At 37.3% G+C, this 54,010-nt stretch overlaps 6 protein-coding genes across 17 annotated transcripts; 5 read left to right on the forward strand and 1 right to left on the reverse strand.

Moving 5' to 3' along the window:
* The first annotated feature begins 6,050 nt into the window (after positions 1 to 6,050).
* LOC137717889 (putative WRKY transcription factor 40) lies at positions 6,051 to 8,421 on the forward strand. 2 transcript variants are annotated; one of them, XM_068457390.2, is made up of 5 exons: positions 6,051 to 6,374; positions 6,529 to 6,591; positions 6,898 to 7,254; positions 7,374 to 7,490; positions 7,743 to 8,421. In XM_068457390.2, the coding sequence occupies exons 1-5, from the start codon at positions 6,291 to 6,293 to the stop codon at positions 8,121 to 8,123; spliced, it is 1,002 nt and encodes a 333-aa protein (XP_068313491.2). In that variant the 5' UTR covers positions 6,051 to 6,290; the 3' UTR covers positions 8,124 to 8,421. The 2 variants fall into 2 exon arrangements, with proteins under 2 accessions (XP_068313491.2, XP_068313493.2); XM_068457392.2 differs by having other exon boundaries at positions 6,167 to 6,374; positions 6,901 to 7,254.
* Positions 8,422 to 24,141: 15,720 nt separating this feature from the next.
* On the forward strand, positions 24,142 to 25,379 carry LOC148695296 (WRKY transcription factor WRKY76-like). The gene is made up of 3 exons (XM_088699199.1): positions 24,142 to 24,515; positions 24,631 to 24,750; positions 24,884 to 25,379. The coding sequence occupies exons 1-3, from the start codon at positions 24,204 to 24,206 to the stop codon at positions 25,289 to 25,291; spliced, it is 840 nt and encodes a 279-aa protein (XP_088555325.1). The 5' UTR covers positions 24,142 to 24,203; the 3' UTR covers positions 25,292 to 25,379.
* A 3,365-nt stretch (positions 25,380 to 28,744) lies between these two features.
* On the forward strand, positions 28,745 to 30,509 carry LOC137718724 (putative WRKY transcription factor 40). The gene is made up of 4 exons (XM_068458264.2): positions 28,745 to 28,950; positions 29,212 to 29,502; positions 29,618 to 29,737; positions 29,913 to 30,509. The coding sequence occupies exons 1-4, from the start codon at positions 28,921 to 28,923 to the stop codon at positions 30,306 to 30,308; spliced, it is 837 nt and encodes a 278-aa protein (XP_068314365.2). The 5' UTR covers positions 28,745 to 28,920; the 3' UTR covers positions 30,309 to 30,509.
* A 3,247-nt stretch (positions 30,510 to 33,756) lies between these two features.
* On the forward strand, positions 33,757 to 35,620 carry LOC137718689 (WRKY transcription factor WRKY76). Of its 2 annotated transcripts, XM_088698264.1 has the most exons (5): positions 33,761 to 33,873; positions 33,953 to 34,032; positions 34,295 to 34,585; positions 34,701 to 34,820; positions 34,952 to 35,620. In XM_088698264.1, the coding sequence occupies exons 2-5, from the start codon at positions 34,003 to 34,005 to the stop codon at positions 35,357 to 35,359; spliced, it is 849 nt and encodes a 282-aa protein (XP_088554390.1). In that variant the 5' UTR covers positions 33,761 to 33,873; positions 33,953 to 34,002; the 3' UTR covers positions 35,360 to 35,620. The 2 variants fall into 2 exon arrangements, with proteins under 2 accessions (XP_068314337.2, XP_088554390.1); XM_068458236.2 differs by having other exon boundaries at positions 33,757 to 34,032.
* A 562-nt stretch (positions 35,621 to 36,182) lies between these two features.
* On the reverse strand, positions 36,183 to 45,435 carry LOC137717787 (formin-like protein 18). 6 transcript variants are annotated; one of them, XR_011065824.2, is made up of 18 exons: positions 44,854 to 45,435; positions 43,389 to 44,089; positions 42,872 to 43,093; positions 40,468 to 42,761; positions 40,249 to 40,378; positions 39,737 to 39,808; positions 39,356 to 39,454; positions 39,170 to 39,211; positions 38,760 to 38,840; positions 38,623 to 38,673; positions 38,451 to 38,532; positions 38,124 to 38,218; positions 37,842 to 37,913; positions 37,625 to 37,741; positions 37,317 to 37,385; positions 37,160 to 37,226; positions 36,488 to 36,894; positions 36,183 to 36,383 (listed from the first exon to the last, which is right to left on the reverse strand). XR_011065824.2 is itself a non-coding variant. In XM_068457275.2 (17 exons), exons 1-17 carry the CDS (start codon positions 44,924 to 44,926, stop codon positions 36,710 to 36,712), a joined length of 4,452 nt encoding a protein of 1,483 aa, XP_068313376.2. In that variant the 5' UTR covers positions 44,927 to 45,435; the 3' UTR covers positions 36,183 to 36,709. The 6 variants fall into 6 exon arrangements, 2 of the variants coding, with proteins under 2 accessions (XP_068313376.2, XP_088554986.1); XR_015965501.1 differs by having other exon boundaries at positions 38,129 to 38,218; positions 39,317 to 39,454; XR_015965500.1 differs by having other exon boundaries at positions 39,317 to 39,454.
* A 3,434-nt stretch (positions 45,436 to 48,869) lies between these two features.
* On the forward strand, positions 48,870 to 51,398 carry LOC137718219 (protein POLAR-like 1). Of its 5 annotated transcripts, none has more exons than XR_015965756.1 (5): positions 48,870 to 49,627; positions 49,717 to 50,186; positions 50,278 to 50,676; positions 50,763 to 50,917; positions 51,059 to 51,398. XR_015965756.1 is itself a non-coding variant. In XM_088699255.1 (4 exons), the coding sequence occupies exons 1-3, from the start codon at positions 49,210 to 49,212 to the stop codon at positions 50,632 to 50,634; spliced, it is 1,245 nt and encodes a 414-aa protein (XP_088555381.1). In that variant the 5' UTR covers positions 48,870 to 49,209; the 3' UTR covers positions 50,635 to 50,676; positions 50,763 to 51,398. The 5 variants fall into 5 exon arrangements, 2 of the variants coding, with proteins under 2 accessions (XP_088555381.1, XP_068313825.2); XR_011065859.2 differs by having other exon boundaries at positions 50,278 to 50,630; positions 51,047 to 51,398; XR_011065860.2 differs by having other exon boundaries at positions 50,278 to 50,630.
* Positions 51,399 to 54,010: the final 2,612 nt, after the last annotated feature.

Raw genomic sequence — 54,010 nt, forward strand, 5'->3', positions numbered from 1 at the left:
AATGAGTACGGAACTCCCCATACAAAGACTTCTCTCTACTATAAGTCATACGAACTTGAGTCTGCATCAATTATGTCAAATCCTCAATGACACCTAAACATTCCAAGTCTCTGATAACTACACTGCTACCCCACCCACAGATTTCTCAGAATCTACTCAGCTCTATCACCTGTATGATCATTGCCTACACCATCGGAATAGTGCACCGGGCAAATAAGAACCCGAATAAGCTGCGAAACTCATGTGAGTGACCATAATACAACTTATGTGATAATCAATAAAAACAAACCATCGATCATAATTTATAAACATCAAGTATAGAATCATACTTTATGAAATCCTAATCAAGTCACTGAAAACTCAAATGAGTCACCCAGACATCCAACGGCTTTTCTAAATCAAAACACAAAGTTCTCAAACTATCATTCATAAATACGCTAAAAACTAGGGCTAGAGTGATGTCGTTTGGCCGAAGCCTACATAAGTAACTAAACAGGAAGTGGCCCCCATAGGGGATTAACCAAGCAGAGCCATCCCTAGGAAACCATGTAGGTAGTGACCCCCCATCGCGGATTAGCCAAGCAAAGTCACTTCTATGAATCTGTTAGACAGTGATCATTCATCGCGGATTAACCAAGCATGATTACCCCTAAGTACATATGGTTATACCTAAGATTTAAGGATCGCCTATCGTGGATTAACCAAGCACGATCCATAAAAAAATATGGTCCCCTATCTTGGATTAACCAAGCAGAACCATGGTCCCCTACTAGCCCTTACGTTTAATGAACAATTCAAATATATTTAACACAATTCATAACCAATTCAAACAACAAATCACATAACATTTCATAAAGTAGATCGATGGCAAACTTTATCAAAAAATTATTTAGCAGAAAACATAATTTAGAAATCCATGCGGTATCCACAAAGTATACTAGCATGGGAAGATTTCCAGGTAATAACAATATCACATATATTAAAGTCACTCACCTGAAATCCGCGCTAACGCTCCCTAGCACGATAATCAAGATGTCACGTACTAACATCGCCTAAAATAAGGTACAAGTCTACATTTAGAATTCTTTTGATAATTCAAATAACCACAACTTCAATAGGTTCCTCACAATAACATTTTAAGAGAAGTTAAACCGTCGCTCAAAGGTAGGGTCTATAATCCTACGTCACTTGCTCCGTAAGATCCAACCACTAGATTTTTGATTCGTAAGTTTCTAAGGTCCTTAAATATTACGTACAGTAATACTTCAAAGTTTGGGGGAGATCCAACGGTCGGATCGTCGTTAGTCAGAATATTGAAGTGGCGGACCTTAACGAAAAATTCGACTTTTTAAAAAAATTACCAAATTTTACCTGAATGAAGATTTCAATGAGTAGAGCAAGTTTTATACCTGTGGCCAAGTCCAATTTGGATGGGAAATGCCCCAATTTGGCTTGCACCCGTCGGAAACCCTAGAATGGGTGGGCTTCGATTCTCCTTCCTCGGTGTTCTGACGCCCCTACAACTGGTTGGGTCTTGTTCCTGGGTCCAAGGGGAGTTGATTAAGGGTGGTGGTGGGTGGTGAACTCGCCGAAACGGCGGAATCGTCGTCGAGTACATCCGGTGCTCCAGTGAAGTTCCTCGCGATTTTGGACCTAAAATCCCTCAAATTTGGGTGGAGATGGTAGATGGGAAGTCACTAAGTGTTTTGCAGGTGTTGGATGGTGGTGCTTCAAAGGAAAAAATGGCATAATCGCCGGAGTTAAGCCGGGTAGAAACCGTGTTACACGGGTCGACATGAACGGAGGGGAGGGAATTCTTTTTTCCTGATTGGCTGGCTCACTCCCCCTAATTTTTGATTGGTCCCTTAAACTTGTACATTATTGGGCCTCTTTCCCATAAGATGGGAGTTTTAATTCATTTCTAATCTAAAATTAAATAAAAGAAAGAAAACGATTTTGAACGTCTGTAACTATACCGTTAAAACCCGACTTTACAAACGGCTTTCGCTTATCCATTCGTGGTTTCGCGATCTATTCGAAAACATTAATTGTGACCTCCAAAGGTCAACGAATTTTAAAGATTAATTACGAAAATTGAAACCCGATAACTATTCGATTTAATTCCTAAAATTAACGGAATTAAAATTAACTAATAAAGATAACGTAAACGTGAAATACGAATTTAAATAACAAGATATGTAATGAATAAGGGATGGGATTTCACAAGTACAACCGTCGATCGCCATATCATGTAGTTTACAAAATATAGTCTGAAAATTTGGTCTTTCTAGCATCACCCTTAACCTAAAGACAAAATTAGAAGAGGACTAAAAAGAAGGATGTACATTAAGGGTATGTTTATTGCACTGAACTATCTCAGACTAGACTAGCTTTAATGATTAAGTTGGACTGGCTTAGAATAGATTAAGTTAGTCTGACTTAGTGAAGTGTTTGGTAAAGTATTGTACTAAAAAATAGGATAATAAAAATGATTTTTTTTTTTTTATAACAATCGATATTATCTACACTAAGGGGGTAGAGGATTGGGATAAGGCTCACAATGGGCTAGCGCTAATGTGGTTCAATTTTGCCTTTGGCAATAATTAATGCCTCTCACTTACAAGTGAAAATGAATACCACTAGATCGTAGTTCTAAGATAATAAAAATGATTTCAATGAAAATGCCTTTAACAATTTTGTCACAATTTCTCAACTAATTAAATGACTTCACTTTAGAAAAAATTATAAATTCAATGAAAACACCTTCAATAATTTCCTCCCACAATGACAAAGTCTCATCTGTGCAAACACAAGCCACTGAATCATTGTATTTTGGTGGAACCCAATCAATTTTCACAATTCCAGCAGCCTTGTGCACCTAAAGCAAAAACAATCACACATTTGAAGATGGCTGATCTGTGGCCCACAACCAAACAGAAATAATAAAAAAAGAGTAAACGGAGATTACAAGGACAAAAAGTAGAAAATCGGGTCACCAACCGAGAATCTGATGGGAATGTTAGCCTCATGATCATTGCAGAAAATAGTACAGTTACCTAGCGCTTATATCTTAACACTTATAAGTTGAATTGTCCGAGTCGTTGATGTGCGCTCGGAAGGTGAACTCGAAATGCTACCACTGCCTAGCCTCGCTTCTCTCGAGGACCAATTTCATCCACTCATCTTTGGCGCCTGATTGGAACTCAAATGACAAGTCGTTTCCAAGGGAATACTCCTTGATCGGCCACTCGATCGTCTTGTCCCCTATTTCTCGTCAGTGAGCAGTAGTTCAAACGCTTCATTGTACGGAGCCAAATGAAGTTTGTCATACAACGCCTTTAACTGGAGTAGTTCCAAGAAAATGGTCGATATGTGCCCACAATGGTCAGATGCAGTAAAGGTATATGGGTCTTGTCGAAAGTGGAAGAGGCGGAAGAGGGTAGAGAAGGAAGACAGAAGAGGCAAAAGGGGGTCTGAGACTTAGATGAGGCGGAATAGGGCAACAAAGTAAGACGGAAGAGGCTGAAAGGGGTCTGGGACTTAAACGAGGTGGAAGTAGAGCTGGGCACGGGCCGGTCCCAAATTTAGAGGAATCGAACCCTACCTGTTTTAAAATGTAATGGGGCAGGCTGGGCCAAGTAAAGGGATTTTGAGTTTGGAAACCAGACCTAACCCAACCTGTTTCAAATAGGTCGATTTGGGACGGGTCAATAGGTCCAATTACTTTTTCTCTTTTTTGTTCTTTTTTTTTTCTTTTCAGTTTTGATACAGAGTTCCAATATGTTCCAGATTGCTTCCATAGCAGCAACAATTCTTCCCGATCAACCAAAACGGATTTCCAAAATCGACTCCACAACTCCCACTAAGCAGCACCGTAGAGATGAAATGAAGTGATACCCAATCTCCCAGCCACGAACGCCACACCAGTCTCGACCAGAAATCGAAAGAAGTACGTGGAGTTCGATGAAAGTCTGGGGTAACGAAGGTGAATCGATGATAGTCTGAGTTCGGTGACATCGTCCGGGAGAGTAGAGAAAAGATAAGTCAGCGACGGTGACGGTAATGGGGTGATGATGGTCGCGACGACAGTGATGGGTGACGATGGTGGTGAATCGGTGGTGGTCTATGTTCAATGATGTGGGCGAAGAGAGATAGAAGTGGGAAAAGATGAGTTAAGTGGGAAATGTAGTGGTCCCTGTCTCTCTTGCTCATCTATCCCAATCCCAAATCAAGTTCTCTGTCTCTCGACTCCGATAACGCCTAAACCAGATATCTCAATGACGGTAATAAGGTGGTGGTCATCGCTGCGGTGGCGATAGGTTGAAGATGGATCAATCTTTTGGGTTTTCGGTGATATCATCGAGGGAGATAGAGAGAAATGGGAAAGATGAGATGAGTGTCGGTATTGTAGGACTCAGGAGGAAGGGAGATTATGAGGAGGACAATCGAGAATATAGGCCATCATGGTGGTCACCAGACTCGCTACGGCTATGATGTTCTGGATGGTGTAGAAAGTGACTGACGGAGACTGTGGGTGGATGCGAGGGGACGCAAAGAAGAGTGGAGTCTAAAACTAAAGAGCCTCAGGTTTGATTGAGACCTAGAGTAAAAACTGATGGTTAAGATTGGATGATATTGTCCTCTTCAATCTCGTCCGTCCATTGCAATTACAAATGGGCCGGTCTGGGGCCTCGTTTTTCTATACATTTGGAACCGGCTTGTCTCTAAAATTTCATTGCCCTACCCCGCCCCGCCCAGCCCCGTTTCTCTTATTAAAAATTGGAACCAACCCATACCCGCCCCGAACCTTGATTATTTGCCCCGACCCGCAGTTCCTATACCCGTTTGCCCACCCCTAGGTGGAAGTGGAGAAATTTTTTTAGTGTGACCGGTACACGAGGTGGTACACCACGTGTCACTATACAAATGGTGGGATATGTGTGTTAAAAAGTTAATAACTTAAAAAATAAACTTTATCACCACTTATATAAAAACACGTGGTGTACCCCCGTGTTCCGGTTAAAAAATTTCCCGTGGAAGTGGGCAAAGAAAGAAGTCGTTCTCAGCAATCCCCTCATTTTTTAGGGCTCTCGCTAAGAATTTCTAGCGAGTGCCATTTAATTTCATTAAATTTAGTTCCAATATGAAACAAACAATGAGGCCTAACAGACACACCCTAAGTATACAATGGTATGGGTCGACCAAGTGCTCGATAAAACGCTTCATCGAAAACATTGAAATTTTTTTTGGCACTACATGCGCTATTGTTTAATGGAACGAGGTAATCCTGTATCTGCCACTACTTAGTTGTGCTCTCGGTGAATTAGCTATTTAGCTTTGCCATGATTGTCATCCGTAATGCAAAATAATCATCTAGCAATAAACCATTGTTCCATAACTGCAATAAACTTTGTATGCCAACATCAATACAAATGGTTAATCTTCTTAAAGGGGGCACGTAGAAATTAATTCAAAAGCTGTGGTCCGTGAAGATATGAACAGATAAAAAGTCCAAGGCTGGTTGAAAGTTGGAAGGAGCTAAGCAAGCACACAAGTTGACAACGTAATTTCAAAACCGTGTTGCGCCGTCCTGCGTGTGTAAGCTGTGCCTTTCTCGAATCTTGATCTTCGGTCAATGTTGACAAACAAGACCAAACCAAAGCTAATTAATGACCTTTATAAAAACCTAACTACTCTAAGAGTAACTCATTTTACTCATAATTCGGTTACATGACATTATTTTTAACTGAAATTGTGTTATATAATTTTCGTTTGTATTTAATTATATTACTTATTTTTTTAATATAACATATAAAATAATACATTTCATAATTTGTGTTGTAAATAGATATAAAATTTCTCCTCATCTGCAACTACCTACAAGGAGTGCCAAACATGCCGACTTATATATAATTAATATGTTATCCAGCAAAGTCGGAGCCTTGACCTTGACCATCAGGAATTTCAAGACCGACATGGCTTTGGCTTTTTCCTCCTCCATCCCCATATATCTCTCGCTATATGTATAAAATAACAATTTCTAGATAGATGGAGATAAATCATGAGACGTGACAATCTTAAGAAAATACATTGAATGTGTTCTCGCTCCCTCCCTGCTATTTCCTCGCACTTTCCTTCCCAGCATATTCCTTATTATTTGTCTTCGCTCTCCTTATAGCTATATATGCATTGGACAGCTCCCGAGTCCTGAGAAGTTTTACTTTCAATACTGAAACTTCACAAAGTTTATGAACTTGTGCAAATTGCAAGCCTTTTGTTCTTGATCAACAATGGACTCAACGCGGGTGAACACTTCTCTCGGCCTTAATCTTGTTCCGTTTTGCCGTGCCAATGATCATCGAGCTCCTGCCACTGTGAGTAGTTTTATAATTCAAGCTTTTTGTTGTTGTTGTTAATATCATTCTTTGATGCCTTGTTTCTTCTGGGTTTGACCTTATTTTCTTGGTAATTAAGTTATACACATTGGAACATCTACTTAATCTCCTAAATAATCTACTTTGAAATCAGATGCAACAAGAGTTTGAAGGGGGTTGTGCTCAACTCCAAGGCAATGCATTGGTGAAAGAAGAGGTGAGTTAATTTTGTTCAACATGGTAATGAAACTATGGGTACATATTTTTGCACGTTGTTTTTTCACCTTCTGCACATCCTTCTTAGTTTTGGCCATTAATTTCGCTTTGATTTGTCACATTCTGTACGTCCTTCTTAATTTTGGCCATTAATTTTGTTTTAATTTGTTTAATCCAATGATTGAAAAAGAGAGAGTGCAAGAGGTGAAAAACTGTGCATAAATTATTTTTCTGAAACTGTTTGTCACCTATAATTTTTTAATGAAACTTATTAAATTGGTCTTCTTAATTTGATTTTAACGTATAGCAGGCAGCTAGTCATCATGATGTGTTGGCCGAAGAGTTGAATAGGGTAAGTGTGGAGAACAAGAAGCTGACTGAGGTGCTAACTGCCCTCTGCGAGAATTACAACACTTTGCAATCCCATGTGAGGGAATTGATGACCACCCAGCAGCAGCAAAACAACACATCTGATATTTATAGGAAGCGAAAGGCAGACAGTGAAGATTACAACAACGTGATTGGATTAATTAATCCCGGGACTAATACTGACACCAGTTCCATCAGTGATGATAAAGAGTATTCATGCAAGAGGCTAAAGGAGAACACCAACTTAAAGATTTCCAGGGTTTATGTTCACACCGATGCATCCGATACAGGCCTCGTAAGTCCTATTCATCAAATTAACCCTAGCCCACTGCATCTGTTGAGATTTCTAGGGATTTTTTTCTTCATAAACTATGAACTTCCATTAGTAATTTCTTTGATTCTAATTTAATGCAGATTGTGAATGATGGATACCAATGGAGGAAATATGGTCAGAAGGTCACAAGAGATAACCCATCTCCTAGAGCTTACTACAAGTGCTCCTTTGCCCCAAGTTGCCCTGTTAAAAAGAAGGTATTAATTACGTGAACCCAATCTCCTTCTTACCAACATGAAATTCCAGAAAAATAGAAAAGAGAAGTGAGAGTTTTTATAATACAACTATATTGTTTTGGGGGTGTGGGGTTTGGTGACCCGATCTATGATTAGGTATCAAACTCATGGAAGTTGGACTTCAGATTTTTCACTTACAAAATAAAAAGAAATACTACTACATAGTGTTGGGGGTGTGAGATTATGTACTGATATTCTTACTAAAATTCTCAGGTGCAAAAAAGTGCTGAAAATCCATGCCTACTGGTGGCTACATACGAAGGAGAACACAACCACATGCATCCTGGTAAGCGAGCTGAAGTTACACTAATAGCCCCGGTATCTCCAAAACAGAACCATCAGCTTATTACTAGTCCAATTTCCGTTTTACCATCCGTGGCAAAGAGATCTGCAGCTCCAACATTTTTATGTGACGATAATCGAAGAAGTCCCAATAGTGCCATGTACTCCCAAGAAACTCAAGCTCCGGCGTTCCAACAGTTTTTGGTACAACAAATGGCTTCTTCCCTGACCAAAGATCCCGATTTCACATCTGCTGTTGCTGCTGCCATTTCAGGAAGAATTTCAGACCACACTATGGCCCGAAAATGGTGAAAAGTTAGAACCCTAATAAGAGTTACCTTGTTATCACTTAGAGAGAGAAAGAGAGACTGAATTTGCAAACTAAATGATGTGCCACCATTAAGTATGAACACGTTTATCAACGCTTAAGTAATAAACCAATCGTGAACTTCCATGTCCTTTAGTTTTCAAAATTTAGTCTACAAATTCAGTAGGCATTATCCTTTCTTTTCTTATTTACATTACATATGATTTGAGAGTTGTAATTAAAGTGTAGGGATGTAAATAAAATTTTGAAATCGATGAACCAAAATCTTCTTGTTCTTTGTTACCATTTATTCACTCATATATATTTATGTGACTTGTGTAAGAATCTGAACTTACCACAAATTGAGAAGTTAACGAATCTTGTTTATAACCTATTTCCAATTGGTTTTGAGATTGAACCTTAACTTTTTTATGGTATTGGATGTGCTTCATATTAGAGCAACTCCACCGTATCAATGGCCCCCTAGGGCAACTTCCTATTCAATCTCCTCCAGTGAACAGTAACTACCTTTAATGAACAGTAATTGCCTTTTGCATCTCCACCCCTAATTGAATAGTCATGGCAATAGGCAATAAAATATTATATTTTTAATTTATAAAATAATACAAAATAGTTTTATTTGTAATTTCGGATAAGATTTTTAATCGTTCTCGCTGCGTCACATGTCATTATCCGAAAAGACAATTTTTGGTGATAGATTTCGATAAGATTTTTATCCAATGACATCGTGCCACGTGTAGTTACCTTTTCAGAATCGTTGAGGATAGATTTTCAATAAGATTTTTAACCAATTACGTCGTGCCACATGTCACAATATGTTTACAATTTTTGAGGATAGATTTCGATCAAATTTTTAATGAATAAAGGCATGCCACGTGGCATTATCTACAACCTAATCCTTTCTTTTTCCTCCTTATAACCCACCATCCATCCTAAGAAATCATACACCAAAATCAAAATCTTTATCATTATTCATAGTTTCTGGTTCTTTCTTACAATGTCTTCTTCAAGGATGTTGTGGGAAATCGATGAGCAAGTGAAAGAATTGTTTAAGCAAGGGGAAGAAATGTTCAATCTCCAAGTGGGCGAAAATGAGATGGAAGAAGATGAGGATGAAAAGCGTAGAAAGAGAGATGATGAAGCAAGAAGCCAAAGAGCCTCACATTCCTGTCAAGTCATCCAAGTTGTGGCTCAGATCTCCAGGCCTAGCCGTTCTGCAAAAATTGATAGAAGCAGGCAACGACAAGGTACAGATCTCTTGGACGATTATTTTGTTCGTAACAATGCATTCCCTGATACGTACTTTAGATGTTGTTTTAGAATGGAACGACATTTGTTCAACAAAATTACGATTGCTGGTTGCAACCATGATTCTTACTTTGTGCAAAAGAACGATGCTTTTGGTGTTATGGGTCTCATTCCTAAGCAAAAAATTATTGTTGCCTTGCGGATGCTTGCATATGGAGTATCTGCAGACTAAGTGGATGAGATAGCGAGGATGGGGAAATCAACCATTCTTGAGTCCCCGATAAGGTTTTGCTCCACAATTGAATCTATCTACACCACAGAGTACCTCCGGAGACCTACTAAGATGGACTTGCAAAGGCTTCTGAAGAAGGGCGAGATGCGAGGTTTTCCTAAGATGATTGGAAGCATCCACTGTATGCACTGGACCTGGACCTGGAAAAACTGTCCAAGTGCATGGCAAGGAGCTTATGGGGACAGAAAAAGAGCAAAAAGTATCATTTTAAAGGCGGTGGCATCATTTGATACATGGATTTAGCACGCTTTTTTCGGTGTTCCAGGAGCTCAAAATGACCTCAATGTCTTTGCCCAATCCCCAGTGTTCAACGATATCCTGCAAGGAAAAGCATCAAAAGTCACATATTGGATCAACGGACATAAGTACCACGGGCCATACTACCTAGCAAACGACATTTACCCAAAGTGGTCATCGTTTGTCAAAACAGTGCCACATCCGCGAAGTGCAAAGGAAAAACACTTTATAAGCTGTCCATAGGGGTGTAGGAAGGAAGTGGAGCGTTGTTTTGGTATCCTCCAAGCTTGTTAGGCGATTGTAAGGGGTGCTACTAGAATGTTTGATTTAGAGTCGCTTCAATCCATCATGATGACGTGCATCATTCTTCACAACATAATTGTGGAAGATGAGTATGATTATGATGCCGTTGATGAATATGAGCCACCGAAGAACCCGTGCAACACGAGCCATTACAAAGGGATGGACGTTACAATGAAAGGCTCATTCAACGACATACTTCACTTCAGGACACATATATTCACAATGCCGGGTAAATTGACTTGATAAAGCATCAGTGGGAATTGAAATTCATTTAGTGCGTTTGTTTTTATTTGGTGTTTTCATTTAATTTTATTTGGTGTATTTTTTAAGTTCATTTAGTGAGTTTTTTTTTATTTGGTGTGTTTGTAATTTTATTTGGTATGTTTATGTAATTTTATTTGGTGTGTTTATGTCCTTTGAATAAAGATTCTCTTAGTTTAAATAATAACCAAATTAAATAAATATACTCTTAGTTTAAATAAAGTACTAAATTCAATAAATTGGAAACAACATAAAGTACTATATTCAATAAATAAGAAATTACAACCCAAAGTAATTGGAAAATTATGGGGTAATTGGAAAACTATGGGCTCCGATTAAAACAAATTCCCTTGTCCCTCATGAATGGAAAATCATCACCTAACAATTTGTGGTGCTATGACCTTCTCCTCTTGCTCTTGCTTCTCTTGCACGCCTCATTCGCACAATGTCCGCTTTCTTCGAATTCCAAAAATATTTAGAATTCGAAGACATCGCCTCTACAGGCTCCTTCATAATGTCACGATCTTGTTAAGCCCTTCTTTCTTCATTAAGCTCTTCCCTTTCTTGCCTAAGTAGCTCTCTTTCTCTCATTAGCTTGAAATAATCTCTCAGCAGTTGCAGCTTTTGCCTCCTCTCTAGCCTTATCAGCCTCAAATTTAGCCATTTCCCGTGCCAAGGTCAATTCACCTTGGCGAGCAAGTTCTTCCATATATTTTGCATAATCATTCTTGGAAGCACTCCTTTTTCTCTTTGAAACCTTCATACCTTGAAGCCTAATTGGATAATTGATCGACCCCGACCCTTGTTCAGGGGTCGCTTCTGGCACTTGTTCTATGTCGTTTTCATGAACATGCGAGTCATGATCGGGCATAGAGTGTAAAGGGGTGTTGTTCATAACAACTTGTTGACCGACAGGCACAACTCTGAATTTAGGACAATATTTGACAATATTCCAACATTACCACCAGGTGAATGCTTTGTTTTTGTTTTTGGTTTTGGTTTTGGCATTATACCAAGCTTGTGCTTGAAGTGTCTACACAATGCGGGAGAAGAAATAATTATAATCAAAGTACCTAATGTAAATTTGGGTATAGTACAAACAAATAAATAATATATTGTTACCTGATCCACGAAATTTTCCCCACTTCGAATATTACTACTAGCTTATGCCAAGGTGTCTCTCCAATAACTAAACGATTGGCTGAGTATTCTCCAACGACTGAACATCGATTCTTTGGTTCTTTTCCCACCAATTTTCTCAAGAAAAAGGGTATAAATAAGACTCCACATTTCTCGCAACTGCATCTCATTACCCGTAATTGGATCATGAGTAACTTCAACCCAGCTAAAACACAACGTAACATCTTCAATAAGCGTCCAATTTGTACCTGCATCATTAGTCATTTTCTTGGAAACCAATTGGATTGAAAATTTGAGAGAAATATTGGAATGTGGGTGAAAGTATTTGAGAAAATATGAAATTGTGGTGTAAGGTAAAAGATAATGATAAGGTATTTATAGAAAAGTAAAATCATTTTTTTAAAATTTTTTTTTCTAATTTTTTATTAAAATTTTACATTTTTTATTAACTTAATTAATTTCTGCCGTTGGATTAAAAAAAATTTGAAATCCAACCCTCCAGATTGTGACACGTGGCACAACAGTAATATATCTAATTCTTTTTCCTTTTTGTCTTATTTTTTTCTTATTTTTAAAGGCGAATAACGTGGACCATTGATCTGAAATCCAACGAATGATATTGTGTCACGTCATCTAGTCGTTGGGGGGAGGTTTGAATTTTTTTTTTACCGTTGGAAATCCAACAGTCCAAAAAATTTATCCGTTGAAATCCAACGAATGAGAATGTGCCACATGCCCCTATAAACAGTAACATTTCAGACCTCTGGACCGCGGGCCCCACCAACTGAAAAGTTGTCTGTGACTCGCCCCCACGCGCACGTGTGAGACACGCGCCTGACACAAATTTTTTTTAGAACGTGGCTAACGTCAACCTTGCATCATCCAGCCTTAGGCACTCAAGTCTGTGATTTGAGCCCACCCTTTCACTCGAGCCCCCCTTAGCCCAATCGTCCGCATGGGTTGGAGCAAAGAGCTAGGGCAATTGGGTAGGAAATTGAGCCGATACATTGGGCTATTGAATACGGTGGAGTTGCTCTTAAAGGCAACTCCCCACATACGACAATTGATTTTTGAAAACCTCAACTTCCTTCAGTGCTCTAATAAGGAAACTATTAGGTAGACTAATTTTTTAGACCAAATTTGTAAACCATGTGATGTGTCACCAATAGGAAATAAACACGTTAATCAATACTTAAGTAATTATCAAGTCATCAAGGATCACGTCATATAATTTACAAAATATGTTTTAAATAGAAGGTCTCCCTAACATCAAGGGGTTCACTTGTGGGAATAATTCATAGAAAACTAGATTTTAATCCTCAAATAAGATGAAGTCTAGAAAAATATCTTATACAAGATTAAAAATTGATTTTAGTCTCTAAAATCTATTTAATTCCAACATATGTATTCAATTTCTCTCTTTTTTATTTATAATTTCATAAATTAAATTTTATGAAAATATTATACATTTTAATTCTCATTATGGTAAGTATAAGAAAATATTTTAGTAGAGATTTTTCGGTACACTTATGTTTTCGTATATTTTCTTATGTGCCATTAATTTATTACAATATATTTAGGTACGAACATTTCGGTACACTACATAGTATAATATGTTTAGGTACAGACATTTCGGTACACTAGTTTAGTATAATATATTTAGATATCGATATTTCAGTACACTACTTTAATATCATATATTTAGGTACGGAATTTCCGGTACACTTATATTTTTATATATTTTCTTATGTGCCATTAATTCACTACAATATATTTAGGTATGGACATTTCGGTACACTAATTTAGTAAAATATAGTATGATATGGACGTTTAGATACACTAATTAGAGGCAGTTAAATAAAATTAATGAATTAAAATGTGTATAATAAATTAAAATTTAATGTTATGATATTAAATAAGATATCTATTTTTGTTTTATAATATGAATTTGAATTAAGTACACATTAAAGGACTAAAATTAATATTCAATATAACACCAAATTTTTATTAAATTTTAATCTTCTGAAGATTAAAGTTGAAAAACTCCAATAATTAATCTCCTAAAAACAACAACTTTTATCGCTTAGAAAGATCAACAGAAATAAAAATTGAATTTCAAGGAAATATACAGAAACCCAACTAATAAGACTTAAAACGGAACGACTTGAAGGTGCGGGTCGCGTCAGGAAAAAAAAGAGTTCAATAATATTGAGGCCGGAATGTTGGACAAAACGAATTGGAAGCAACTATATTAATAAGTTCATCACTTGGAGTAGCTTATAAGGCATAAGAAAGCAGTTGCATGATCAACATCATGGACAGGACAGGATAGAAAATTGACAAGAAAATAATGCCCTTCAAAAATCTAACTAGTGGAATATATAGTCGTGATTCAGCCGTATAAATTGACTAATTAAATAACTACTAGCGCATACTCTTCAATTTATTTTTTTAACAAATTAAAATCCAATATATACGGAATTTTAGTCTAAGAGGGGCCTAAATGTGTCAATCTGAAATGCTCTCCTGATCTTACAAAAAATTACTCTACCGTGTGTTGAGCAACCGACCAACACTGTTTGGTTTGGTATGGTGCCGTCCTCATCGCCCTCTTCCTTAAACCTAAACCCCAAGACTCTTTGACTTTCTTCCCTTCTCCCTCTCTCCCTCCATTGATCCTCAGACCAAAGTCCTCTTCAAAACTCACAAGCAATCGATTGCCTGAACTTCCATAAGAGCCACCAACATCAAATTAAACTCAATGAAAAAAATTAAAGTAAAAACATCGGATTGAGCCCTGTTCACTGTTCTAAAAATCGGCCTAGGTGAGTGTCTAGGCTGCGCATAGGAGCTAGGCAGTTGAGGACCAATGCGATTTAGGTCAAAACGTAGAGGAAAATCAGGTAGGGACTATGTGGTCTAAGCGGTCTAGCCGGACTACGTGGACTAGGCGAACTAGATGAGCTAGGCGGCTTAGACGGTTCAAGGTTTAGGATTCCATTAATTTTTTTTATTTTTAAAGTACCCATATATTATTTCTTTCGCTGTTTCGTGTTTTTCTTCTCCCTGTCTCTCCGCACAAACGCTTTCTCGCTCTTTGTGTCTGTGCAAACGAGTGTGATGATGGCAATGCCATAATGGCTTAAGCTTTAATTTTCCCAAATCCTCAATATAAGTATAGTTTTTTTAGAGTATAAGTAGGCATAACCTTGAAAATCATAAACATAACACTAAATTTTTATGTGTGAAAAGAATTTCAAAATGGACTTGGGACTATCTTGGTCCCTTCATGACTCGGCTTGGGACCACGGTACCACCTATGTATTTAACCATCTATCAATTAACAAGGTAGGAAAGTCTTGGAATGTAACTATTGATATGTGTCGCGTATTGGCTTCTAGGTCTTCTTTCTTTAAGACCAGAGAAAGTCTTCACGCGTGAAAACTACTTATAGTTTGTTAGTGGAGCTTTTTAGTAGTACATGGAGATGAGTACTAGCTAGTACGTGCTAACTATTAGTACGTACTTATGGGTCTCATGATCAGTATGCTTGGTGAAATTCTGGAATATGGATGACCTTGAATATGTGATCTTTTGAAATTTAAAGGCTTCTTTTTTTTTTTAAAATCAAACTCTGGAATTTAGCTTAAACATATAGTATATACAGCAATGCAGGTACATATATGTCTATTCGATTTCCACTGATTAACATAACTTGTTAATTACTTTTTTACTTGGACTTTAACTGAGAAGTTTTTTTAGTTTTTATTTTGTCAAATGGAAAAAGATTAAGCGAGATTAGGTTTTCGATAATTATCGTGTGTGAGGTACCTACCCTCTCCCAAAGAGATGAGGACCATTAAATACACCCAGAAACCCTATGCCCTTTCCTCATCCACCAATTGTTGATAATTATTTTCAGTAGCACAAAGATGTAACTTTCATAGCATTACTCTTATTTATGTGGAAAAAATATAACGTTGGCAAAAGCTTTAATGTAAAGAAAATGATTTTGTTACTGCACACTCTTGCTCAATTATGAGTAACGTGTCGATTTGCTCTAGATTTTTCCTGCTTTAATTTGTTTATTTCAATTCAAAAAATAAAAATAAACATACAACATTGTTAAAAAAATCTATCATGTGAAAATCACTTTTTAAAATGCAGTACTAAATTAGTAATAGAGATAGTGATCTATAAATATAATACCAGAATTAATTATAGGCAAAAACATATATGAGAAGTTTTCAAAATACCCGATATTCAAAAAGATAATTAAGATGTCATAAAATAAATAACGAAACACAAAAAAATAAATTATGTTCGTTACTTATATTATAATATGTGAAATATTCCTAAAATACATGATACTTAAAATAATCTCTCATCATATATTACAAAGGAAGAGTGAAGCGAGTCATGTGATGAAGTGGGCGCTCGTGGGGAGGTTTCGTGCATGGTCGACTGATCAGCTTCTCCTTGTTGGTTAGTCAATTGGTACTTTGTCTGTGGACATTTAGCCCTTGCATAATTGACTTCAACGACGACCTCTGAATATGAAAAAAATACAAAGACTTTTTGGTTCCTTGAGGTGCCTCTGCCGTACGCTTACATTCTTTATTTGTTTACTATTTCACGGAGAAATGATTGTGCCAGAATACGAGATGAAGCACCACATATCATAGAGAGATACTTAAAATGAAAACTTTTTTCTAATTATATAATCATCTTGTGTTTCGCCTTGTATTCCGAGTTTATTGAAGAATCTCTCTTATTTTGTGGGATGGAATTATGTTCCCATTGGTCATTGCCACTTAGCAAATATTACTCTTCTTCAATTTCTTTTCTTCTTTTATTTTTTTTATTTTTTTTTTGTGAAGTGTCGATTTAGTCCCTGAATTAACACCTTAGTTAAAATTAGGTCCCTGAATAATTTTTTTTTGTAAAATAAGTCCCTAAATTCATTAAAAATTGCTAATTTCATTCTGCTATGTATTCAAAACTATTTTATCCAACTTTTCGTCAACTTAAGTCACTTGACACACTGTAGAGTGTATTACCATCATTTTCTCGCCTATAAGCCCTTAACATTTCATATAGGTTACGAATCTAACGTCTAATTTACCTTCCAAAGTTAACTTCATACACTATTTGTTTATGGAAAGTTACCAATCTATCCTCCAATGTGTATCACATGCAAGTAACGTGACTTAAATTGATGAAAAATTGAATATAGTAGCTTTGAATCTAATATTAGGGATGTAATAGGTAGATTTTTATAATGCAAGGACCAATTTTTCTGGAAAAAAAAAATGTTTGGAGACCTAATTTTCACTTAGGTAATAATTCAGAGACTAAAATTGGCAGTTCATCCCTTTTTTCGTAGGCATTAGTGAGTTAAATTGTTAAATGTTATGAGAATGGAACACACACCAGAGTGCATAGACATTATTGTTTTCCATCACTGCAGCAAATCGCTATCTTCTTCAATTCCATCTTTGATTACCACAATGAGTAGCGCGCCATATGGAAGTAAAGTTTAATTACTCAGGGTAAATAATTAGGGGCTTAATTAGAGAGAAGACTCGTCTATAATTATAAGTTGTTAACATTGTGAAAACTATTTTCCTATACGTTTTATGTAGTGTTAAGTTGAAGTATACATAGTCAAAGACGTTTATGTACCAACTGGAAGGGACAGAGCACCAGAGGGGCTTGATATGGCCCTTACAATCTACACCATATGAGATCTCCCTGAGATGGAAAAGCTCCTGCCTTCTGCCTCTAACGTCGAAAAGAGAAGCCATAGCCGATTGCTTATAGCCTATGGCGAGGAAGAAAACTTCATGCCTACATAGTTAAATATTTTTTTCTCTTTTTAAATTGATTTAAATACAACCACTACTCCTAAGGAAAGAAAATTATAAATATAACATTCACCAAAAAAAATTTTGGATTTGTAACCTTCTCCTATAGGGTTCGTGTTCGGCCCTTCTTCTCGAATTAAGTTCTTGAATTCGTCATTGCCAGCTAGCTTTTAGTCTGGTTGTCTTTTTATTTCTAATGGTCACAAAGATTCATTGTTTGAATCTTCAATCCTATTGTTAAAAATAATGCATTTTTGAAAGTCTTCAAAAAAAAGTTGTTAGGTGATGAATATATATACAGAATGGACACTTAAGTAATGGAATAAATTTTTTTTGTCCAATTCAATTATTAGTCCTTGTAGTAATAGAAAAGTCGAAAGAAGGATGTTGTGCGTAAAACAAAAAATTAGGTTTTAAATCTATGTGGTGAAGTCTATCAGGATTTAGTTCTAAAATTATAAATTTCGTCAACTCTCCATTAATTGCTAGCATGTGAACCACACATATGCGAATAAAACGGAATTTTGCATTAACTGTTAGCATGTAAATCTCACGTGCTAACGATTAACGAAGAGTTAACAGAACTTTTAATTTTGGGTCTAAATTTTAACAGATTTCAGTATAGGAATTTAACTCCAATTTTTTTACCACAAGAACAATCTTCTAACTAGCTACCTTATCACTACGAAACTATTATTCTAATTAAGTTTTTTTTATGTATAATTAGGTACTTACAACAACAATAACGTTGCAAATACACCCTAAAAGCAAATCCCAACGAGCCACGTTTCGTTTTCTTTCTTTGTTTTTATACAATCTTAGAAAATTAGAAGGCAAAAGAGTGAAATAAGGTGACCCGTCGAAGACCATAACATAAGCAAGCGTCAAGATTCAAAAGGCACCTCGAACAAACATGTCGCATTAATACTAAACTTACGTCGTTTCCCATGATGACGTGCATGTAGTGACGTCGTTGCATGTTACGTGTAATCAGATATGCTTTTCCAACACGTTCATTACATTACTGTGAAATACAAACTCTCAGCCATGCCAGGAATCAAAGCCACTAAACATTCGTTGATTCAATTGTGAAAGTTCCTTGAATTTGACAGCAAGATTCAAGACCCCCGACAAATACCCTAAACCTATAGCTATATACATGTGTGTGTGTGTGTGTGTGTGTGTGTGTGTATTGCTACTTCATCGGATTATATATTGTTCTTCTCCCTAGCATGTTAACAGTATAGTTATATCAGCAATCTGCAGGTTCTTGAATCTTTACATCAACTTATCTGAATCTATAAACATGGATGCTTGTACCCCTAACAAGCGAAAGGTACTGAATTTGATCTATATACGCGGTTTTGATTTATGGGTTATAACGGAGGAAATTAAACTCTGAACTTAGCATAATCCTTACGCATTTCTACACGCACTCTCACCACTTTCCTTGGACGTAGCATAATCCTATCCCATTTCTGCATGCACCATCACCGCTTGAGTTAACCCCCACGGACTCTTCGTGACCTAGGGTTGAATAATTTATGAGATCGTTTGTGTTAACTATATATGTACTGTTAGTTAAGTTGGTTAAGATTCTGTTGTGTAAGATTGTGACAAGTGTCAATATCTTAAGAGTCTTATGTTAGCTTAATAACTAAGCAATATAGTTAGATATATACACAATGTAATCTGTGTTAGAATGTAATGTGAAAGATAGTAAATACATTTCTTCTTCCTCTCTGTGTACATGTTTTTCTCCCTCTCTGTTTACATGGTATCTTTCGCCTGAAAAGCTTCGGCTTGAAGGTTTCTCGATCTAGTTCTTCTGCTTCCGCTCACCATTCTGCATCACCGATCTGGTTGTTTTTCTTCTTTTCGGGATCTTGGTTCTTCTCTGTGTCTCCGGCTGGGTGCATCTTTTTCTTTGCACACCAAGTGTTTGTTCGAATTCCCCTGAGAAATTTTTCATCTGGGTTTCTTTCTTCTTCGTCTGCGATGGTGACTTCGACTCAACTGCAGATTCTTCAATCTCCTATTACCTCTCTTATCTCCACGATTTCTTCCTCTGTGACTGTCAAACTCGATGATTCCAATTATCTCACTTGGAATTTTCAGATTGAATTGTTGCTTGAAGGTCATGGCCTTATGGGTTTTGTGGATGGCTCTCATCCGTGTCCTGCTCCATTTATTGTGCCTGTTTCTGAAGGTTCATTTCCTCCTTCAAGTGATGTTTCCTCTTCGACTGAAAGTGATAACTTCAAGATCTGGAAAATGCACGATCGGGCATTGATGCAATTACTTACAGCTACTCTATCTCCTTCAGCAGTCTCTTGTGCAATTGGTAGTTCCAGCGCTCGTGACTTATGGCAGCGTCTTAAAGAACAATTTTCCATTGTCACTCGAGCTACGATCTTTCAGATGAAATCTGAATTACAAAACATCAAGAAAGGTACTGATTCGATTTCGATGTATTTGCAACGTATTAAAGAAGCTCGTGATTATTTGTTTGCTGCTGGGGTTCAGTTTGATGATGATGACATTGTGATTTTGACTTTGAATGGTCTCTCCTCTGAATATAATACTTTGAGATCAATTGTTCGAGGTCGTGAGAATGTTATCTCTATGAAAGATCTCCGGTCTCAGTTACTTGCTGAGAAAGCCATGGTTGAGAACATTCCGATTACACCTTTCTTGTCTGCCATGGTTGCTCGGAATAATGGCACTAGTTCCAAAGCTGAGGATCATTCGAATACTGCTTCTTATGGTGGTTCTTCTCAGTCTACAGTATATTCTTCTGTTCCTTCTGGGTTTAAGCCATCTTATAGTAAGAACAAATACAAAGGGAAATTTCAGTATCATCCTCATTCTCGTTTTGGGAGCTCCAAGACCACTTATGGCCATTATAATGTGAATTCTGCTCCTGGTATTCTTGGTGCTTCTCCACCACAGCAACAGGATTTTTCGAGCACTTCTTGTCAAATTTGTGGCAAGTTTGGACATCTCGCTCCTACTTGCAGATTTAGGAATGTTGATAATACAGTTTCTGAGGGCTGTCAAATATGTGGGAAGAAGAATCATAATGCAAAATTCTGTCATTTCAGGAACTCTAATTCCTCTCCTCCAGGTCCGACTGCAATGCATGTTTCTCCATCACAACATCATCAGTCCAGTGATTCTCTTCAACAAACTTGGCTCACTGACTCTGGAGCATCTTCCCATATGACAGCTGATTTGAGTAATCTGTCCTTGGCATCTTCATACCCTGCCCATGAAACGATTCAGACTGCGAGTGGGGCAGGTTTATCCATATCTCATATTGGTTCCTCCACTCTTCCTACTTTCTTAAAACCTTTACAACTCAAGTCTGTTCTTTGTGTTCCTGGCATATCTCAGAACCTTTTATCTGTGCATAAACTGTGCTTGGATAATCATTGTAGGCTAATATATGATGCTTCTTGTTTTTGGATCCAGGATAAAGTCACAGGGAGGATTCTTTTTCAAGGAAAATGCAGTAATGGATTGTATCCCATACCACTTCTAGCACGCGTTCGACCTATTTCTTCTCAACCTCAAGCTGCCTATCTTGGCTGTCAAGTATCTTCTAGTCTCTGGCATAGTAGATTAGGTCACCCGTCTAATTCTGTGATCTCGTTAATGTTGAAAAAGTGTAATCTGTCTGTTTTACCTGATTCAGTGTCTGTGATGTGTCATACTTGTCTGGAAGGCAAATTCTGTAAATTGCCCTTTGTTAAGTCTGTGTCAAAGTCTCTGCACCCCTTTGAAGTCATTCACAGTGATGTATGGGGTCCTTCTCCTTGTACTTCCATAGATGGTTTTAGGTACTATATGACATTCATTGATGAATACACTAGACATTGTTGGTTGTTTCCTCTTCTTAATAAAACTGATGTTTTCTCCACGTTTGTTGGTTTTTCCAATTTTGTTTTAAATCATTTCTCCACATCTATTAAATCATTACAGAGTGATGGTGGAGGGGAATATCTTAGTAAGTCATTTCAAAATTTTCTGTTGGCCAAAGGCATCAAACATCAACTGTCCTGCCCTTAAACACCCGAGCAAAATGGGTTAGCTGAAAGGAAGCACAGGCATATCATTGAAACAGCTATAACACTTTTGCAAACAGCTTCTTTACCTTCACTTTTCTGGTCTTTTGCAGTCCAAACTGCTGTCTACCTTATAAATGGCATGCCCTCCCCCACTCTTTATCACAAATCTCCTTTTGAATTGTTGTTTCATGAGATTCCTGATGTTAATCACCTTAGAATATTTGGTTGTTCAGTCTTTCCTTTACTCAAACCATATAATAGTACAAAGTTACAACCCAAGACAATCAAATGCATTTTTCTCGGATATGCTTCCAACTACAAAGGGTTCATTTGTTATGATCTTGTCCATACCAGGTTTTATATTTCCAGACATGTTATTTTTGATGAGTTCGACTTTCCTTATCCCACCTTGTCTGTTCCCTGTCCTACATCCATTAAATCCCCATATACATCTGTGGACTCATCTCCATTTATATTTGTTAATGGTGATAGTCATATTGTGTCTACTCCTCTGCCTGAGAACATGTCATCCCCATCTTCAAATCGACATAGTGGTTCTTTGCATTCCTTACAATCCATTACTGCATCCCCAGGACAACAAGTCTCTTCTTCCTTCCCTGTGGCTCCTGAGGTTCCCAATGAGTCCTGCTCTGAAATGGTCAATGCACCTCATACTGAGACTTCTCATGCTACTGGTGTTGCTATCCAATCTGAATTTCAGCCTGACAGATTGCAACCTCTTCTCCCTATTCCCCCTATGAACACTCATTCTATGCAGACAAGAGCAAAAAGTGGTATTTCGAAGAAGAAGGCCTTTCTTTCTGTAGTTCATGATGCTGCATCTGCTGATTTATCTCAAATAGAACCTGCCACCTACAAGTCTGCTCTCAAGTCCCCTTTATGGTTATCTGCTATGAATGAAGAGTTGGCTGCTCTTCAAACACAACATACTTGGTCTTTGGTCTCATTACCTCATAACAAGAATCTGGTAGGTTGCAAGTGGGTCTTCAAGATTAAGAAACATGCGGATGGCTCTATTTCTCGGTACAAAGCAAGGCTTGTTGCTAAAGGTTTCAACCAAGAAGAGGGTATTGACTATGGAGAAACATTTAGCCCTGTTGTCAAGCCTACAACTGTGAGGTTGGTCTTAGCCCTGGCAGCGCACTTTGGGTGGTCTTTGCGTCAACTCAATGTGAAGAATGCTTTTCTTCATGGCATTCTTAATGAGGAGGTGTATATGTCTCAACCACCAGGATTCAGTGACCCCTACAATCCTACCCATGTCTGTCGATTGCATAAGTCTTTGTATGGCTTGAAACAGGCCCCAAGAGCATGGAATGAGAAATTCACTGCTTTTCTTCCTTCTCTGGGGTTTCTTTCCACATATTCTGATCCGTCTTTGTTTGTCAAGCATGATGGGCATTCTGTGGTTATTCTTCTTCTTTATGTTGACGATATTATACTCACAGGCAGTGACTCTGTTCTTTTTGATGCAGTAATTCATGCTTTGACCAAGGAATTTGATATTAAAGATCTTGGCCCTCTTCACTACTTCCTTGGGATTCAAATTAAACAGACTGCTTATGGAATGTTTCTGTCTCAGTCTAAATATATGTCAGATTTGCTAGCTAAAACTGACATGGTTCATTCTAAACCATGCTCCACACCTTGCTTACCTTACAACAAGTTATTGAAAGATGATGGACATCCCTTTAATAATCCTTCTCTCTATCGTAGCATTGTGGGTGCACTCCAATACCTCACTTTCACCAGGCCTGATATCTCCTTCTCGGTTCATCAGGTTTGTCAGTTCATGCACTGCCCTATGGACTCTCATTTTGCTGCTGTGAAGCGAATTCTGAGATATTTAAAAGGTACTGCAGAGCTTGGTATTCAGTTTAACACAGGAGACTTGACACTTCGTGCTTTTAGTGATGCTGATTGGGCTGGGGACCCTAATGACAGGCGATCTACTACTGGTCTGGTTGTGTTTCTCGGATCAAATCCCATTTCTTGGTCGTCTAAGAAACAAAATACAGTTTCTCGTTCCTCTACTGAAGCTGAATATAGAGCACTCTCCAGTACTTCTGCAGAACTTGATTGGATTAAACAGATTCTTCACTTCCTCAAAGTTGATACTTCTTCTCCAACAACCCTCTATTGTGACAATCTTTCTGCGATATCTCTTGCTTACAATCCTGTAATGCATCAGCGGACCAAACATATTGAGGTCGATGTCCACTTTGTCCGTGAAATGGTAGCCAAGCAGCTTCTGCAAGTCCACTTTGTTTCCTCCAATGAACAGTTTGCTGATATTCTTACGAAAGGGTTGTTTACTCCTTTATATCAAACACACTGCTACAATCTCCGACTTGGCAAGCCCCCATCTGAGATTGAGGGAGGATGTTAACTATATATGTACTGTTAGTTAAGTTGGTTAAGATTCTATTGTGTAAGATTGTGACAAGTGTCAATATCTTAAGAGTCTTATGTTAGCTTAATAACTAAGCAATATAGTTAGATATATACACAATGTAATCTGTGTTAGAATGTAATGTGAAAGATAGTAAATACATTTCTTCTTCCTCTCTGTGTACATGTTTTTCTCCCTCTCTGTTTACAGTTTGATGATTTTGCTTTTGTATTATGGCTGATGATCGTGACCAGGTTGTAGACAGTGTTCAAGAAGACTTGCAACGTTTGAGGAAAGAGAATGAAACCCTAAGAGTCCTGCTTCAACACTTGACCACTAAGCGCTCAACACTTGAGCAGCAGCAGCTGCGCCAAATGCATATCCAACAACAACCGTGTGATCATCGATATATCATGACCACGAATATCAACAGCGCGATTACGAGCAAGAGACAGAGAACTGATGAGCATCCCGATCAGTTTCCGGCATACCACAATAAGATATCACAGTTCCTAGTGCAATCCGATTCTAAAGACAACAGCCTTGTAAGTCAAGTCCTCCCTTATAATGTAGAAAATTAGACTAATTAGATATAAACCTAAAAGCATTAGGTTTATTTATTAATATTAATTGTGAATTTAATTGAACGAAATTAATTAGATTGTGAAGGATGGATATCAATGGAGGAAATATGGACAGAAGGTCACCAAAGACAACCCTTCATCCCCTCGAGCTTATTTCAGGTGTTCTTTCGCTCCTCGATGCCCTGTCAAAAAGAAGGTACGTATAAATGAACCATTTGCCCAAAGAAATTAAGTTTTTTTTTATAATTAATTTGCAAATTAATTCACTAGTATTTTTTTTCTTTTAGCTAAACTTGTTTATCCTGTGTTTTCCGCTGCATGAAATTTAGGTACAGAGGTGCATAGAGGATGATTCCATCCTCGTGGCGACATACAAAGGAGAGCACAACCACGAAGCCATCAATGATTCTGTACCATTTGGACAATTTTCATGTTCACATAAGAACATAATTGTGCCCGTTAATTTTCCTTCAAGTGGTATCAGAACTAATAATGACGTGATTAATATAAGTCCCTCTCCGCCGGAGCCTGTAGTGCTCGATCTTAGTCTCTCGGGATCCAGTAATCAAGAAAATGGAGGATTGGGAAGCCCTCAAAGCATGGTTAGCCCCGGAAGAGTTGAGGATTACGTTGCTTCGTTAACCAAGGATGCTAATTTCACACAAACTTTAGTTGCTGCAGTAATAGACCAAATTCATAGATTGGAGCGGATAACTCCTTATAGTCAAGATACGTAGAAGAAAGAAATGAAGCAAATTTGTCAAACTTGACGGTCGAAGACGGACAACGCATTAATAAAGCTTATCATTTAAAATTCCCACGAAATGATGAGTTTCCTTCGTGTCTTATCCCTTTGATCCCCTCAAAATAAAAAATCATTCATCTTTACTTTTCAACATACATTATATTTTGTAAGTTATCTGCTGCAATTCAACCATAATTATTAATTAAACGAGCAGTATTAATATTGAAAGACTTGCAATTTAAGTGGTTGAGTATTTATTCATTCACCCGAGGTCATGTCTTCAATTCCGCACTTCCCCAAGAGTCTCAAACTTGAACACGTGTGCCCAGAGTGACATGAGAGTGGTTGGTGCTATACATCATGGAAAATTGGACTAGGGGTTTGATTATATCACATGATTAGCCATTTTCACCATGTCGCACATTATCCATTTAGTTGAATAATAATACCAACCCAAAGTTGTAGACAATAAGCTGGCACTCCAAAATTCTCATCCTACATTTCAAACTTTTTATATTTAGAAAGAAAAATACACTTATGAGGAGTGTAGAATGAGATTTTTGAAGTACCAATAACACTTCTCTAAGCACAATTGACTAGAGCTTCAAGACAAAGACCAAAACCTACCAAAAAAGCATAGTTCCGGTCTTTGTCCTTTCCTCTATACCAAGAGCCCTTGGGAGGGAGAACAAATAGTAGTTTTTCTGCATCCCATTCGATTGTCTTTGTTCGAATGAAATTTTCCTTGAATACATGATACTTAAATTATGTCGGTTACTTATATTATAATATGTGAAATACTCCTTGAATACATGATACTTAAAATAATCTCTCATCATATATTACAAAGGAAAAGTGAAGCGAGTCATGTGATGAAGTGGGCGCTGGTGGGGAGGTTTCGTGCATGGTCCACTGATTAGCTTCTCCTTGTTGGTTAGTCAATTGGTACTTTGTCTGTGGAAATTTAGCCCTTTCATAATTGACTTCAATTAACGACGACCTCTGAATATGAAAAAAAATACAAAGACTTTTTGGTTCCTTGAGGTGCCTTTGCCGTACGCTTACATTCTTTATTTGTTTACTATTTCACGGAGAAATTATTGTGCCCAGAATACAATATGGAGCACCATGTATCATAGAGAGACACTTAAAATGAAATTTTTTTTCTAATTATATAATATGTTGTGTTTCACTTTGTATTCCGAGTTTACTGAAAAATCTCTCTTATTTTGTGGGATGGTATTATGTTCCCATTGGTCATTGCCACTTAGCAAATATTACTCTTCTTCAATTTCTTTTCTTTTTTTTTTCTTTTTCTTTTTTTTTTTTTTTGTGAAGTGTCGATTTAGTCCTTGAATTAACACCTTAGTTAAAATTAGGTCCCTGAATAATTTTTTTTGTAAAATAAGTCCCTAAATTCATTAAAAATTGCTAATTTCATTCTGCTATATATTCAAAACTATTTTATCCAACTTTTCGTCAACTTAAGTCACTTGACACACTGTAGAGTGTATTACCATCATTTTCTCGCCTATAAGCCCTTAACATTTCATATAGGTTACGAATCTAACGTCTAATTTACCTTCCAAAGTTAACTTCATACACTATTTGTTTATGAAAAATTACCAATCTATCCTCCAATGTGTATCATATGCAAGTAACGTGACTTAAATTGATGAAAAATTGAATATAGTAGCTTCGAATCTAATATTAGGGATGTAATAGGTAGATTTTTATAATTCAATGACTAATTTTTCTGAAAAAAAAAAAGTAGTTTAGAGACCTAATTTTCACTTAGGTAATAATTCAGAGACTAAAATTGGCAGTTCATCCCTTTTTTTTTCATAGGCGTTAGTGAGTTGAATTGTTAAATGTTATGAGAATGGAACACACACCAGAGTGCATAGACATTATTGTTTTCCATCACTGCAGCAAATCGCTATCTTCTTCAATTCCATCTTTGATTACCATAATGAGTAGCTAGCCATATGGAAGTAAAGTTTAATTACTCAGGGTAAATAATTAGGGGCTTAATTAGAGAGAAGACTCGTCTATAATTATAAGTTGTTAACATTGTGAAAACTATTTTCCTATACGTTTTATGTAGTGTTAAGTTGAAGTATACATAGTCAAAGACGTTTATGTACCAACTGGAAGGGACAGAGCACCAGAGGGGCTTGATATGGCCCTTACAATCTACACCATATGAGATCTCCCTGAGATGGAAAAGCTCTTGCCTTCTGCCTCTAACATCGAAAAGAGAAGCCATAGCCGATTGCTTAAAGCCTATGGCGAGGAAGAAAACTTCATGCCTACATATTTAAATATTTTTTTCTCTTTTTAAATTGATTTAAATACAACCACTACTCCTAAGGAAAGAAAATTATAAATATAACATTCACCAAAAAAAAATTTGGATTTGTAACCTTCTCCTATAGGGTTCGTGTTCGGCCCTTCTTCTCGAAGTTCTTGAATTCGTCATTGCCAGCTAGCTTTTAGTCTGGTTGTCTTTTTCTTTCTAATGGTCACAAAGATTCATTGTTTGAATCTTCAATCCTATTGTTAAAAATAATGCATTTTTGAAAGTCTTCAAAAAAAAGTTGTTATGTGATGAATATATATACAGAATGGACACTTAAGTAATGGAATAATTTTTTTTTTTTTTGTCCAATTCAATTATTAGTCCTTGTAGTAATAGAAAAGTCGAAAGAAGGATGTTGTACGTAAAACAAAAAATTAGGTTTTAAATCTATGTGGTGAAGTCTATCAGGATTTAGTTCTAAAATTATAAATTTCGTCAACTCTCCATTAATTGCTAGCATGTGAACCACACATATGCGAATAAAACGGAATTTTGCATTAACTGTAGCATGTGAATCTCACGTGCTAACGATTAACGAAGAGTTAACAGAACTTTTAATTTTGGGTCTAAATTTTAACAGATTTCAGTATAGGAATTTAAATCCAATTTTTTTACCACAAGAACAATCTTCTAACTAGCTACCTTATCACTACAAAACTATTATTCTAATTAAGTTTTTTTTGTGTATAATTAGGTACTTACAACAACAATAACGTTGCAAATACACCCTAAAAGCAAATCCCAACAAGCCACGTTTCGTTTTCTTTCTTTGTTTTTATACAATCTTAGAAAATTAGAAGGCAAAAGAGTGAAATAAAGTGACCCGTCGAAGACCATAACATAAGCAAGCGCCAAGATTCAAAAGGCACCTCGAACAAACATGTCGCATTAATACTAAACTTACGTCGTTTCCCATGATGACGTGCATGTAGTGACGTCGTTGCATGTTACGTGTAATCAGATATGCTTTTCCAACACGTTCATTACATTACTGCGAAATACAAACTCTCAGCCATGCCAGGAATCAAAGCCACTAAAAATTCGTTGATTCAATTGTGAAAGTTCCTTGAATTTGACAGCAAGATTCAAGACCCCCGACAAATACCCTAAACCTATAGCTATATATATGTGTGTGTGTGTGTGTATTGCTACTTCATCGGATTATATATTGTTCTTCTCCCTAGCATGTTAACAGTATAGTTATATCAGCAATCTGCAGGTTCTTGAATCTTTACATCAACTTATCTGAATCTGTAAACATGGATGCTTGTACCCCTAACAAGCGAAAGGTACTGAATTTGATCTATATACGCGGTTTTGATTTATGGGTTATAACGGAGGAAATTAAACTCTGAACTTAGCATAATCCTTACGCATTTCTACACGCACTCTCACCACTTTCCTTGGACGTAGCATAATCCTATCCCATTTCTGCATGCACCATCACCGCTTGAGTTAACCCCCACGGACTCTTCGTGACCTAGGGTTGAATAATTTATGAGATCGTTTGATGATTTTGCTTTTGTATTATGGCTGATGATCGTGACCAGGTTGTAGACAGTGTTCAAGAAGACTTGCAACGTTTGAGGAAAGAGAATGAAACCCTAAGAGTCCTGCTTCAACACTTGACCACCAAGCGCTCAACACTTGAGCAGCAGCAGCTGCGCCAAATGCATATCCAACAACAACCGTGTGATCATCGATATATCATGACCACGAATATCAACAGCGCGATTACGAGCAAGAGACAGAGAACTGATGAGCATCCCGATCAGTTTCCGGCATACCACAATAAGACATCACAGTTCCTAGTGAAATCCGATTCTAAAGACAACAGCCTTGTAAGTCAAGTCCTCCCTTATAATGTAGAAAATTAGACTAATTAGATATAAACCTAAAAGCATTAGGTTTATTTATTAATATTAATTGTGAATTTAATTGAACCGAATTAATTAGATTGTGAAGGATGGATATCAATGGAGGAAATATGGACAGAAGGTCACCAAAGACAACCCTTCATCCCCTCGAGCTTATTTTAGGTGTTCCTTCGCTCCTCGATGCCCTGTCAAAAAGAAGGTACGTATAAATGAACCATTTGCCCAAAGAAATTAAGTTTTTTTATTTTTTTTTATGTTTACCCAAAAAAAGAAATTAAGTTTTTTTTTTTATTAATTTGCAAATGAATTCACTAGTATTTTTTTTCTTTTAGCTAAACTTGTTTATCCTGTGTTTTCCGCTGCCTGAAATTTAGGTACAGAGGTGCATAGAGGATGATTCCATCCTCGTGGCGACATACGAAGGAGAGCACAACCACGAAGCCATCAATGATTCTGTACCATTTGGACAATTTTCATGTTCACATAAGAACATAATTGTGCCCGTTAATTTTCCTTCAAGTGGTATCAAAACTAATAATGACGTGATTAATATAAGTCCCTCTCTGCCGGAGCCTGTAACGCTCGATCTTAGTCTCTCGGGATCCAGTAATCAAGAAAATGGAGGATTGGGAAGCCCTCAAAGCATGGTTAGCCCCGGAAGAGTTGAGGATTACGTTGCTTCGTTAACCAAGGATCCTAATTTCACACAAACTTTAGCTGCTGCAGTTGCACGTTCGATTGCAAGACCTGCAAATAGACCAAATTCATAGATTGGAGCGGATAACTCCTTATAGTCAAGATACGTAGAAGAAAGAAATGAAGCAAATTTGTCAAACTTGACGGTCGAAGACGGACAACGCATTAATAAAGCTTATCATTTAAAATTCCCACGAAATGATGAGTTTCCTTCGTGTCTTATCCCTTTCGATCACCTCAAAATGAAAAATCATTCATCTTTACTTTTCAACATACATTGTATTTTGCAAGTTATCTGCTGCAATTCAACCATAATTATTAATTAAACGAGCAGTATTAATATTGAAAGGCTTGCAATTTAAATGGTTGAGTATTTATTCATTCACCCGAGGTCATGTCTTCAATTCCACACTTCCATGAGAGTCTCAAACTTGAACACGTGTGCCCAGAGTGACATGAGAGTGGTTGGTGCTATACATCATGGAAAATTGGACTAGGGATTTGATTATATGACATGATTAGCCATTTTCACCATGTCGCACATTATCCATTTAGTTGAATAATAATACCAACCCAAAGTTGTAGACAATAAGCACAAGGGAATTGTTATTGGCACTCCAAAATTCTCATCCTACATTCCAAACTTTTTATATTTAGAAAGAAAAATAAACTTATAAGGAGTGTAGAATGAGATTTTTGAAGTACCAATAACACTTCTCTAAGCACAATTGACTAAAGCTTCAAGACAAAGACCAAAACCTACCAAAAAAGCATAGTTCCGGTCTTTGTCCTTTCCTCTATACCAAGAGCCCTTGGGAGGGAGAACAAATAGTAGTTTTTTCTGCATCCCATTCGATGGTCTTTGTTCGTATGAAATTTTCCTTGAATACATGATACTTAAATTATGTCCGTTACTTATATTATAATATGTGAAATACTCCTTGAATACATGATACTTAAAATAATCTCTCAGCATATATTACAAAGGAAGAGTGAAGCGAGTCATGTGATGAAGTGGGCGCTGGTGGGGAGGTTTCGTGCATGGTCCACTGATCAGCTTCTCCTTGTTGGTTAGTCAATTGGTACTTTGTCTGTGGAAATTTAGCCCTTTCATAATTGACTTCAATTAACGACGACCTCTGAGTATGAAAAAAATACAAAGACTTTTTGGTTCCTTGAGGTGCCTTTGCCGTACGCTTACATTCTTTATTTGTTTACTATTTCACGGAGAAATTATTGTGCCCAGAATACGATATGGAGCACCATGTATCATAGAGAGACACTTAAAATGAAAACTTTTTTCTAATTATATAATAACATGTTGGGTTTCGCCTTGTATTCCGAGTTTACTGAAAAATCTCTCTTATTTTGTGGGATGGTATTATGTTCCCATTGGTCATTGCCACTTAGCAAATATTACTCTTCTTCAATTTCTTTTCTTCTTTTTTTTTTTTTATTTTTTTTTTGTGAAGTGTCGATTTAGTCCCTGAATTAACACCTTAGTTAAAATTAGGTCCCTGAATAATTTTTTTTGTAAAATAAGTCCCTAAATTCATTAAAAATTGCTAATTTCATTCTGCTATGTATTCAAAACTATTTTATCCAACTTTTCGTCAACTTAAGTCACTTGACACACTGTAGAGTGTATTACCATCATTTTCTCGCCTATAAGCCTTTAACATTTCATATAGGTTACGAATCTAACGTCTAATTTACCTTCCAAAGTTAACTTCATACACTATTTGTTTATGGAAAGTTACCAATCTATCCTCCAATGTGTATCACATGCAAGTAACATGACTTAAATTGATGAAAAATTGAATATAGTAGCTTTGAATCTAATATTAGGGATGTAATAGGTAGATTTTTATAATTCAATGACTAATTTTTCTGGAAAAAAAAGTAGTTTAGAGACCTAATTTTCACTTAGGTAATAATTCAGAGACTAAAATTGGCAGTTCATCCCTTTTTTTTTTCATAGGCGTTAGTGAGTTAAATTGTTAAATGTTATGAGAATGGAACACACACCAGAGTGCATAGACATTATTGTTTTCCATCACTGCAGCAAATCGCTATCTTCTTCAATTCCATCTTTGATTACCACAACGAGTAGCTAGCCATATGGAAGTAAGGTTTAATTACTCAGGGTAAATGATTAGGGGCTTAATTAGAGAGAAGACTCGTCTATAATTATAAGTTGTTAACATTGTGAAAACTATTTTCCAATACGTTTTATGTAGTGTTAAGTTGAAGTATACATAGTCAAAGACGTTTATGTACCAACTGGAAGGGACAGAGCACCAGAGGGGCTTGACATGGCCCTTACAATGTACACCATATGAGATCTCCCTGAGATGGAAAAGCTCTTGCCTTCTGCCTCTAACGTCGAAAAGTGAAGCCATAGCCGATTGCTTATAGCCTATGGCGAGGAAGAAAACTTCATGCCTACATATTTAAATATTTTTTTTCTCTTTTTAAATTGATTTAAATACAACCACTACTCCTAAGGAAAGAAAATTATAAATATAACATTCACCAAAAAAAATTTTGGATTTGTAACCTTCTCCTATAGGGTTCGTGTTCGGGGCCCTTCTTCTCCAAGTTCTTGGTTTCGTCATTGCCAGCTAGCTTTTAGTTTGGTTGTCTTTTTCTTTCTAATGGTCACAAAGATTCATTGTTTGAATCTTCAATCCTATTATTAAAAATAATGCATTTTGAAAGTCTTCAAAAAAAAAGTTGTTAGGTGATGAATATATATACAGAATGGACACTTAAGTAATGGAATTTTTTTTTTTTTGTCCAATTTGATTATTAGTCCCCGTAGTGATAGAAAAGTCGAAAGAAAGATGTTGTGTGTAAAAAAAAATTAGGTTTTAAATCTATGTGGTGAAGTCTATCAGTTTTTAGTTCTAAAATTATAAATTTCGTCAACTCTCCATTAATTGCTAGCATGTGAGCCACACATATGCGATTAAAACAGAATTTTGCATTAATTGTTAGCATGTGAATCCCACGTGCTCACGATTAACGAAGAGTTGACAGAACCTTTAATTTTGGGTCCAAATTTTAATAGATTTCAGTATAGGAATTTAAATCCAATTTTTTTACCACAAGAACAATCTTCTAACTACCTTATCACTACGAAACTATTATTCTAATTAAGTTTTTTTTATGTAATAATTAGGTACTTACAACAACAATAACGTTGCAAATACACCCTAAAAGCAAATCCCAACAAGCCACGTTTCGTTTTCTTTCTTTGTTTTTATACAATCTTGGAAAATTAAAAGGCAAAAGGTGAAATAAAGTGACCCGTCGAAGACCATAACATAAGCAAGCGTCAAGATTCAAAAGGCTCCCCGAACAAACATGTCGGACTAATACTAAACTTACGTCGTTTCCCATGATGACGAGCATGTGGTGACGTCGTTGCATGTTACGTGTAATCAGAGCGTCACTAGTGGTCATATCATATATTTTTCCAACACGCTCATTATATTACTTAATATTTCAACACAAATTCTCAGACATGCCAGGAATCGAAGGCACTAAACATTCGTTGAATCAATTGTGAAAGTTCCTTGAATTTGACAGCAAGATTCAAGACCCCCAACAAATACCCTAAACCTGTAGCTATATGTGTGTGTGTGTGTGTTGCTACTTCATCGGATTATATATTGTTCTTCTCCCTAGCTTGTTAACAATATACTTATTTCAGCAATCTGCAGGTTCTTGAATCTTTACATCAACTTATCTGAATCTATAAACATGGATGCTCATACCCTTAACAAGCAAAAGGTACTGAATTTGATCTATATAAACGCGGTTATGATTTATGGGTTTAACGGAGGGAATTAAACTCTGAACTTAGCATAATCCTTACGCATTTCTACACGCACTCTCACCACTTTCCTTGGACGTAGCATAATCCTATCCCATTTCTGCATGCACCATCATCGCTTGAGTTAACCCCCACGGACTCTTCGTGACCTAGGGTTGAATAATTTATGAGATCGTTTGATGATTTTGCTTTTGTATTATGGCTGATGATCGTGATCAGGTTGTAGACAGTGTTCAAGAAGACTTGCAACGTTTGAGGAAAGAGAATGAAATCCTAAGATTCCTGCTTCAACACTTGACCACCAAGCGCTCAACACATGAGCAGCAGCAGCTGCGCCAAATGCATATCCAACAACAACCGTGTGATCATCGACATATCATGACCACGAATATCAACAGCGCGATTACGAGCAAGAGACAGAGAACTGATGAGCATCCCGATCAGTTTCCGGCATCCCACAATAAGACATCACAGGTCCTCGTGAAAACCGATTCTAAAGACAACAGCCTTGTAAGTCAAGTCCTCCCTTATAATGTAGAAAATTAGACTAATTAGATATAAACCTAAAAGCATTAGGTTTATTTATTAATATTAATTGTGAATTTAATTGAACGAAATTAATTAGATTGTGAAAGATGGATATCAATGGAGGAAATATGGACAGAAGGTCACCAAAGACAACCCTTCATCCCCTCGAGCTTATTTCAGGTGTTCCTTCGCTCCTCGATGCCCTGTCAAAAAGAAGGTACGTATAAATGAACCATTTGCCCAAAGAAATTAAGTTTTTTTTTTAATTAATTTGCAAATGAATTCACTAATATTTTTTTCTTTTAGCTAAACTTGTTTATCCTGTGTTTTCCGCTGCCTGAAATTTAGGTACAGAGGTACATAGAGGATGATTCCATCCTCGTGGCGACATACGAAGGAGAGCACAACCATGACGCCATCAATGATTCTGTACCATTTGGACAATTTTCATGTTCACATAAGAACGTAATTGTGCCCGTTAATTTTCCTTCAAGTGGTATCGGAACTAATAATGACGTGATTAATATAAGTCCCTCTCTGCCGGAACCTGTAACGCTCGATCTTAGTCTCTCGGGATCCAGTAATCAAGAAAATGGAGGATTGGGAAGCCCTCAAAGCATGGTTAGCCCCGGAAGAGTTGAGGATTACGTTGCTTCGTTAACCAAGGATCCTAATTTCACACAAACTTTAGCTGCTACAGTTGCACGTTCGATTGCAAGACCTGCAAATATCAAATTCATAGATTGGAGCGGATAACTCCTTATAGTCAAGATACGTAGAAGAAAGAAATGAAGCAAATTTGTCAAACTTGACGGTCGAAGACGGACAACGCATTAATAAAGCTTATCATTTAAAATTCCCACGAAATGATGAGTTTCCTTCATGTCTTATCCCTTTCGATCACCTCAAAATGAAAAATCATTCATCTTTACTTTTCAACATATATTGTATTTTGTAAGTTATCTGCTGTAATTCAACCATAATTATTAATTAAACGAGCTAGTATTAATATTGAAAGGCTTGCAATTTAAGTGGTTGAGTATTTATTCATTCATCCAAGGTCCTGTTTTCAATTCCGCGCTCCCCTAGAGTCTCAAACTTGAACACGTGTGCCCAGAGTGACATGAGTGGTTGGTGCTATACGTCATGGAAAATTGGACTAGGGATTTGAATATATCACATGATTAGCCATTTTCACCATGTCATCATCCATTTAGTTGAATAATAATACCAACCCAAGGTTGTAGACAAAAAGCACAATTGACTAGAGCTTCAAGACAAAGACCAAAAACCTACCAAAAAAGCATAGCTCCGGTCTTTGTCCTTTCCTCTATGCCAAGAGTCCTTGGGAGGGAGAGCAAATAGTAGTTTTTCTGCATCCCATTCGAGTCCTTGGGAGGGAGAGCAAATAGTAGTTTTTCTGCATCCCATTCGATTGTCTTTGTTCGTATGAGATTTTCTAGTATGTTTCGATGTATCCTATTCACCGGAATTTAAGCCGTTAAATCTAATGGTAAAAATCCTAACATATAAGATACATTAGAGCATATGCTCCGATGTTTGTCATTCATATGGCCCATTCTCAAAAAATTTAGATTATATTGCCTTTTTCTATTCCCTTGTATCAAAGATTTACATCCCTACAACTAAAATTAGGGATGGGAAAAGCCGAAAAGGAAACCTAAAAAGCTAGCTACTGTGTATATTTATACAACAAAATTCTTCATTCATATGGTACAAGTAGCTTGTTGAACCCGACTCCGTATACTCTCCAGCATCTCTGCTCCAGAAAACATTAAACCGAATTAACGGAAACAACGATGAAATCACAAGAGACGGATCAGAAGTTCCCAAAAACAATATTAGAGGACGAAATGAGCTTACTACTTAAAGTGACTTCTCCCTTCTGTACACCACCGGCTTTACTTTAAAATGAAGACGCAAAACATTCTTCTGCACGTCACCAGAATTGGATGTCTCAGCCGTATTTGTGTTCACGATCCTCTGAACCTTTCAACGGATTTAATCCATGGAGTGAAAAAATATATCCACCGGAGAACAGCTTTGGTTGCGAAAGGGAACAAAGGTGATATGTATCATTACGACTTAATGCTGGCACTCATACTGGTTCTGTATCAAGAGCTCGGACTCTTTTTTGGAAAGATTTCCCGCTTTCATCTTCTCATTTTCCGCCTCCTTGAGTGCTTTCTTCTTTTCAAATTCAAGCTGCTTACAGTTTTCCTCATGCGCTCGGACAAACAACTTCACAAAGTTGAATAGAGTAGATACAACTGCATGACAAATTTCAAAAATCAATCCGAAAATACGATAATGCAGTTAAAGAGTAAATGTTGTCCGTGAAATCACATTACTTCATTCTTAGCATCTAGTCAGAGGATCAATAAACAGTTTGCATGTTCCTAAGAATGCGCGACACTCAACGCAGAGGGTATAGACCAAGACTACTTCTGAATCGGCACAGAATATTTATGGATGAAAAGAATTACCTACGGTTCATAGAAAATCAGAAACACAACAAAGTTAGAAAAAATGTACCTTGCTCAAACGGGCAACGAGCAGGATCTTCCCCAAAATAAAGAGCTAATGCATCTGCATTTCTCCCCTGAAGGCAACCACGTTGAAGGTAGGTTTAACAATGTTTCTCTTAAGATGTCACAAGCAAACCCAACAGCTTAAAAAAATTGAGACATACCACAGTAGAATAAAGTGACGCCAACGACCTCACTTCGGCTTCAGCATGACCAAGGAACTCCTTTAGCGTCTGAACATTTCTCAGTAGATAAATTAAATTAGCATCAAAATAGATCTACCAAAAACAGGATGAAATCACAAGCACATTATGATCTTTGTACAACAACTTGAATGAGAGGCAGTTGTTGAACTTTGCCATCGGTGATCAAGTGTTTATTATGATGGTCTTTAAGTTTTATATGTGAGCCAACTATGTCATCTAATATAGTTTCTGCAAGCCAAATGTGCCAAATAGTTTATGTTTGTCACCTTGCAAAACGTTTCTGACACAGGACCATCATTTTCGGAGGCAGTCAACTCTTGCACAACCTTCTCTAGCCCTTTACTAATGGCTTGCATTTCCTCTGCCAAATATTTCAATTGTACCTACATCATAATTAAAATTTAGCTCATTCGCACCAAATGTATAAAAGTTCACTTTACCTACAAGAATTAAGGGAGAAAGAAAAAAAAGGAAGCATAATACCTTTGTTGAAGCCTCCAAACTAACTAGGTCTTTCGGAAAATCAAGAAGTTCTGGCAGCTTCTCCGCAAGCACCTGTGGTTTGTTGGAGAGGAATTTTATAGAATTGTCGAAGTTAAAAATTATACACTTGTAGAAGAACTCCATCTATAAGATCAGTTTGGGACTTAACCAAATGAACGTTTTCTATATGCTTAAACTTCTCCAGATCAACGTGTACCAAGTGAAGGAGAAAAGTTCCACAAAAGATTAAAAGAATGGACTAAAAGGCTTTAAAGAAATCACCTTACAGAGGTAATGCATGAGAGTCATCTTGTTATTACGGGCTCGTGTATCAGTGAGCTTAAGGAGACTATCCAATCGAAATCCAATAGCAGAACCTACAGGTATAATTAAAAAGACTAAGAACAAAATTAATCAACGCAAAACAAGGAAAAATGAGCTTATTTTATAACATTTTTGCAACAATTACACATCTGCCCAACCCTAACTTGCAACTTTGTTTCATTTATCACACCATAGTCGATGTATGCAGTGATTCACCACGTCTTCAAATCATATACATCATAATGATGTATTAACACAAAATGGTAACCAACAAAATCCACTCACCTCTTGCAGTCCCATGATTCAAGGCATTACCCAAAGAAAGAATGGTTTGCATGATCCTTTTCAGCTTTTCCGAACTTCTGATCTGATAAGCACGTTAGTGGAAATAGATTAAGAGGTGAACTTATCAATCACAGATGAAAACATAAGTACTCAAAAATGAAAAGTTGCTTGCCTCATCAGCCACTGAATTGACGGTGTTCAAATTCCTTCTGAGATCGAAAACCTAACAAATTGCAACACCATGGACATGTGAATAACATGAAGCACAACAGAAACAGAAAGCATTGGGAAATAATACAGTCCCCTCACCTGGGTATGGAATTGTATTTTAAATGAGAAAACTCTAAGCTTGGGCTCTACCCGTGGAACTTTCATTAGTTCAAGGAAAAACTGTCATAAAATGCACAAAGTAATTAATCAAAGCATAAAATGTAGAGAGACACTGGGAGATGGGAATTAAGATTCTTATCAAGGTGATTTCTCCCAAAGAGTTCAGTACTAATACAAAACTAAGACTAAATTCAAAGAGCATCTTAAGAGTTATGCAGTTGACACCAAAATATATTTTATTTCAGCCGACAGTAAGCAACAAGAAGCTAGCATATAATTAAATGAGCAGAATTATAAAGACAGCACTTGCCTTGCTGTCAACAAAATGAATTCTCAATTGAAAAGAAAGGAGAGGTAAGGGAAAGATGGAAAACGTAAAATCCACTCACCTGTTCACATTTTCCCAAGTTTTCCTTGTCTCCATTGTAACCCTGAGCACCAAAGCATGATTTGTTACTCAGAAAACAGAAGCCTTGTATACTTATTGTAAGCAATTTGAAGTAAAAATAACAAGGGAATTTTATAGAAGCTCTCACAGTGGCATGAAGCAGAAGATTACAACGAGATAAGAGTACCTTGAGTAATTCCATCTCTTCTTTTGTTGGACAAAATTTTATGAGGTTCTCAACCTGATCAATATCTAATGCAGAATCGTCCAAGGCAAGCACTGAACTCTGAAAGATGTCAGCAGGAAAGAAAAGGAACAAATTAGACAAGCTATCATTAATGTAGGAACTTCTGTACTAAGATCATTGCACCCAACATCCAAAAATCAGAACACCAGTTGATATCATGCATCTTTTCAGCAAAGAAACAGTCACTACTTGCTAGTATTTGAAGTTTTAAAATTGTAACTTAATCAGTATTTAACTCCCATTTATTTGTTTATAGAACCACAGACTAACTCAAACTGTTGAGGATATACAAGATAACATGTCCATTTAGGTTTAGCTTACCATCAAATCAGGCAAAGGGATTTTAACTTTAGTAAGCATTATTTCGCAATTATATGCCCGCCTTAGCTCAATCTGCAAGAACCAGTAAATTTCTCATCACAATTGAGGTGGCAAAGGAAGACTATTCAATTAATTCAATACAAAATAAAAAGGTACAACCAGAAACACGCTAGACAGATCCTCATTTCAAGCCAGTTAACTAGCAATAACACATTTACAAGATTTTTCCAACATGCCAAAAAAGGAGAGCTTGTGCAAGAAATAATAGACTTTATGACCAAGCACAATTGCTATTGGCTCTGTGGAAACATACTATGAAGTTCCACTTGCACATACTGCTGAATTAATAATTTGATCCTTAATATACACAACACATCAAAATGCTCCTTGAAGGACCCGTTGAGGAACATTACTGATGTACACTAGGTCAGGTAAGCCCACCCTGCATTAACAGATCGACACAACTCTAGTTACCCGCAAATGAAGTAAAACCAGTATGCAATGCAAATTACCAGCTGAACTTTTTCAGATTTAGGTCCTTTGGCACGACCACCAGATTTTCCTCCCGTATTCCCATTCTCTGAATTTGGAGCAGCCGCAGAAAAAAGACTCTCGAGTTCTTTCATGTCAAACTCTGGAGGCCTGGAGCAGAGTAAACAGATTCAGAATAATAGGGAGCCAATTGTATGAATTTATAGAAACTAATAAATTATTTACAAAAAATGGCATACTTGGTTGCTTCATCAGCTTTTTGTGCTTCAGCCCATAAGCTTCCGTGCATCGCTCTTGTTAATTTTAGCCAATGATATGGCTTTAGATTGGCCTTTTTAGGTTGAGGCTGATTTCTGGAACTTGGACGCGTGAGGCCCCGTCCCTTCAGACTAAATGGAACACCAGACGGTGGTCCAGGAATTGAAGGAATATTACCATTACTATCCCTGGAGTTGGATGTGGGGGAACCACTAGATTTTGATACCCCATTGGAGTGAGGAGGAGGTGGTACAGGTGGCACAGGTACAGCATTCTGGGATAAGGATTCCTTTGGTGCCAAAGCTGGAGGAGGGGGCGGTGGTGGAGCAGAAGGTGTTACAGTTGAAGTAGAGGCAGGGCCTGAACGTAAAGGAGGTGGAGGAGGTGGAGTGGGGCCAGACGTGACTGCTGAGGAAGCAGAACCAGGGAGTGGAGGGGGAGGGGGAGCTTCAGTGGAGGGTCTATTGACTGTGGATGATGGTGGTCTTCCTGAAAATGGAGGTGGAGGAGGGGGAGGTGGGGTTGAAACTGAGCTCTTGACAGAGGATGACATTCCCTGGAAGGAAGGGGGAGGTGGCGGGGGAGTGGGGGGTGAGACTGATTTCTTGACAGAGGATGATGTTCCTAGAAAGGATGAAGGAGGGGGAGGAGCAAGGGGAGCTGAACTTGAGTTCTTGAGAGAGGATGATGGAGATTCCTCCAAGGATGAAGGGAGAGTAGGAGGAGGGGGCGATGAACTTAAATTCTTGCCAGAGAGAGATGGAGATGACCCTGAAAAAGATGGGGGTGGAGGAGGGGGAGGGGGAGCTGAAATTGAGTTCTTGACAGGGGAAGATGGAGATGCCCCTGAAAAATGAGGAGGTGCAGGGGGAGGGGGAATTGAAACTGAGCCCTTGCTGTCAGAGGATGAAGATGTCACTGACTGACTACGAGGTGGAGGTGGAGGTGGAGGGGGAAGAGGAACAGATGCTAACTGACCTTTACCCTGTAATGTAGTTTTAGTGTGCTTGTTAAGCAAAGACTCTGGGGAATTTGAAGTTTGTTGTAGAAGTTCTAGTGGCAGAGGAGAAGGTGGAGTAGCAACAGAAACCTTTTCTACAGTTGCAAGCCCAGAAAATTGCAACGAAGAAGGTGGTGGTGCGGGAAAAGACAACTTACCAGGTTGGACAGATTTAGGTAGAGACCGTAGAGTTAAATCGGGAGCTGATGTGGCATGCGATGGGGGAGATACAGTTTCAGGCTGTCGGCTTTGGTCTTCCCTATTATATGTAGCATGATCCTGCAACAGAGCTGTAATGCCAAGAGCTGAGGGTGCACTTTGATATCTTGATATCGGCACAGGCAATCCTTGCAAGGAATTACAAAATGAAACTGGTGCAGATAGGGAACCTTGACGTGCTCGCTGAGATATGATTTTAGAATGGGTAGGGTGTAGGAGAGCAGCTTGTAGATCTTGGGGTTCAATCTTTTTTCTGATTAAACCGCTGTCTAGAGACGGTTGAATGTTGGTGATAGATAGTTTCCCAAGAGCCATGTATGGAGGACTCTTGATACTATTTTCTGATGCCCTTGGTTCTGTTTTGCGGCATTCGGGAAGTGATTCTACCAACAAGTTGGCTGTCTCTGTAGCATGAGCAGAAGCACTATCATGTCTCCCATGAGCCATAGATGTGGTACTCTTGATATCAGTTGCTGATGAATTCACTTCTGATTTAATAACATTTTCTGTTGCCTTTGGTTCTGATTTAACTTTTCCAGGAAGTGATTCTAACAATAAGTTGCCTGTCTCCGTGGTATGAGCAGAAGCACCATCATGCTTTCCCTGAGCCACAGATGTGAGACTCCTGACATCATTTTCTATTGATTTAACTTCTGAACGAAGTTTTTCAGGAATTGATTCAAGCGAAAAGCTCCCTGTCTCTGTAGTATAACCAGAAGCACTATCATGTTTCCCCTGAGCCATGAATGTGGGACTATTGATATCATTTTCTGATGACTTCACTTCTGATTTAAGTTTTTCAGGAGTTGAGTCCAGCAACAAGCTGCCTGTTTCTACATTATGCAAAGAAGCACTATCCAGTTTATGAAGAACGCCTGACGAGGCAATCTTCTGGAGCACATGCGTTACATCTGCCTTTGGATCTAGCCAATCTACGTTGCTAAAAATCTCCTGAACTTTTGCAAAAGCTTCCACAGGAAGGCCATCTTTCTCCTCCATACCAGGCAAATCAATAGATATAAGAGAAGAAGCAGCATCCATCTCCGAGAAAAGAACCTTCATCCAGATAAAATTATTAACAGTAGTGATAATGATTACCATGTGCTCCTAAACATGAGTTGAAATTTCACTAAACAAAAAGGAGAACGCAAAGGGTAGATGAGTACCTCTGCTCTGAAATTCTTGGGAAATTGATCCTTAACATTCCATAAGATGTCTATGTCCTCACGATTAAGCATCAAAATATTGGACCTTATAAAGGCCGTATTGAACATGATCCGAAACATCATCTCTTCGTGTTCCAGATCACCATCCAGACTAATACACTCTAGAACCACATCACCTTGGATATGGCAATGTATATCAATTTTAACTAGTTCACAATCTGCCTGCACCAAGAAGTTAAGAATTAAAACGAAGTTCAAAGCAAAGCATCAACATATAGATAAAAGAAACCATGACATGCAACTATCCAACTTAAGATAATAGCACATGAGAACAGATTTCCAGCAACTTCCAATAGGGCAGTTAAGAACTTAAGAGTACGGTTGGAAGGGTAAACGATCCAAGCACATGAGAACAAATTACCAACAAAAAGCTCTTCCTTGTTCAGGAAGAGAAAAATACAATCTACAATTACCAAAAGAAAAAACATATAAATGAGAGTAAAATGACTTCAACCACCTGCTTGTAATGTCGTACTAATTTGCTCCTTTTTGGAGTTGAGAACAAAACTTTAGGAGTTCGATCAGCAGCCATAAAAGGGTCCTGTCCATATATTCTAAATATTGGACGGCAACCTCCCTCTCCATCCATATTAGGAATAAATCTAATGATGATGCAGTCCAACGTAAGCGCCCTATCCAGTGGAGGCCATTCTGATCCCACATTTCTTCTTGTTATATACTGCAAATACCTCAGTTGCGAAGGCATGGGATTCAACGGTGACATTAACTGCAAAAGTTCCCTAGGTGCTTGCTTGTAAATCATGTCCAACGTCTTGTGCTCCTCAGTGTACTGCTTCCTGTAAATCAAGAGTGCAGCCAGCATGAATGCCAATACCAACCAACCACCTCGTTCACAATGCATCAAGAGCACATTATGTTGCCCGAGTGAAAGCCAGCTTTCACTTGACCTCAGGAAGTGGTGGATCGCTTCCATTGTGAGTAGTGCGCAACCTTCGTAGTGGCGAGGATAGTCCATTATTGTCATGTCATACTCAGACAATATGTTGCAAAGCAGGCTTTGGTTTTCTCCATCTCGAAAGTTAAAGACCATGAATGACGCATCAGGAAACTGGTCACGCAGTTGTCCTGCTATGCCTCCTATGTAGACTTTATATTCATCTTCTCCCAAAACGTCGGTGGTAAAACAGCAATCAAAAACTACATGTGTAGAGAAAACAATTACCAACAAGTAAATATACATGGTTTAGATTCTTCTGCAGCGTAAGGGCAAAACTATACACAGAACACGTGAACAAGCCAGCAAATACAAAACAAACTTTTTCCTTCTGAAACATTCATCAGCATTCAACTGTTGAAGGATATACATATTAGGAAGTATATAAAGAACACAAAAATTTGATAAATTCCACATTCATGCATACATTGTATCTGTGCAAAATTTGTACATTACCACACCAAAATAAAGTTTCACAATTTGTGTCTGTGTGCAAACGAAGTAGCGACTTTAGATTCATTTCTTCTTTCAACTTTAGAGCACAATAGTTAATTGCCAGATAAAAAATTCTAGCAATATACGGGAACTTGAAACTTGTCCGGCGTGTGCCCACAAATCAACCCTAAACCCTATTCCCAGGACATATTAAACAGAGCCTCCCCAATGTCTGTATTGGTCAAACTAATGCAGTTCCATTCATGTAGATTCTGTCCAACTAATGCAGTTCACTTCATTCTTTGGAATCCCAAAAGGCACAGTAAATATGCATCTCCAAATATAGACATCTTCTCAAATTGCAAACAAGCAGCTCTTAGTTGAGTTTCTAACAACAACACACGAAAAAAAAGGAACAAAAAGAAGGAAAAATACCAGCAACACAACCCACATTCAAGCCATTGCACAAATTTAACAAACATCATCTTCAATAAACCAAATTTGAAAGAAACTAAAGCCCAAAAAAGCATACCATAAACCCTCTCAGATATCTCCAAAAGCCCATCCGGTGGCTTCCGGTAGAAGAACTTCCTAAACAACGCCATTGTTTCTCAAGATCCGAAAACGCCCCTCCAAAAAAGATACCTAAAACCCCTCCAATTCAACCCACATTGCTCCGAAACGCAAAACCCATCTCAGCTCGAATGCCTAAATCACAGAATCCCCAGAGGAATTAAATAACCAAGCCCCATGACAGAGAGAGAGAGAGAGAGAGAGAGAGAGAGAGTGAATGTTGAGGAACCAGAAGGAATGGATTTTGCTGGGTTTCTACGGAAAGTGCTTCTGAGAGACTTAGCTTTCACATTCACACACTTATTTGTTGTGTGCATCAGAGAGGGAGAGAGAGAGAGAGAAAGACTTAGCTTTCAATCAACAATGGGGTATCTTCTTCTTCCTACATTGTATCAGAAAAATGTAGAGAGAGAAAGAGAGAGGGAGAGGAGAGGAGAGAGAAAGAAGTCGGATATGGCGTTAATTTTTTGGTTGAGGAAAGAGGGGGATCTGGGTTTTGTCTCTGTCTCTGTCTCCGTCTCCGTGTGCTTCTGCGTCTAACGGGTTTAGGGGAGAGAAAGGACGCGATTAGAAAAGAACGACGATTATTTTGATTGCTTTGATGGCACATCATCGCACGTGTGTTGTCGACACAAGTCACATTGCTCATCGTTAGTCTCTGAATAGTACTTGTGTTTGTGCATCGGACTCTCACGTGCCTCAATGGTAACATTTTTAATATTTTGTACTATTAAAAATCCGACGGTTCAAATTATTAACAGTCCTCAAAACGCCACGTGTCCAAACCATTGGAAATCATAAGTGACCTACTGCAATAGAGGCCATTGCTAAATCAATCTATTAATTTCGAACTCTTCTCCCTCTCTTTTAAAAAAATAAAAATAAAATAAAATTAAGTCATTGAACTTTACTAGCATACCGTCCATTTTATTTTGTTAATGAATGAATATCTTATATTCCTTGATTATGTAGTAATGCAAAGTACTTATAATGGAGGTGTACATTACATGCAATATAGATGAGCACTATCAATTTGGATTGGTTTATTTTCTTAGTTCAAATGACAGAAGATGAAGAAAAATGCTAGCAATTTTCTCATTTGGATCTTCTCGATTTTCATTTATCATATAATGTTGTTTGATAATCAGAATCATCTATTTTCTAAAACACCATTTAAATATCATCTATACAAAATATTAACTAAATCGTAAATCGTTTAGTCATTTAATTGTTATCGAATAAATAGACAAACCATGTTTATCATTAAACACTATAGTTTTGACAATGCTAATTGAACAGTTAAATGATTCTAAGTTGGTTTGTTTTTTACTTAATTGATCTTTAAAGGGTTATCTAGAAAGTAGATTGTTTAGATTATCAAGCAGCGTTACAAAATGAGTAAGAGAGCCAAGAAGGTAAAACAATAAGTTATAAGTAGAAAATTGCTAGCATTCCGTCAAAATAAATGCCTAACAATGAAGATCATACATTCTAAATCTGCAATTTGTTTCTTAACCGTTTGAGATGAATTTCAAATTTGCATTTTAAAGTGACTGAAAGCAATTTTGGGGAAAATATTTTTGGAACTAATCCTTAGTAAAAATGCAAGTAAATTATGTAAAAGCACTTAAAGTGCTTCTTGAAAGAAGCATATAATTGGTGCTTCTTGCATAAATCACTTTAAGTGCTTTTGGAACCAAAAAATATTTTCTCTAAAAGCGATTTTAGTCATTTTAAAAGCACATCCAAACGAACCCGTAGTTTCTTTTGTTTTTCTTAACCGTTTGAGAAGAATTTCAAATTTGCATTTTTCAACGTTTGTAACTTATTATTGTTAAATAAACTGATGTAAAACAAAATTTAGTAATATGAAAATTAATTCAATTATGAGGAACTGTAATACAATTAAAAATTAACCTCGAAAATACGTATACCAGATATGTCAAGCATAAAAAAGTTTCAACTATTTGTCATTAACAATAACAACAAGAAAGTCCACTGTATAGATCTAGAACGTCATTGTGCTCTATTTTGCACTAAGTTTTCGTTAGCTCCAAGTACTTCATGTATTTTTTCAAAGTCTCTATCCAAATAGGTATTTCTCTACCCTTTTTTCCTAAGTTTCTATCTTATAATCGCATTTTCTAATCGGAGTATATGTATATTCGTTTCACATGTCAAAATCACCTTACTCGGTTTCTTTTCATCTTATCTTCAATTCTGATCATTATTACTTTACCTCGAAAATCCTTGCCTACCTTAATCATTTTTCTTTTAACTACAACTAATTGCCATTGACCAACAAAAAAAAAAAAAAACGGTTTTGGACAATTGGACGTCCACATTCCGACCAGAATCCGTAAATTTGCATATATAGATTCTTATAACTTTATGGTGACCGATTCGCAGTGGGAATTTATATGTTGTCCTTACTGATTGGAATTTAAATAAACAAAACTAAGACAAGTAACCAAATAATAGAGGGGCACTCTGTTTATTATTTCCATTATTATTGGTTGGTCGTATGTCGGTATCACCACGATTGGCGCAATAGCTCAAGACCTAATTAGTGAACCAATTATTTGTATTTTTTAACATGTCGTCCTCTGCTATTTAGTACTACGGTATAGTAGTATTTATCTTCATTTGGAAGTGAGAGGTCATCCATTGTGTGGTTTAGCCAAACTCCTTATCTTCTTAGTGTAAAAATATATCGATGTACTAAAAAAAAAAATGTAATCATTTTCATTCATTTCTTTTGTTCTAAGTGGTTTATGAAGTGTTAGGTCATAAGGTGTAGTATATTCACGAAGAAATACTTATGTGAAACGGGAACATTCAAGTAGCGGTGTCCAAAATTATTCGCGTGATGTTATAGCGAAAAAGTTAAAATATGTGGTGTTGTGTTATTGATCCAATATGCTATATTGGCGGCCCAAAACATAGGTGAATTATTTTTCTAAACCCTAGTACTGGTTTGGTACTGATGTGTTTTTATAAAAAGTGGGTATCAAAAAAGCTAAGCTCAAATAGGTGTTTGGTAAACACTTAAAAACAACTTATTTTCACAATTTTTTATTAAAATAAGCTGAAAACGTGAAGCAGCAAAAATGAAATTATTCTCACAGCACATCAAAAGCAGTTTTTTTTCAAAGCACAACAATACCAAACCAACCCCTAATCTAATGTTGTAGATTTTGCACTACTAAACTTTTATTTTAGTTATACTTATTTCCTAATATTTGACACCAACTTGAAACAATTTGACAAAAATAAAAAAATTAAGATTTTATAGTATTCAGTTTTCAAAATTGAGGATGCTTGTTTGAGACTGTTTTTGTAAGCATTGAAAAATGCTTCTTGACAATTAAAAGTATTTATCGCCATGTTTTGTAGAAAAAAAAATTAAGAGTATTTATGAGTTATAAAAACATTTTATATAGAATTACCTAATAATTTATTGTTCACAAAGTACTTTTAGGAAGCACTTAAAATTTTAAGGCTCGCTTGAAAGTACTTGTATTTTTGAAATCAATTCTTAATAAAAATGTAAGTAAATTTTGAAAAAACGTTTCAAGTATTTTCTGAACCTAAATATATTTTCTCTAAAATAACTTCCAATTATTTTAAAAACATTTTCTAACGAATCCATGTGCTACCAATATTTATTTATATAAAAAAAGCACTTGTTGAATAGAATTGCTTCTATATCAAGAAAGTATCGTGATTGAGACGTGGATGAATGGTTGTGGAGGCTGTATCATATAGTTAATTAACTAAATGTTTCAAATCATGAGGTGGATTTTGTACTTTTGGAATTGTTTTCAAAGGAAAGGGATTCTATCCCTTCCTCGTAATTCATTAAATCAGTAGATCTATATTATTGAAATTTGATCAAACGGCTGAAGTTGTTATAACTTTTAAAGTAAGTTCCTGTTTATAATCATTGGATCAAATTTCAATAGTACGAATCTACTAATTTTGTAGATTAAGAAGAAGAGATGTGTCGAGGATCCTTTCCGTTTTCAAACATGGGAAGCATCATTTCATATTGTTTAATCACAATAATTCCAATTAACTTAAAAAAAAGTACAATTCAAATTTCAATTTCCCAATTTCATAATTCCCGAAATTACCAATTTTATTATCGGAATTGGAAATTTCATAAACCCTAGGGATTTGTGCAGCCTCCTGACGCTCCCAGGCGCCATTGATGAGCTTCCCTCCATTTTTTTCCACAATTTGAATCTCTCTCTGTCTCTCTCCTCACTTTCTCTCTCTACACACTGTCACCGGCTCATCGCATTTAACTCCGATGAGGAAGAAGAAGAAGGACGATCACGATCCCTTCTTTAAAACCCTAAACATTCTCTGCCCTTTCCGTTACTCCAAGGCCCGCCACATCCGCATCGCCGACATACTCGTTGATGAAGAATTGGGATCCGAAACCGGCGGCTACGATTGCGCCGGAGACTTCAATATGGATAGAGACCCACAACGCCTCCCCGAGGACGACGGATTCACGGCCTTACAGTGCTCGTCCCCGCTTTATATTATTTCCCGATGGTTGTCGACTCTGAAGCGAGGCAAACGGAGGCGATGCGGCGTCGTATGGAGCCAGAAGAGACCGAAAGAGGTCGCGAAGACGGAGAGGGAGACTGGCGACGACGAGTCAACGCACGTCACCGGTTCGACGAATGGATTGAACGGCGGTGGCGGGGAAACAGAATCAAGTAAGCAAATCAAAAACTCGAATTTCTTGAATTAAATTATCGAATTTTTGAAGATTTTTGTACTAATTATTGAACTTTGTAAAATCCAGGACAGATTGTGAAGGATACGAGCTCATTCAATTTGGGAGTTGCGTGCGGTTTGGTGTATCTGATCGTCACCGGTAAAAATGAACTTGCAAAGACGGCGGAGTTGCGGGCGGAGATGGAGCAGTTGCTTCAAAATGCAAAAGAGGAAAAGCAGAGCAAGAATTCGCGTTTCGGTTCCAGGGCGGTGGAGTCGAATGAGATGAATTTTGCTTCTTCCACCACCGATCTCCAACAGGCTTCGAGTTCGAGCTCTGGGAGCCGGTTTTCACTTCAATCTGGCCTGGTCGGTGAAGTGTGCTCGGAATTTGTTAGAAATGGAAGAGGAGAAGGAGAAAGGGATGAATGCGTGGAGGGAATGGATCAACTCGAGGCGGAGCTTGAAGCGGAGTTGGAACGATTGCAGCTGCATTTGGAATTGGATTCGGAAAATCATTCATCCAATTCTAACTACACGCAGCAGCAAAGATTAAACGTATGGAGAGATTTTAATTATAATTTTGTTTAAACTCATGTTTTGATTGATTAATCTTGTGAAATGGATACTTGTATGTAAAAAATGGCAGGCTGTCCAAGACACAGCTCATGGAACGGGCGATGATATCTCAGATTTTGTAGAAGAAATCGACGCGCATGGAGCAGAACCAGCAGATTATAACGAAATCCCCTGTGACTACGGAGTTCCTGCACTCGAACTGGAGAGAAGGCTGCACGAACTGCTGGAAGCGAGGCAGGAAGAACGGATAAAGGAACTTGAAGTTGCATTGGAGTACACGAAGCGCAAGCTTCATGAGAAGGAAATGGAGGCTTCGTGGTGGAGACAAAATGCATCCGCAGCACTCACATCGTACCACCATCAAGATCCTTCATCGTCGGGTGCTTCCCAGCACAGTTCGGAGAGTACATTTCACTTGTTTAGGTGAGAAAACCAAGCTGTACAGGGGCTTTAGACAAGCTTCGTGAATGTAACGTCACTTTTATTTTCTGTGTAATTTTACGGGGTACATTATTTATCTGTGATTAAACCGTAAGCCCAATCAATTGCTTCCAGAAACAGTAAGGATACCGAGGGCATTAGTAGCAAAGGGTGAGGCTGAATAAAACGGTTTGTGATTACCATTACATGTGAGCCTTCTTAGCGACAGCGGAAACATCACACCAAATGGTGATTTGAGGCTTACCATGGATGAAGAATCGCTCAGCCAGGTGAGACCAAGAGGCTGTGTTTAGATTAGTTCCTGAAAGTCTTCATTTGGCCCAAAAACTACTTTTTCTCGATACATTTCTTCGGACACAAGCAGTCAACTTTGTGCTTTTTGTGTGATTCTGTTGAAGATTGGTTTGCAGAGGACATTGGGGTACCTCTTCTCGACTTGCTGCTTCAGCAGGCATCAGTCCTCCTTTGAAGTAGTTGCTTGGGCTGCAAGTGTTCTAAAAGTCTTCGCCTAGCGCTGCTTAGGGCTCGTCTAGAGGGTGTCTCGACCTGTTTAGGCTCTCGCCTAGACTGCCTAGATCCGCTGAGGTTGCGACGCTCAACTAGAGAGAAAATAAATAACTTCCATTTTGCATTTCATTTTTTCAATAAATTGTAAGAGATTTGTTGGATACTTGGGATGAACAATTATTATATGCTTGTTTCTTATATTTTGAATATATTCTAATACCTTATAGGCGTGTTTGATTGGCTTCTCTAAGTTTCATTGGACTGGCTAGGATACTTAGACCGTGTTTGGTGCATGCAAGGATTGTGTTTAATGAGACTAAGTCGGACTTGCTGGGATTAAACGCTTTGCTAAGAGGCCTTAGCGAGACCCCTGAAAGGAAGAGGATTGCTAATCCCGTCTCCTACACTTGCTTCGCTTCATCTTAGGCTCGTCCAGGACTCCAATATGCTTCGCATAGTCCTCGTAGCCGTCCGACAATTGACAATGGACCTACATCATCTTCGAAACCCAAATCCCCAAAAGACGAGATATTTGAAAGAACGCTGCTGCAAGCGCAACGACAACCAGAAGTGTCCCCAATCCCCGCTTCAACAACGGCGCTGCAAGCACAAACCACCACTTCAACGAGGTCAGACCCAAAATCGAACAAATCTAGGTCAACCAAGCTCGGCCATTCGGGATTCCACGCCCATTGAACAAAAACCAAGCTCAATTCTTCGTTTTGCAGGAAAAAAAAAATTTGGCAATTAATCGGAAAAAAGAGGGAAGGGAAGGAGAGCGTGGGATGAAGAGAATGAAGGAGATGTAAGAGAGAAAAAGATGGACTGATGGAGGCTTCCAGAAGGAGGAAGAGTTTTTTTAGAATAAAAAAGGTAGAATTAATTAATTTAATATTGTTATATATGAATTAAAAATATAATATTGTAGTTTGGTATTATCTTTTTTTTTAGTCCGACACTTCACCAAACGCTTCACTAAATCAGTTCAGCTTAGTGTAGTCTAGGCCAGTCTAGCTTAGTCCCTGAAGCTAGTCAGTCCGAGATAGTCCAGTGCAACAAACGTACCCTATAATTTATATGTCATTCTATTTTGCAATTAAGTATTCCAATAAAATTTTGTATTTTTTTAAGTATAACTAGACACTTGTTTAAATGATATATAACAAATTTAATTAAAACTAAAAAAATGCCTAGACGCTAGGTCCTTCCAGCCGCCTGGTTAGTGCTTGTGCCTTTTGAACCTTAATTTTATTTATATACGCTCTTAATTATTTAAGCTACAAATTTTTGCAAACACAATATAATATTAGAACCAGGATTTCTCCAATGAGTGATCAATTTTACTGGATATGAGTAGTCAATGGATCTTACAGCCGGTTAACAAATCACTCACATCACATAACTCTGAAGATTTATCTAGCATTGAAGAATTTGTATATTTGAAACACTAGAAGGTCATTTGAAGAAAAATAAAAAAATTAGAGCCCACCTGATTTCATATATGCCATGACATAGACATAGTCTTTGTTTATCTCGGATTCACATTAGAGAACCTTTAGCAGTTGGAAGAACATGGATTTAAAACGTGACTTAGCACATAAGCAAACAACACATGTTCATAACACTTTCCCTATCTAATATTATGTTTATGGTGTCACAACAACGGGATGATTTCCTTTAGAAGCTTCTCCATATAGCTATTTTGTTATAAAAAAAAAAAAAAAAAGGGACTAGTCCGTGGCGAAGTCACAACAGTCTTATTTAGGGGATCGAGAAGACTCACAGAGGCATTTCAACCTTTTTTTAGCCACTATCGTATTATTCATTAACACCATGAATCAAACCTAAGACTAGCCGCGTAGAATATGGATCTGAATTCATCCTAGCAACTAAGTCATCTTGAGGTGATTCCCTCATATAGGCTACTATTAGGTTTTATCAATAATTATTTTCGATAAGATTCGAATTCAGAAGTTGTCTGAAAGAGAATGACTTTTATGGCATTTTTGTACCGCTATTTTGGCGTCTCGTACAATGGTACATATATATATATAGATATATATATTTTTTTTCATATAATTTAAATTTATTGACACAAGCCATTATTACGATATACATGTCATGTAAATTGCTCTCCGCCCTGAACACTAGTGGAGACACATTAAGGGCTACCGTGGGCTATAGCCCAGGTAGCTTTCAATGAAAAATAAAATTTTATATGTAATTTTTATTGATTTTTCGAATGTAGCCCACAATATATTTAGTCACTAATCTAAATTCTCTTAGTTTAATTGTATAAAATTATACAATACAGTTTACAAACCATTTTTTTTTTCTTACATCATTTTTCTCACCGCTTCTTGTACATGTACAAGATTGGATTTATTTGAGTTTTAACACGTAGATACTCTGAAAATACAATATCAAGTTTATTTATTTATAAAAATTAAAATTTTTAGGTTAGCCCATCCAGTAAAAAATTCTTGACTCCATTAGAAAAAAATTTCATTATGATCGGACTATATGTGGCATACCACGTGCTTTTATATAAATGATGAAAATTTTGATTTGGCCCTCAAACAATCATTGTGTTCTTGTTTTTATTTTATATTGACTATTCAGAATTCTTGTTGACTCTACATATTCAATGGCTATGAGGGACGGACCGTGTCTTGACATAGACGGTTAAAATTAGGCGAACCCCGCCGAAATATGTATAATATTTTTGCTCATCACCATTTAGTGTGATGTATGTTCATTATCATTTAGTTTAGTCTATGTTCATCATCCGATTTATTATCGTTGGATGAGTTTGAATTTCGAAATTTGTGTAGTAAATAAGTACAAATCTCAAA

This window comes from Pyrus communis, chromosome 8 (genome assembly GCF_041283825.1).
Source record: "Pyrus communis isolate YQ-2024b chromosome 8, ASM4128382v1, whole genome shotgun sequence".
NCBI lineage: Eukaryota > Viridiplantae > Streptophyta > Magnoliopsida > Rosales > Rosaceae > Pyrus > Pyrus communis.

What these genes read in the sequence shown, in the direction of transcription:
- LOC137717889 (XM_068457390.2), top strand. Translation starts at nt 6,291, where the DNA reads ATGGACTCAACGCGGGTGAACACTTCTCTCGGCCTTAATCTTGTTCCG. An exon ending in ATGCATCCGATACAGGCCTC is followed by an intron (nt 7,255 to 7,373) that starts GTAAGTCCTATT and finishes AATTTAATGCAG; the next exon opens with ATTGTGAATGATGGATACCA. An exon ending in GTTGCCCTGTTAAAAAGAAG is followed by an intron (nt 7,491 to 7,742) that starts GTATTAATTACG and finishes TAAAATTCTCAG; the next exon opens with GTGCAAAAAAGTGCTGAAAA.
- LOC148695296 (XM_088699199.1), top strand. Translation starts at nt 24,204, where the DNA reads ATGGCTGATGATCGTGACCAGGTTGTAGACAGTGTTCAAGAAGACTTG. An exon ending in ATTCTAAAGACAACAGCCTT is followed by an intron (nt 24,516 to 24,630) that starts GTAAGTCAAGTC and finishes GAAATTAATTAG; the next exon opens with ATTGTGAAGGATGGATATCA. An exon ending in GATGCCCTGTCAAAAAGAAG is followed by an intron (nt 24,751 to 24,883) that starts GTACGTATAAAT and finishes CATGAAATTTAG; the next exon opens with GTACAGAGGTGCATAGAGGA.
- LOC137718724 (XM_068458264.2), top strand. Translation starts at nt 28,921, where the DNA reads ATGGATGCTTGTACCCCTAACAAGCGAAAG. An exon ending in ATTCTAAAGACAACAGCCTT is followed by an intron (nt 29,503 to 29,617) that starts GTAAGTCAAGTC and finishes CGAATTAATTAG; the next exon opens with ATTGTGAAGGATGGATATCA. An exon ending in GATGCCCTGTCAAAAAGAAG is followed by an intron (nt 29,738 to 29,912) that starts GTACGTATAAAT and finishes CCTGAAATTTAG; the next exon opens with GTACAGAGGTGCATAGAGGA.
- LOC137718689 (XM_068458236.2), top strand. Translation starts at nt 34,003, where the DNA reads ATGGATGCTCATACCCTTAACAAGCAAAAG. An exon ending in ATACCCTTAACAAGCAAAAG is followed by an intron (nt 34,033 to 34,294) that starts GTACTGAATTTG and finishes GATCGTGATCAG; the next exon opens with GTTGTAGACAGTGTTCAAGA. An exon ending in ATTCTAAAGACAACAGCCTT is followed by an intron (nt 34,586 to 34,700) that starts GTAAGTCAAGTC and finishes GAAATTAATTAG; the next exon opens with ATTGTGAAAGATGGATATCA.
- LOC137717787 (XM_088698860.1), bottom strand. Translation starts at nt 44,926, where the DNA reads ATGGCGTTGTTTAGGAAGTTCTTCTACCGGAAGCCACCGGATGGGCTT. An exon ending in GATATCTGAGAGGGTTTATG is followed by an intron (nt 44,090 to 44,853) that starts GTATGCTTTTTT and finishes CTACACATGTAG; the next exon opens with TTTTTGATTGCTGTTTTACC. An exon ending in TCCCTTTGCCTGATTTGATG is followed by an intron (nt 39,455 to 39,736) that starts GTAAGCTAAACC and finishes GACATCTTTCAG; the next exon opens with AGTTCAGTGCTTGCCTTGGA.
- LOC137718219 (XM_068457724.2), top strand. Translation starts at nt 49,210, where the DNA reads ATGAGGAAGAAGAAGAAGGACGATCACGATCCCTTCTTTAAAACCCTA. An exon ending in TGGCGGGGAAACAGAATCAA is followed by an intron (nt 49,628 to 49,716) that starts GTAAGCAAATCA and finishes TGTAAAATCCAG; the next exon opens with GACAGATTGTGAAGGATACG. An exon ending in AGTACATTTCACTTGTTTAG is followed by an intron (nt 50,631 to 50,762) that starts GTGAGAAAACCA and finishes AATTGCTTCCAG; the next exon opens with AAACAGTAAGGATACCGAGG.